This window comes from Centruroides sculpturatus, unplaced genomic scaffold, assembly GCF_000671375.1.
Source record: "Centruroides sculpturatus isolate CEXI.00-Female unplaced genomic scaffold, Cexi_2.0 scaffold2, whole genome shotgun sequence".
In the NCBI taxonomy this organism is placed as follows: domain Eukaryota; kingdom Metazoa; phylum Arthropoda; class Arachnida; order Scorpiones; family Buthidae; genus Centruroides; species Centruroides sculpturatus.
In genome coordinates, this window is record NW_019384369.1 from 1650468 (window position 1) to 1722556 (window position 72089).

A 72089-nucleotide genomic window follows, 5' to 3' on the forward strand; every position below is an offset into this window, starting at 1 on the left:
GGTTTGTTTATTAGAGGTCTGATGCAATTAAATTTTGGTGGTTAAAGGTGGAGGGAGTGGGGAGATAAAGGGAGTCGTGTGTCATATCTCGGGTAGGGTCGGACTTGACGATTTTACTCGTTATTAGCATTTACATTTTTTTTTTTAAAAATAAAAATCATCCCTACCCTCGAAATTAATATTTTTGCCATTTTATAATAATTAAAAATATAAAAAGTTCTTTTTAATTAAATATCGTAACAGATGGTGCCACCAAATGTTGCTGGAGTTTTTTGGATAGTCTGCATTTCTGTGTTATCTTGTCATGTATTTAGATTTTTCATCTATTTAATATATTCGAATCACTTTTTCGATAATGATAACATTTTATTTAAGAATGTGATTAAGCCACTTTATTATTATATTTAAACATGTTTCCAAATCTGTAATTCAAATTCTTTCTTTTTTGAGTTGTAAAAATGTCATCTTTTAAAGAAAATTTATAACTTAAAGCTGATGGATGTCATTTTATTACAACTCTGAAAGCCAATCGATTACAGATTTGATGTAGTTTATCAGTAGAATCATTTTACTTGCTTAAAAAGTGTTGAGCTAGTCAACCCCTTCAAATGGTGAAATCGAACTGTTATTATGTCTTTCATATTCAAACTTTTTTGTTATGTTGTTTTTATCATAGCTGCGACTATATACTGTACTATATTTTTGATTTTGATCTCAACATTTTTACTCTAACAAGTAAGTAAATATAACTATAGAGTTAATTTTTATATAATAAAAGTTTTTTTTTAATAATATTAATAAATAATTAAGTTAGATGAGAATATTAAATTAAGCTTATGACGTTTTATGTTTAACAATAAATCTGTTTAGAAAGTCCAAAACAAGTCAATTAATGTAAAATACATATAATTCGCTTTAAGTTAAAAATATGTTCGAAAATTAAATAAAAATAATGAATTCTTATGTTAAAGCTTTCAACTCGATATGATTTTTGTCACCTTTAAAAGTTTTTTTAAATAATAGATTAAAAAAAGTATAATAGTTAAATAATAAACCCAATTTTATTAAATTTAAATTGCTTGGAAGACTGAATTTTAATATGACCTGAAATTAGAATAAAATGAATTAAATTTAAAAAATATATAATTTTTGATTTTCATTTTGCTTTATAAATTGTTACATTATTCAACAATCACTACAGTTTTAAAAAGAAAGGAAAATTTTAATTTTGAATTATGTTACGATTTTCCAAGTAGATTATTTATTAATTATACTGACAGATATATTGAAATAGTATATATGAATCTACTAATATGATTTTATAAAATGAAAAACTTTGATATACAGTATTGAGATATCCAAACACATCTATCAAAAAATAAATACTTACCAATATTTTTTCAACTGTAACTAATTAATGAAACCAATACATTTCGCATTCAGAGATCCTATATTTTTAAAAATACTACAACCAAAAAAAATTTCAGTGGCCAGACGGCGGACATTGAAGCGTTGTAGCTTGATGGGGCCCAGGCAAATTTGAATTAGTGGCCCCATGTATAGTGTCGACTTCAGACATTTTTCTTTGGGGAATGTTTTAGGGGAAATATTTTCTTATAAACGATTGGTTTGGGGCCCAGGTAATTGCACATTTTGCCCGTAAAATAATGGGTCACTGACGGCCGAGGCAATTAGTTAAGGTTTCAACCTACTGCTCTGGGATCCGGGATCGATCTGGACAGATCTGGGCAGGCCTAAAACTCCAGAAATTTTTCGGTGTGGTCTGACCCGGACATGTGGAGTTTCGTCTCTCAATACCCGTTTCACTTTGAGCCTGGCCGAATCCACGAGGTGAGTGAAAAAAAGGGAATATTTTAACGTCTACAGGGACGAGAGTAAAAGAAAGAAGGAAAAAAAGAGTCTTTCGATAAAATATTTAAGGTTTCGTCAAATACTGTTTAATTGTCCAATGTTTATGACAAATATTTCAGTAATTTAGATATTTTTATGAAATATTAACTAATTACCTATTATCCAATGTCTTGACAAAATATTAAATATTTTATCAAATATAATCTAATTTAACTCCACGGATGTTTAAAAATTGTTAGATGAAACAATTTTTTGCCATATTAACTCCATTTCCTTTTCAGAAATTTTCTCAAAATTTTTCTTTATTTTTTTCATTTGTTTCTCTGTCTTATCACGTCAACACTCTACAATTTTCGCTCTCTATGGACATTTATGTCTGTTGACGCGAAAATATTTATTTACTTTAAACACACTTCTTACTCCCATTGGATATATTCATCTTATACACTTATTCTTTGTTACCGTCGGGCAGTCCCACGACACTGGCATTACTTTTTATAATCTTGAAACAATATTCTTCGGAATTAATGTTTACTAAATTTTGATATTTTACTCACTTACGTCAGATTAAATTGCCTATTTTCTGTGAATATTAGGAATAAAAACTCTCCAACTACTGCATATATATTCCTAAAAAATAACATAAAATTCTATTACGTGCTTTATTGTATTTTGTATACTTTATATAAGAGAAATAAATATTATGCAAATGTGAAGCATTTGGTAATATCAAGCAATAAATATGAATCACTAAGCAATTTGTTTAAAAAAATGTTCATTAGTTCAATTATTCTTTTATACAGTAACTTATAAACATTTTAAAGGTATCTAAAATTCTTGTAAACAAGTTTAAATAGATTCAATTGCAAATGACTTTCTGTAATTTTAAAAGCAATTATTAAAGTTGAAATAAATTAATTTTATATAATCAATTTTGTTTTTTCACACATTTATTTTATTTATTGGTAGCTATTTTTCTTTTAACAAAATCTTAAATCAATAAAAAGATACGTTGATATAAAGTTGACGCTTAAAACTATTCAAATAAGTATTATAAATTGACAGAATAATTTAATTAGCATTTGTTTCAAAGCAAGATATAAAATTATAATAGAAAATAATATAATTCTGCAATAAATTTCTTCCAAATAAACCACCAGTATACGAATGGGATAAAACTATTAAACACTAGTAATTGGTTGCGGGTTTAACCTGGCCACGAGAAATTTTCCTTTTTTTTTTTTTCCACGAGTCTAACACCTAAGTAAGAGTCAGTTTCACATAGAAAGTCTACCCCTTAGCAGATCGCTCTTGTGTTGCGTTGTATAACTCCATTAATACAATTCTTCTAAATAGAATATTCAATTTCTCCCTGATATTTTATGTGAATTCCGAAAATGACTTGAATTATAAACTGTATTCATATGCAAAGAACTTAACATTTAATTCAATTTTATATATTTTTTTAGATTTATAAACAGTATAATTTAAAAGTTGTGTTGTCTCTTACAAAGATCAATAATTAATCGATGTGGATATGCATAAAGTCAGTTAGAATGCAAAAACATTCAATCAATAAAACGTCCTGTAAAATAAATGAAAGTTGATGTTATGAGTAAACATTGTACTGTATTCACATTAACAAGTAATAGTTGTATATAACAAATATTGTTTAATTGTTTACATGCAGTAAATTCATAAAGAATTTGAATCACAAAGAAAACAATTTAAGTAATTTCAAATATTTGAATAATTATGTATACAAAGTTGATTGTCGATTTTAATTTCCAATTTAGATGATATAAAAATAATGAATATTGCCTATACAAAATTTTCAATTCGTTTTTCACTTGTGATGCGTGTATAATATATACTGTGCTGTTCAACAATCAACTTTGTATACATAATTATTCAAATATTTGAAATTACATAAATTGTTTTCTTTGTGATTCAAATTCTTTATGAATTTACTGCATGTAAACAATTAAACAATATTTGTTATATACAACTATTACTTGTTAATGTGAATACAATGTTTACTCATGACATCAACTTTCATTTAAAAAAAATACATTTTTTTATTTTACAGGACGTTTTATTGATTGAATGTTTTTGCATTCTAACTGACTTTATGCATATCCACATCGATTAATTATTGATCTTTGTAAGAGACTACACAACTTTTAAATTATACCGTTTATAAATCTAAAAAAATGTATAAAATTGAATTGAATGTTATATATACAGCACAGTATATATTATACACGCATCTCAAGTGAAAAACGAATTGAAAAATTTGTATAGGCAATATTCATTATTTTTATATCATCTAAATTGGAAATTAAAACTTTGTATTATCGTATAACTAAAGGCATGTTCACATATTATTTATAAATAAATAACTTTTTTGGAACATGGAAAAAGTGAAATAATTTAAAAATCTAAATTATAAAACGTTAAAAATTAAAAATAAATATAATTTCTATTTTTTATTTCTTTAATAATTGTGTTGAAACAAACAAATATTTCAGTTGTTTTTATTTTCCATATTTTATAAAATATGATCTGGGTAAAGAACTTTCTTTAAGAAATTTAATATTTCTTAATATTAATAAAGAAATATTAAATTTAATTAAAGAAATTAAATTTAATATTCTTAGAGAAATAAGAAATATTAAATTTATTAAAGAATAATTTAACTTCTTCCTTGAAATTAAATTACAACAAGGAAATAGCATTGAAATTATCTTGCAGAAGAACTGTATGTTAATTTCAATAGTTTTTAATGGTTTCTCTCTAGATGTTTTAAAAATATTTTTGTATTCCTTACTTATGCTGGCCAATTCTATTACGGATTAAATCCCAGATCTATCACAGATCGCTATTGCACTTGCTGGCTCTTTGATAGAATCTTAATTTACGAATACCTCAGTAAACATTTGTTACTTATTCCATAGCGTTTTTGTATTAAACCTTTTTTTTGTCAATTTCTATTATTTAAAAACTATAATTTATTATTAACTCTGTTTTATTTTTTAAATATAACAAGGATCTGAAATCAGTAATTAGTATTAATCCATTCGGCCACCGGTGGGCAATAAAAATTAGAAGCTAGCAATAATGTTATACAAGAGAAACATCGATTTTGTTTTATCACGCAGTCGTGGATAGTTGTAATCATAAAAAATTCATTGTGGGCCACAAATAATGCTATAGCCATAGAATTGTACTGTATTAACCAAAATAGTAATTTGGTCTATTCCAGCTTATACTGTTTATTGAAGTGGAATCCTACATTCTACTACTATTACAATTCAATTGCGATAAAGAATATATTGAACAACTTTTATTCAATTCATTTCAATTTGGTATCACGGTATATAATGTTAAATAAACATAATTACTATTTGACTATTTCGGTGAAATTTTAAAATTAAGAACATTCTTTGTAGTCTATAATGATAATAAAGTTTTTTAAGTAGTTATAACAGGAAAGATTACATAATACGGATATTTGTGCTGTGGAAGTTTTTTACTGATTCCTGATTTAGCATTAATTAAAATGGCATTAAAATGACACTGATCACGCATTAAAGTTAATTGATAATTATCGTATGACAATAATGTTTTGATACTAAACAATGATGTATGATAATTATGTGTTGAAACTAAACAGTCAAGTTTTCTTGTGTAAATTAAAATTTATTGGACTGAAATTTGAAAAAATTGTAAACCTATAAATGCCCACTGTTGTCTGTCTGTTTGTCTGTTTTTTCTTAATGTCGAGAACAGAGTTAGATAGATGAAAGCCGAGACCTGATATGAAAATGTTAGGGACAGGAAGCACCAATTAACTAACTATATACGAACTTCCGACGCAAACCGTAAGTCACGTTATTTCAATTCAAAATTTTAATAAAATGAAAGGTGTTAGATAGATGACCGGCACGACTCTATTACTAATAGGAAAAGTATGATGTGCAAGGGAAGACAATAGAGGAGAAGGTGGTATTATGGAACCCCAATTATATTTTAGTGAATTGTAAACAAGGTATCGTAACTACACCCACATTTTTTGTGCGAAAAGTACTGGTAACTAGTAAACTAAATGTTCCTAATTGGATTTTTCGCTAGTGTAATTATAAGTATGGTTTTTGAAGGCTTTTGTACAAAAAGTCCGAAAGTAGGCTTAGAGAAAATCGGGTGGTAATATGGAACCTTACTGTATATTTTCAAAAAAATGCTTTAATGTAGCCAAAAACAAATAGGAAAGGACAAAAAATGTTAAATAATTACAAAATTATTTACTCCAATGTATTTTATCGCAAAAATGCTTTTATAATAGAAAAATATGACCTCCATCAACAATATATATTCCAGCAGCTCTTTTTCGATATTTTCAGACTTTCTACCTAGTGTCTTTTTCCCAAATTGCTCCGGACGAATGTCTGATTGCAAAGAGAGAGTTCGGAGGAGTTGAGTTCCATATTACTGTAAAAGCACCAAAGGGGTCCGTATTTCACGCATCGCCATCTCGAATTAACTTATGTCTGTCGAGACCAAAATTTAAAAAACGTGAACATCACACAGATTAATATGTACCCCTAAGTCTCTGGAACGGAATACATGCACCAGTGAACCTACAACTACACGATTTATATTTTAAAAATAATTAAATTCACTTAGCATTCAAAACTTGCGAATTTTGGAAAAAACAAATTTGCTGATTAAATGCGAACAACCGTTTAACTGAAGTAAAACGGGTTTTCCCCTTGCTATGGATGTCTGCCTAGTTCAGTTCAGCCACATTCCGCTACAGTTCGCCTTTATTATCAGTTCGAAATGGGGTGGTTCCATAATACCCGCAGTGTTCCATAATACCACCTTCTCCTCTACTAATTTAAGGTTGAGAGCATATATTTTAAATTAAATAAATTAAAAATATGTTTAAAAATTGCAGCCGGCATTGTAACAATATCACAATAAATAATTGCTCGTTTTAGAACTATATTATTTTTAAAAACTAATTTTGTATTTTGATTTTGAAGTATGTTTGTGTTTTGTGTTTTATTTTCTTCAAAAATTCTTTATAATTATGATGATCATACCACAAATTTTCAACATAATATCAATTTTTAGCAGTAATGAACCTAATACATTAAAACAAGAATACATTTTAAAATTCATTATTACGATATAGTAGTAATTTAAATCTAAAAAATTAATTATTTTTGAATTCCGTCAATTGAAAAAATTACTTAAACTTTAGAAAGTTATAGTCTACTTTCTCCTAATAGTTTATATTTTGAAAAGAATTTTTAGTTATTTTGGAAAATTGAAATTGGCATTAGTTGTGATGTAAGTTTGATTCTGTCACTTTTCATCGTATTCCACTCGTCAAAGTCAGAAACACCTGTACAGCACGACTAAAAAAATCAAAAGCTAACACAGATAGAAACTGTCATTATAAATATTTTTGGACAAGAAAGAAAATATTAAATGTAAAATTATTATCTTTTATATTAAGTTTATAAACTTCTTAACTATTCTTTTTTGCTTTTACGTCGCGTATAACCCGCGCTTCTATCAAATATAGGTTTGGCTTTCACAATGTCTTTTTTAAATAGTCACCTCTTTTTTTAGCTTATGTGATTATTTTCGAATTAATCTATGTGTCAAGTCAAATTGCTTTTTAATATTATAATTTTAAAATCTCGGTATTTCAAACAGAGTAGACCTCCCCCTATAACACTGTTGATAATTCCGTGTTATATGAATTCAATGTTGTACGAGTCACTTAGATTTTACAAATACGTGAGCCGTTCACAGCCCGTCACACGTATTTGTAAAATCTAAGTGAATCGTACAACATGGAATTCATATAACAAGGAATTATCAACAGTGTTATAAGGGGTCTACTGTATTCACATTGTTTTGAAAGTTAGTTGAAAAGTTAATTTCTATATTTCAAATGAAAATAATAATTTCTTTCTCTCTAATCATTAAAACAGACTATTTTCATAGAAAAAAGCCTGCCGTTTTCAAAAATCGGCAAATTTTTCTATTTTACAAGCATCAAAAAATATAGACATATCTGTAAGTTCGATGACCTGGTGAAGATTGGAGACTTAAAATCCCACTCCTTGGACACCAGTGTAAGTTTTCCGATTTATAGGGGGAATCGTTAATCCCGCGTCAGGATAATCTAGGGTCGTTCGCGTGTGGGTGTGGTGGAGGAGACACAGATGACAAGAATCTCACATAAACCTGTTTATTATAAACTTAAAAGTAAACTTACACTAAGGAACAAAAATGTTCTTTATACAATTGGAGGTTCGAATTGTCGCTGGTGTTTCTAATGTTGCTCGAAGGAAGGCCCCGGAGCAACGGCAGGTGTGGAGATTCGTCAGTGGGTGTCGGCGATCTGAGTCCGTAGTCACAGGTTACAAGTTGGGCACAACAGACGAAAAACTGCTTTTTCGCGTTGACTAACCGTGTGCAAGTGCACAAGTTTCGGAAAGTTAATCTCCTTGAAGATCGGGGATTATATCAATCTCCGTTCTTTGTTTTGTTTTCTTCTGATTGGCTCCACGTCCCTTTTTTCTCGCTCCCCGATTGGTCTCTCGTCTGTCTCTAAGCGAAAGACGATTCCTGTTCGAGTCACCAGAAAGATCCGCTTTGATGAATCTACTTGACACCATGCGTTACTCTGGATGCAAAATGTTGATGAAACTTTGAAACTTGCGCTCATATTTTCCACCATTGTTGTCTAGTCTGTGACGTTTTTGAAATTTAACGACACGACGCGATGTCCCTTTTCATCATTAACCTTTTCTCTTTTCAAAATTTCTATGTTCTAATTATTTGCATATGAGCAAAGGTCCATCTCTACTGGAGGTCGTTCGTTTATAATTATTAATCACTTATAATTATTGCGTTCTGTTTACATCAATAGCGTTTTTTTTTCTCGTCGCGGTTTCATATGACTAGAACAATTAATTCGATCTTTGATCGGTTTTTAACAATAGACGATTTTTTCTAGTTTCGTTTAAATAAATTTCTAATAATAAATGTTTAATTTCAACTCATTTTTGGAACCTCACATATCTTTGTACAATGATACACACAAAGGTATGAATATAGCATATGGTATATCTTGTTTCGATCCCGTAAGTTATCAAAAGTGGCTATTCTGCAAGCTGACTATGACTTTTACGCATATTAACACCTAGCAACAAAGCTCAGTCCAGTTTAAAGCCCTTTAAATAACATGTTCAGTTTAGGAAGTAGGAAGTTATCAGTTTCAAGTTTCAGCTTCTTGTTTTACCTAATTCAAAGTGCTTCCTGTGGTATTAATTCCTAACGTTTGATTTTACATGATCTATTTTAAATTGCTAAATGCACGCAAATCTGTCTTAATGGCTTCAATATCTGAAAATTGTGACGTGATGTGACATTTTATTGCTTATTTTCGAAATGTAGTCATCAGCATTGACAGGGAAGCACGTTTATTTCTCAGAGGTAAAAATTGTGCCTTTACACATATGATGCGATTATCTATAATCGTGATTTCACAAGAGAAAAGATGCTGCTCTCTCCCACGTGAGTATAAAATAGTATTAATAATCTTAACCATTTATTGTGACATCGTTACAATGCCTGACTGCAATTTTAAATCTTATTTTATTTTAAAAATTAATCGGGGGTTCCGGCCCTTAAGCTTTCCCTATCTGGTTTCGATTTTCATCTAACTGTGTTCTCGAGATTAACGAAGACAGACAGACAGACGACAGCGTGAATTCATGCCTACAATTTGAAAATTGAGCACAATGATAAACATAACAGCATTTTAAAAATTAAAATTAAAAGTTATGTAGTTTATATAGAACTAATTTATATCATCAGTTATGAAGCATAATTTGAAATATTACAGGAACATTATTACAAAACTGCGCGGAGCATTGTTAGAATTCTTACAAGAGAGAGAGAGATAGAAAGTGGTAAAAAACGAAAGGTTTTAAATGCCATTGAAAAAAAATCTAGTGAATATCTGAAATGTTGACGCTATTTACGATGATAATAGACGCAATAAAGATACATTATCGAAGAAGAGCGACATTGAAAAACTTCTTTGAGTACATCAAAGTTTTAAATCAAATCAATGCTAAATACTTGACATGCTATCATATGCAGAAGTTAAGGTAAGTCTCCTGTCGTTTGCTATCGCTTCAATTCATTTTGAATGGGATTTTTTACGATATGCTTCTGAAAAAATGAAATTATCGCTAAACTTTTATGTCTATAGGACGTGACAGTTTTTATTTTCTTTATTATACAAAAATTTTGTTTCTATTTACATTAAAAGAGATAGGATTTTATTTCAAAAATATCTGTAATCAAAATGAGAATTTCGAAAGAATATCTAAAATTACATAAAATAACAGTTATTTAATTTTAAAAAATGTTTATGAGGTACGATACAGAGTTAATTGTTAATTTCAATCATTATCTGTGCCCTGCAGCACTAAACAAAATTTAAAATCTATAACTTAATTTTAAAAATTTTAAAATAGTGTTTTCTTCATAAATTAAGTTTTATAAATCTTAAATTTATTTTTAAAAATACTAAAATATTTTATTCTATTAAAAGTTTATGACGATTCGTTCATATCTTTATTTGATTATCGCATTAGAGGTTTAATGAAAAAGTATATGTAGTTTGTGGGAGATTGATACTAGGCTTATATTCGTTAAGAATGTTGTCTAATCCTAGTAATTCTTTAAGTAATATCATAAAATATGGTCACCATAATCTTTACAAAAATAGTTTGGATAAATTTATTACTTATTTATTTATTCATACTGCTAAACAGGACCATGATTTCTGCAAAGGTTACGGAGTAAATTACTCTGTAACACTTGCTGTAATCCTGCAGATTAATGGAAATAATATAAAATAAATAGGTCATTAGAATACAAAAAACAGGTTAATCTAGGTTAGTTGTTACGAACTACTAATATGTTGAGATCAAGAAAAAATAGAAATATTTGAAATAAAGTATTATAAGCTTCAGTTGTTATGGAACAAAGAAATATAGTAACCAATGTGAAATTAATTGCAGCTATCATATATAAAATAATGTAGGAAGCAAAACAAGTTGGAATGTAATGAAGTAGAGAAAGAAGTTCCCAGTTAAAGACTATTTCCAAGTACTGAATTTAGTAATTATACAAATTAAAAATGGTAGTTCAGACTTACAGTACAAATGGTTTTGCTCAGATTGTCAAAAATAATGTCTAAGGTGTGTTTTATATGGATACGTCGGATAAAGATTTGGATTTTAATGCATTCGGATAACATATATTGTAAGTGATTGATATAATAATCGTAGTAACAAAGCAATAACTATTATTTTGCAATATTGCTGCTGTAAGAATTTAATAACTTTTATTATGATGTTCACGGCTTGAGAAAATTATTTAAATTTTAAACGGAGACTTTCTATATGACGTGTGAATTTACCAGAAGGAGAAAATATGATACATGTGAGGCCCTAAATTTTGGTTGTCATAATTTTTTTAATTAACTTATTTTAAACTAATAATGTATTCTCTTTAAATAATATGTTGGAAATGTTATTGTATTTTAAACTATATATATAAGTATTTGATATATGTAATTTTTGTTCTGTCTGGTTGTTCATCAAACAATTGTTAGCTATTGGACAAGACGCCCTTTGCACCCACACCTCATAGATGTGTGAATGCGACACTGGGATTGTTTATGTTATGAAGAAACATCGTAAAGGAATTTCGCCTATTTTTCCGATTTTAGGATCCTCCCTTCTAAATTTTTAGCAATACCAATTAATAATAATTAAGAAAAACAAATTAGAATAAAAAATTTACCGTCGTTTTCCCGTTTTTCAATAGTGTCCGGTAATAGATGTTTGGTGATATTCTATTCATATCAGGTGGACACACATAATTCATAATAGACAAGAAAGAAGGAGGACCAAAATAACTAATCAAACTTATCTCTCATCCTCCGGAATAAAATCATGATTGGCCAGAAAAAATAAAACAAAAGGAAATGACAAAAAACATTGAGAAAGACAGAACAAGAGAAAGCAGAAAGTGGGAGAAAAAGAAAGGAAAGGGGGATTGAACACAACATCCAGAAAGAGAATCAACACCGAGAAAAGAGAGCTAATACTGTTCAACAATGCAGATCCAGAAGAAATAAAGCCAGCGAAAAGAGAGAGATAAGGGAGGAAAAGTATACGGTGTAAAAGGAAGAAAAGGAACAGAAGAGAAACAACAATTATTTTCCTGGCATGTTGTGAGTCGCGAAGTTCGGGTACCCCCCGAGTTTAATTAATATAGTATAGAAATAGGCCAACCTCCAAGGATAGACTTTGTCTATCCTTGGTATATATGTCGGTATCTGGATAGACTTTGTCTATCCAGATACCGACATACTGTTATAGACAGACATTAAATATTGATTTTAAACTTAATTTTAGTGTTATGTTTAGTTTTTGTAATAAATTTTCCTCTGTTTATTCTTGAGTTGGTTTAATTTATTTTGCATTCATCCTTCTGAAAGGCTCATTCTTGAACTTTGGAGTTATTCTTATCCTCGCGCTTTACATATCTCAATCTTTTATAAAGTCTAAATCGGAGGTGTGTCCGATAATATACATCTGGTGGCAGGATCCCTACATAAAACTTTCGGATCTCGATTTTGATGACCCCCAAGCTCCCCATAATTAATAGTATAAATATTTTCAAATATTTACTTCTTAATGTATATTTTGTTTAACCTTTCACCTTTGCAAAAAATTAAAATTTTTGTTTTGTTGAAATTTATCTATAGGTTATTTTCACAGGAGTATTGAGGAATTTTGACAATGTAAGTGTACTTTGACAGAATCGAACTTAATTAAATTATCCACAAATGTTTAAATTTAAGCTCATTATTAAGCTAATTATTTAGACGAACATCTGTTAATTGTAACTTAGAAAAGATAATAATGATATCTTTTATGTAATAGTTAAATAATAGGGTTAATAGATCACTGGAATAGACCATTTTTTAGAAGATATAAACTATTGATGTTGGTTATTTTCATGCGAGTGCATCAGAAAAGCGTACAGAACATTAGAAACGTTTTTGAGAAGATTCAGATTTGAGAGTTTGTGAAAGAGTATTTTAAGAAAGACTAAGTGAAATGGTTTTTGTAAGATCGATGAAAGCATTATAAATCTTAAATGGTATTTGTTTAATTGTATTTGTATTAAAGTAGAAAGGAAGGGATTTTTCTGGACTACTATCATTACCAATAGAGAATTGAAAAGGAGAAAAATATTGTTTAAGATATAATTTTTAAATTTGTCAGCTAAAATACTAATGTATATAGGAAGTTGAAGAGGAGAGTATTTGTTGATATCTTTTGTAGAACTTTTTTAATAAATTAATTTATTGTTTATTTCTTTCCAAGATTGAGAAATACCAGTATTTGTGATAAAATCGCATTAGAGGTTTAATGAAAAAGTATATGTAGTTTGTGGGAGATTGATACTAGGCTTATATTCGTTAAGAATGTTGTCTAATCCTAGTAATTTATGTTTGAATTTTTGTAATGCTCTAGAATACTTAATGTTAGAAATTTCTAAAGGGAAGTAGGAAACCGTATCTACGAGGTAAAGAAATAATTTAGTGAAAAACTATCTGAACCATCATAGCCTATATAGTCCCTAAAAATAATATACAGTATTCTTTAAGTTTTAGTCCATTGTTGTTACTATATTTAGGTTTGAAATTAAAACAATATATGATTTTTCAAAACTACGAGAAGTTTTTCTAAAGTTTAATTCAAATTTTTGTTAGCCTTATATTCTGTTTAGTTTTACAAAAATAAGGTATTAAAGGTACTAAAGATTTTTTTTGAGATTAAATTTGACTTACGTACATTGAAATTATCAACTTTCCTAAAGTTTTCAATTTTAAATGATTTATTTTTGAGCCTTTTGAGTTTTTTACAGCCTTAAATTTATCTGTGGAAAGCGATCTAGTATGAAAGGAGTGTTTCTCATTTCTGAATAAATTTAAATGTGTAACACTGTTTTTCATTATACCAATAACCGTATAAGTTGGGCCATAATGCAGAGTGCATGGATATGTCTAAATTCCTTGAGAATGTTAAACTGGAACTGTTGCAAAATATAGTTTTTTTTTTAATATCTAGGGATAATTATGGGTTTTTCCAAAGAAAAATGACTTACACATATAGAGGAAATGACAGGAAAGTGAACGGAAATTGTAACGTCTTCAACTCTAAACTCTTTAACAAGGTTTAGGATATATTGATTAACAATGACACAGTATCCATTTTTCGAACAATATGTCAAATTTGCTGAAGAGTGTAATGTATAGTGGCCATTCAGAATAAATAATGATCTGGCTTTAACGTAGCTGGTCAAAATTTTTCTTCCTTGGTTAGAGTTTTATCCTTAGAGTGGTTATTAGTATAAAGTTTGTTTAATTCATTATCGATGAAATCTAGTATATCTCCAATTCTGGCATTAAAATCGCTGCCCGGAATAAAACTATAGTGTTACAATCACGTGATTATGAAATAAATGCATTGTTTTTTTCAAATTAAGGAAGATATCATTGTCACTATGAAAATAAGATAATATCAAATAGCTTTTAAAGGCGTTATTTTTGTTGTTAACACTTCGAACAGATTCTATTGTGAATTTTGAGTCTTTGTAAATAAGTTCAAATGTGGAAAACTTTTTATTAATTAGAAGTAAAAGAATTCCTTTTGGTCTTTTGATATTAAAATCTTTCCTTACTATGGATCAATCTGTATACAGTCCAGAAACATTTGTTGTTTACCGCAGCTTTTAGTGACCATGTTTCAATAAGGCCTATAACATAAAGTAAATTTTAAATTCATCTTTAATATTTTTTACAAACAACTTGAATATTCTAAAAAATAATATTCGATATGTGAAAACGAATGCACTCAAGTCTTATGTATGTGGAACAAGAGGGTTACGATTTATTTTTATTTCTTTTTCCTAAACGCTTATTCCGATTTCAGAATTTGGGACTCATGATTCTTTAAAAAAAGAATTTGATAATTGCATTACTTGATTAGTTCTTAAATCAAAGGTATTATCTTGGATTAATAAGTCGGTTTCTAGTAATTCGACGCAACCTAACAGAACAAAACAAAATGCTGTTTTGTTCTGTTAGCTTGCGTCGAATAAGTATGGGAGAAGTTTCTTCCTTCTCATCCTTTAATCGTAGTGAATGTCATTAAAAATTCTGACTATATTTGGAATTCAACAGGCGTTATTTCTTTCGTTAATACAAGTTTTCGTGATTCTGTCTTTAGTGAAGAAAGCTCTGCTTTTAAAAGATTCAAAATGAAATAGTTTGTTTCTGCGATATCTTCAAATTTGATGTCTAAACTAATTTTTCACAACAGATTAAATATTTCATTGCAAAAATATTGAGAAGTCAGATGAATACCTTTTTAAGATTGTGTTTTTTTACTTCATTTCTTATTCTATCCAAATTAAAGTTTAACTAACTGATCTTAGTACACAAGGAACAGGTTTAAAATTTCTTAATTTTTTTTATTCAGATTTTATTTCGTTTAGCATAGAGTTGTGCTTCATTTAATTTTTTCAATGTTTCTTCTGTAACAGATAATATCTATAATAGAAATTCAGATAATTTGTTAGAATTTTTGAATTTTATTATCAGCACCTTTATTGAATAAGTAAAAATTTTTATATCTGCTGGGAACATTACAAAATAAATTATTTATTACAATAGATGTATTGTATTGTAATACATAATTTATTATTTATCATACTTTTTGAATAAATATTTTATTTAAGAAATATCCTTTTTGAAATATGTTACTTTGTTGTGTTTCTGTACTTCAATTGTTATTGAACAAAAATGACTTCAAGCTTTTTTGATATTTATATAAATAATACACTTTTGAAAGAAATCGAATGTTATATATATAGTATCAATATTCATATACTGTAATAAAACAATACATTGAGAGAAAATAGTACAAGATTCATCTTTACATGGTAATATAAATCCAAAATGTTTTGAATGTGTAAACATTTTAAAATTAGTTTTTATCGTTACTTATTTTGTGAAAATAAACAATGTTTCAATAATGAGACAACATTCTATTTTTATAATTTAAAATTACTTAAAATCACTTTTTAAAATGATTATAGTTTATTCACATATTTTTTATTATAATACCAATAAAACAAAGTTTTGTAATACTTTTATATATCTTTTATATACATTGAGCTAGTGATAATGCCAATGGTGAAGAAAAGTTTCAATACTATTCTTTTTTCTATAAATCTATAATACATTCTCTAATTTAATTAAAACAACTATAAAGATTTAATGTTATACACAAAAAAAAATTATAACAATTGTAAAGAAATCTCGCTAAGAGGTCAGCCTAACGCCTTGAGAACCCGGGTTTGAACCAGTTCAAATCATCATAATTTATCAAGGAGAGTTAGTATATTTGGAGAATCGTTCCTCATTCTCACGCCAGTGATGATTAATCCCGTAGCGGACCAGGCCAGCCTGTAAGGCAGGGGTGTCCAATCCGCGGCCCAATAAACGTGTAAAGAAAATCGACAAATTTATTTATTTATTTCAACAGCATAAACTCAAAAACAGAAGTTTCACAAAGCCGTAAACATTTATACATATTTTATTTTTGTGTGGAAAGGGAATACTGTATTTTTCAGATAATTGGAAATGTGTGAATGACGAAGGTATACTATATAAAGCTGGAGTTGTGACTCAAAGGATTATAGACCCAAATTCGAGGATAGGAGAGAAAGGCCTAAAGATAAAAAGTAGTGAGGAAGGTTAAATAGATCTTCTGTTATGCAAAATCGATCCTTAATTTTCCAACCTTCCTCACTTCTTTATATTTTGTCCTTTCTCTCCTTTCCCCGCATTTGGGTCTATAATCCTTCGAGTCCCAACTCCAGCTTTATTTAGTATTCCTTCCAGTGTTGCAATATTTGGCTATCCTGATTTTTAGTTTGGCGTAAAAATATCATATGGCTCTTTGGCTACTTTTTGGGCTACATATTATTTATAAATATATTAGTTGAATAAAAATGCACTTTAAAATGGTGTTTTGTCGCTTTTTATTAATTAGAGACCCAAATAAAACAAATATTTGTGTTTTTCAAATAAAGTTTTGTTTGTCTTCTTTATAATAAATGAATTTATCTATTTCTAAGTAAAAATTGAAAGTGTCTGTAGAAGTAATTTTTTAAAATATCCTTATTTGTAATGAAGTTTTAATACTTATTACTATAATCTAGACATATTAATTCTTAAATATACTTGTATATTTAAAAATTGGGCCACAAGTATATATACTTGACTCTATGACTTCTTCTAATGTGGCCCAGAGAAACAAAAAGGTTGGACATTCCTGCTGTAAGGAGTGCAATTATGGCCTGTCATGCAATCTGCAATTATGGTGCGTCACGTTAATTAATCATTTAAAAATTATAAGTCGTTTGTTCGTTTTGAAGTTATTTGACAGCAATAACTTTTACAGCCATTTTTACTTAAAATTTTATTTCAAGTTATCATACATAGTGTAATTGGTTCTGACCGAGTTTCTGGAGATATAAAAAAACCGTAAAAATGAAAGATTTTCCTAATCTATAATGCCCTTGAATATTTATAACGATATTTTATTTAATTTATAATTATAGAAATGTATCATTATTTGGTGTAGGCCTATGTCCATATTGACAAAAGGACGATGTCTGCAAATATTAATTTAAATATAATGCCATTTTAAAACACTATATAAATATTTTATGAGTCAACATTGAATCTAGAGCATTTCCAATAAATTTAATATTCCATAAACTAAATCATCTGATTTCGGAAAATTTTGGTTGCTGGACATCTTATCGTCAATTGATTGCTAAAAATTTTTAAATGTTTTGCTTGAGAATTAATGTTCTTTTTTAAAAAATTCTTTTATCGAAATTTCCATTATTAATAAAATATTTTTCTGTATATTTTAATTTCATTAGCAAAAATGAAGTGTAAGAATTATTATTATTTGTTTTTCTGCATTGTAGATGATAATATAGATTAAAAACTAATAATAGACCTATAGTTTATTCTGAATCGTAAATATTAAAATATTCATGTTAGACTTCTATAAATAATTTTTAACATGTTTTTATTAAGCATTAGAGACAATAATTCTTATGTTTTGAAATCACCAGTACTCAACTCCTTGATTCTCTTAATTTTAGCCAAACACCAGTGTTCAGAGGTTTTATCCTCTGAACACTGGTATTTGGTCGTGGGTTTGTACTGTACCTCACCAACGGAGATGGCGACATGGATTTTCCGGGCTTTCTTCACAGTATAGGCTTTTTAACAGCTAAGTATGGGATTTTTTCATAGAAAGGCATCACACGAGGCATCCTCCATGACAGATCGCCCATGTCTTATTTCATTAAACTAATCATTGTCTATTATAACTTATTTTGTAAATATCTCTTTTTCGGTTTTCTATTCACAGTTTATCCTCGAATTTATATACAGTAGCCTCTCGTTATATCGAGCTTGTCGGGAGAAAAAAAAAGCGCGATATTTCCGGCGGCGCAATGTAACCAAGTACTAAAATTTCTGGGCTTATACTAAACAGATTATACATGCTATTTAATTTCTATCCTTTATTCTTTCATCATAAAGTGCATGGAATCTACAATGTACACATTGCTGTTCGCTTATGTTTTTTTTGTATTCATTTTCTTCTACTCGTAATTTTGTGGATTTGATGTCGCGCGAATACTTTGTTTTACTAAAGTATAGTATAATTTAATTTTATTTAATTGTAATTGTATGGATTTTATCCATTAACTTAAAGTTCTGCATGGAATCTACAATGTTGTACATACTGTTGTTTTTTTACATTCCTGTATTTTATTTCCTTGGTAGTGCTCATAGCGAAGCCAAGGTATGCATTTATGCCTCCGTAAATAAATTGATTGATTGATTGATTGATAATAAAGTGCTTCTGATGTAAAATAAGCTTAGCTTTGCAATATTGAATTTTATTCGTGTTTATATCGTATTAAATGACATTTATGCAAACATCGATACCATGAACGCCCATTTAGCATTATTATTTCTTTAATACTGTAAATATAAAACAAAATATCAGTTGCGATTTTATTATACAGCACTATATTTCACAATAAATCATTTATTAGAAATTCGTGTAATTTATATTTTTCAATAAAAATTACAAATACAGTGATTGAAAATTTAAAAACTAAATATTGAACATATTATAAAACATCAAAACTTATAAAATTACAAAGTAAAAATTCTCTAAAAAGCAAAATAAAGTTACTACAGTAGTATATAAAAATTTTAGAACTTTCCGTTTAGAAATGAAAAAATCTTTTCCTTACACATTACGCGGTGAATTCACAGAAACTTGTAAATTTGGAGACAGTACTTAAAACAATAAATAAACAACTTTTAATATTAAAAGGAAATATAAATGACAAGTGATCTATTCACCTGTTTTGCTTATTTATACTGTATCTTGACGAATTTATTGTTTCACCTGCAGTGGTAGTTTTAAGGACAATGGTGGGAATAAAATACCGTACTTCGTTGCAAAAAGAAATTTAATGGCAATTGATAATTTAAAATTTATTGACTTGAGTGATTTTAAAATTTGGGGATAAAAAAAAAGCACGATATATCCGAATCCGATATATAACGATGGACTACTGTACTNAAGAAAAAATATCCAGCAAGGAGTTGTTTAACTTTCCCGGAAATATTTAAAACTGTGTATAACGCTATCCAAAATTTAGCACATATAATACTTTATTTATAAATTTTTATTCTTAATTATTATAAAATGACAAAACGTAATTTTCAGAGTAATGATGAGTTTTGTAAAAATTTGTAAATACTAATAACGAGTAAAATCTTTAAGTCTGACCCTACTCGAGTTATGACTCGAGTAGTGTCGGAATGAACTACTCTATCTCCTCACCTCCTCGATCATTAATCACCGAAGTTTAATAGCATCAATCCTCCTAATACACAAACCTTCCTGCAAAATGTCAGAAAATTTCGACAAAACGCATAGGAGTTATTAAAGTCCCCTTTATTGGACAACACTATTAAGTAATATCTGAAAGAAAATACTGTAACAAAAATATATCATTTAAAATTTATCACCAATCTAAAATTTTTACCAAGTACTTTGTATAAGTGTATAAAATTTTATTTATATAAAATGCGGTGAATTTACCATGGTAATATAACATATACAAAATCATTGTCTTAAGATGTATAAAATATAAAACTTAAAAAAATTTCTTACAAATGTTTGTAAGAGAACTTATTACAACATTTTGTAATAAATTCTCTTCCTATTATGAATGACGACAAATTAAAACATTTTAACGACTAGTTTAATGCAGATCATCAGTTGATTAATATGGACCAAGATCTACTAATTTCTTCTTTATTTTTTAACATAAAAATCTGCTAACCTTACCAAATTCGTCTAAAAAGTGATAAATAAATACAGTTAACTGAAACGACTTTTATAAATCCTTTATGTCCGTCATTTGTGAAAGAGAGAATCCCACAAATCACACCATAATCTGACTGTGCCTACTTATTTACTGTCTCAAATCGATTTCTGGAATAGAAGTGCATCATTTTAAAAGAACACTAGGCTTTACTAAACTGTCAAAATCGGAAAAATTATAGAAAGTTTTCTCAATAGATATACTCCAATTTTTGCTTGCTAAAAACATATTGGGAAATATTGTCAATATCAACACAATGTCATCAAATTCTATTTTTATCCTTTATTTTAAAGAATGTTTAAATTGTAAAGTAGAATAGTCTTTTATGTATTGGAATAAAACATAAATGTTAATAATTATTTGTATGTTCCTTATCGAAAGGCTCATTTATAAATCAAACTCTTAGAAGAGAGCATCTTATCCTTTCTTCATTACAACTCTTCTCCTTTTAGAAAAACTTATTTAGGAATATATATTTTTTAAAATATATATATACGTAGAAGAATATTAATACTAAAACGTCCTCATATATTAACTTTTTTAAAAGTGTACAATACAGTCTGCCATTTTTCATTAAAAGACTAATTAAAATAAAGTAAAATATCTTTATATATGTCACAACTTTCTCTTTAAAATAATTAAATGTAAGAGATATAATGCATTTAAAATTTGGATTCATGCTGTATTATACTCAATATATAATTCAATTTTCAATAAAATTATGATATTTATATTATAGAAGATATTATTCAAAATGTAAATATAGCTATGACATTGATTTCATTGAATCATATATCTTAAAATAAGGACAATTTATTTAATTTTATTATTATTGTGGGATATTTTTTATTTATTTAATATAATTTTCAACGTTTTAAAAATATTTGAAATTTTTTTTAATAAGTAAAATATAACTGAAATAGGATTTTTTTGTTTTACTCTTTCCCTTCCGTCGGGTGTAAGAGGACCTTTGTCAGACCATGATGCGATATCAAAATTATTATTCATGAATTTTGTGAATCTTATAGAAAAACTATTTAAAAAATCAAAATTTCAAGATTCTTTACGAATAATATCCTAAAATTTGATTCAACAAATTTTATAATAATACATAAATTAATATATGGAATAAACAAACGTAGAGACAAAGTTTTTGATTTTTTGGATTGACTTCATACTGTGAAAGGCAAAAATTAATAAATTAATTAAATACTTTTACAAAATACTTTGATAATTATGCAATAAATCGTGTTGAATTTTATTGAATTTATTTTAAATAAAAATCTAAATACAGGAATAAAATAAACAAATTTATTAACTAATTTGTTTTAAAAAAACTATTGAAATTATTGAACAGTAACGAAAGGAAATTGTTAGAATTACTAAAAGTAAAAAAAATTATTGTTATTTTTTATCTACAATAAAATAATTATTCGTTAGAAGTAAAACAAGTAAGCAATATTGACGTGAATGTTTGCTATAAATAAATTAACATAACATAATTTTGTGAAAATAATTACTTTAAATTTTAAATATTTTCGTAGAATTTTGCATAAATCCATTCAATATATTTATATTTTCGAATAATTTACAAATACCCGTGAAAATCCTAAAACCAATAAATATGCATATCACTTTGGCATAATAGTTTACATTTTTAAAAATCTCGGCAAAATGTTTTTATTTCATCGAACGTAAAATATTTTCAATATACTACTTAAATTTTAATTTATTTCTTAATTATTTCATTTGGCAGGAGATAGAATTCCTTGACAATTCTTGATAATTTCATTTTTGTGAAATATCATCTAGAATGTTTTTACATATAATCAAACTGCCGTGTATCATACAATTAAAAAGTCTATAAAAAATACTCTTTTATAGATTGTAAAAGAGATCATAAATGCAAAAGTAAATTAAATTAGTAGAGAAATTACAAAAAAAATGTTATTTTAAGATCCGACAAAATCTGTTAACGTAACATTGATAAAGTACTATGTCTGTTTCCCTTGTTGAATCTTATTAAATTTAAATATTGATGATCCGTGACGGATTAAGATCTTCCGAGATCCCTAGGCATAGAAGATTGGAGCCCGTCTACGTAATTTCACGTCATCGTAAACTAATAACGTCTAATTGTAGTTATAGAATTTATAAGTTACAATTGCAACAGTATAATTGATTTGTTTTTTCTGCAATGTTGGGGTCTTTAGGCATTTGCTCACGTGCCTGGTCGAGAAATCCAGCATTGTAGACTATATATTAAAGAGAGTATGGTATGTTTTTATATTTTAAATTTTTAAAAAATTTACCATTTCTGTAAATTTATAATAATGTATTTTATAAATATTTATGAGTTGTGGCGAATTATTGCTTGTAATTTTTACTTTCCGGTGTTATAACACACTGTAAACTTTACAGTGTAAAGTATTGTAATCGTGTCAAATTTGACCCTTAGAGTTCTTCGCAAATCTCAACGCTTTGAGACCCCCAGAACAAAAAAAAAAGACAAAATATCGGAAAAAATTCCGATTGTATATGTTGTCATCTATTTCGTTTAATATCTCAGGATGAGGTAAAGAATAAGAAACGAAATTTAGCATGGTAACTTGTATATAAGGGGTATTGTTGATATTAAATTTTGGGTTACGGAAATCAAGGTGGTGGGGAGATAGAACGGATGGTGTGTCATATTTTGATTGGAGTCGGACTTAATTAAAATTTTAATCGTTTATATTACTCTTTTTATTAGCACTTCCATTTTTTTAAATGTATTTACTCTCAAAATTTAGTCTTTTACCTTTTTTTTTTTAAATAATAATTAATAATATAAAAGTTATTTTTTAATAACATCATGTAACAGAAGGCGCCGACACAAATTTTAACTGTAAGCTAGTGTCGAAGTGTTTTTTTGAACTTAAATATCTTTTCAAATGGACATTTTTATGACAATCAAACAAAATTATTCCTTCTAAACTTTTGTTATTACTTAAATTTTATATTGTAGTATAATTGAAAAATATCGGATTTCCTAATGGTCTCTTTAATCTCCTGTTCGAGTACAGGGAAAGTCGAACAAGAGCCCTTGCCAGCTATTACATTATTCAGCTCTTTATTTTCTATTTCCTCCGGGGATCTATCATAATTATCAAAATTTCATTTTATTACAATAAAGTTGTTTTTATTTGTCACAAATTCATCAATTTTTTCGGAGTTTATTTATTTTTATTGGATTTTAAATTTATAATTTATCTTTGTTTTAAATAATTTATTATTTTCAGATATGCTGATAATGTTTTAATGTAATTTTGTTAAATTAATATTTCTAAATTTATCCTTGTAACTTGCGTATAAAATTAACTTCATAACAAGTACTGATATATTATCACCATACCAAATTTCTTTGCATTTGAACTGCTAAATATCTCTCTAGACAGCGATGAATACGGGTAGTTAAATTAGTCTACAATAATCTGGTACATTTAGATGACTTTTGGATATAGCAGAAATAAAAATAAGAGAAAAATAAACTGTCTTAACAAATAATTAATATTTTTAGGTCTGATAGAAGATATTTGTCAAGAGAATAATTTTACTTTTAAATAATAAATGAAGTAATATAATTTAAATAATAAAAGATTAAATTTTGTAATATACTGTACAATATTTCAATTGCGTTTTAATTATTAGTTTAATTGACTAATGATTTAAATTAATTTTTTCTGGTTTCTTACATTACATCCTATATAAATGTATTTTTTCTGATTCTTATTATAAGAGAAATTCTTAAAAAAGAGACACTTTTATTTGGATTTAATTTAATTTTCAGGAGATGTAGTAATAACTTATTCTACAACCTTAATTTTGTCCATTAAAGTTCTTAAACCACGATAAGGACAGTCAATTTGGATAATCTTATTTAGATATGAATTATTCATGGGAAAGTATCTTGACTAGAATTGAATCTGCATTCTTTATATTAACAGACGAGTCGATCAATCAACATTCTGAAAATTTACAGTTTTAAAGATAATATGAAGCTGAGATACATATTAAATACTGAAATACATTATGTAAAGTATAGTTATTAATTCGAGAATTATCGATTATTTCACGTTAAAATAATTAAAAATAAACCAACATATTAAATAATTTATAAATATAACCTTTTACCATCGTAAATAAGTATAATGTTTTTACAATGTTTAGGACAAAAATTACCTTATAATGTTTGTTGTGACAATAAATATCTTGGATTTTACTGACAAATTCGATTTTATCTTTCTACCGAAATGTTCTATAATAAACTAGCAGACCCAGCCACGCGTTGTTGTGGTTCAAAATGTATCTATTATAAATTTATAACACTTCCCCCGTGGAGGGGAATTTTTCGAAAAATTTCTTCTTAGTGTACATTCTCTTGACGTACCCTATTAAAACGCAATCAAAAACGCAAAAACCCGCATCTAAAATAGTATAAATAGAAGCAGAGTTCTTTACCGTAAGCCTTAATCCTAACCATCTCCCTTCAGTGGGGTTGAATTTCGACATGTATATTATATAAAAACACGTGCGTATTCGAATGCAGCGTTGTGTCAAAATTTCAAAGGAATCGGTAGGAACAAACGAACATTACATTTTTATTTATATAGATAGATAGAAGATGATCTGCTTTAGTTCATTTTCACAGAAAAGCAAACTTAGGGCGTCGTACTCGTAGCGCCATCTGTTGGACATAAAAGCCTTAACCCTAGATGATATCATTTAATTTATATGAATGTTTAACGGAATAATATACAGTCTATGTCCACCCTGAAGTTCCATTCTAAATATTAATGAAAGAATTTTTGAAATCGGATGAGTAGTTTCGGAGAATACCTGCTGAAAACAAACTTATTAATTAAACTAATATTAGTATAGATAAAATAAAGCCAAATTATATGCTAATCATTCACTATAATCTTTTCAAATTGTCGTCTACTAATATTTATAGACCTATATTATAGACTATACTTTCGACGAAATTACAAATAGAGTTTTTAATTTATTTGAGGGTTGAATTCTAGAAAGTTTTGTAAACTTCCCGGAATTCAACCCTATATAATAAAACATTCATTTTGTATTTAAATTTTACGTAATGTTCGCGAAATTTTATCCTTTAAATAAATGATAAATACTATAGTTGCATTCCTTGCCAGTTTGATATTAATTAATCCCCACAAATAAGAATAATGGAGCGCACTATTACAATGAATACTTTCAATTTATCAGTTTATAACATAATTCAGGGTTGTGAAAAGTGTTTTCTCTTTATTACTTACACACAACGGATTTTTATAAACGTAAAACATTATTTTGAGAGAGAAAAGAAAAACAAAGCAATCTTGTGGTTTGATAAATCTAACTCAGGTGCGTCCGGTCATAAACCACTTACTACTGAGGAAAACAACAAGTAAACAAGTAAACAGATGGGAGGATGTCATCCACATTCGGGTCAGCACGGACGTAAAAGAAAGGTTCGCGTGCGACCGCCTCTCCGATTGGTCGGAAGTTTGCTGTAAAAATAAATAAATAAATAAACATTTAAATTGGAGAGAAGATCGGAGAAAAAGCTGTAGAGAGACGGCTCGGACTGATAGCACTTGGATCTCAGAACTCGGCAAGCCATCTGAGGATAGGAAGAAAGGACTCTCAGATACGGGTGAGATCTGAGATCAGACCAAAAGTGCAGACAGAGTCTATCCATGGTTGAGAAATTATCAAGGAGACATCCGGTCCCCGATTATTCCAATTTATGCTCGATCGTTAATGTGTCACTCAGTACAGTATGGTGCCGTGATAAACTGTATATAGCCTACTGAATCAAGTTGAGTGTAGAGATGTATTTTCTACGAACCTATACTACATTTCGAACATCTCAAGCCGTGCTTACTCAAGAATCTGTTTGAAGAGCCTGAAACAGAGGAACTTTTACGATTAATATTTTATAGATATTTATGCAAATTATAAACAATTAACAAAACTCACTCAGTAAATAATTAATAGACTAACTACACCTTAACCTGCTGAGAATATTTATTTAAACGTAACTAACGTTTTCGGCCTATTCAATAGGCCATCCTCAGGTTAAATGAGAAAATAACGGTGTCCTAAAATAGAACATATAAGTTGAAATACAAAAATATAATCTATTTTTGTATTTGAATTTATATATTCTATTTTAGAACACCGTTATTTTCTGTACAGTAATGTACAGTACTTTTGAATCGCAAAAATACTTTTTGCGATTCAAAAGTACACATACGCAGCATTAAATCGTTTTAAAATCATGTTATTTAAAATTCACGTTTTTCAAACACGGTGCAATGTACTGTACTACAGAACGAATGACTCATGTTATAATTGTCCTCAGTTTCAGCTTCTCCAAATTTGAACCTAAGTTGATTTTATTCACGTTTTCATTGCTTCCTATCTAAATTTTTCTTTTGTTTCTTCAACACATTGTCTCTGTTTTAAGAGCAAACCTGTTTACGCGTCTAACTTTACTTTTTAATTACTAAAATATATTCTATGGCATATACTGTAATCTCATGTAATTCGACACACTTTATAGCAGTGTTTTTCAACCTGTGGGTCGCAGGTAAAGAAAAAGACAAGTGTTTGTAGGTCCTACACTACATTAAAAAAACTACAATTTCAGCGAGAATTACGGCCCGCCCCAGAAAATGATAGCGGAAAAAGTGTTGAGCTGATTTGCAAAAAGAAATAAAAAGTAGAAAAGTAGAAGCTGAAAATTCAGATCCTAAAAAGAAAGGTCAACAGTTCCCTGTGCCTAATGTTATAATTAAAGGAAGTTTCATACTTTATGTGTGTTAAGTTATTGTCGATTCTTTTGAAATTTTCATTGTAATCAACAATAATTTGTCTCAACAGAAAGAAAATTAAATACATAGTTTTTAAAATCACTGATATAGTTTTAATATGGCCCTAGGGAGGGGGTCGCCAGAATTTTTTAACTTGTAAAGGGGTCGCGTATTCAAGAAGGTTAAAAAACACTGCTTTATAGCATATAACATGTAACGCTTAATATGACAAAGTCATTAATATAGGCTATAGGGCAATCGAGAGCTTGAACGGGGCCAGGAGCAGAGCGGGCCTCTTTTGCCTCTTAGAGAACCCCTTTAGTCTTTTGATTTTTGAAAAAATGAAATACGTAAATTGTTTTTTTATCAATAAAAATCTTTGCAACGAGTTTCCTGACTTTCCCGGCTGTTATAAGATTTTATTTTTAAAATAACATTTATATTATTAATCATACTAAATAAGCTTGTGATTATGAGATTTTGTTATAAAAACATTTTATACAATATTATTAATTATTATAAAATAGCAAAAGGCTTAATTTTGAGGGTAATGGTGAGTTTTATAGAAAAACTGTAAATGCTAATAACGAATAAAAATCTTCATTAAGTTCGATCCTAATCGAAATGTGAGACATAACACTCCTCTATCTCCTCACCCCATCGACATTTAACCGCTAAAATTTAATAGCTTCAATGCCCCTTACACAAAGCACCATGTAAAATTTCGTTTCTTAATCTTTATCTCATCCTGAGATATTAAGCAAAATATACGTCAACACACATACACACCACATCATATCCACGGAATTTTTTTCGTTTTTGATGTTTTGGGTCAGGGGATATCAAAACGTGGAGATTTGCGAGAGGGTCAAATTTGACACAATTCAAACACTTTCCCTTGTTATGTATCTGTTAGGCGCAAACACCGAAATCACTCATTGAGCGAAAAAATCGACCACAATGTATTCTGACTTCTCAGATACAATCAAAGTGCGAATTTCGTTCCGTGGCATTTTCAAAACTGCGCACAAGAAGCAAGAGTTAATGTTTTTTACATTTGACAGAAAAAGAAAGGGAGGAAAGACTAGAAAAACTTTGTACAATATAATCAGAGGTAACAACCAACAAGAGAAAATATGCAAATTCTGTCGTGAATAATTGTAAAAGATAGAGAATTTCTGCTGTCCAAAGATGTCCAATTGCACAGGAAATGAAACTAATTAATTTTTTAAATTTTTATATGTTTATTTCTCGTATTGAATGACTATTTCACAATTCGCTGTTAAAATATGCTGGTAAAGAAATTTAATATATGTAATCACATTGGATCCATTGCCTAATAAAATAGTTTAATATAGCTGGATAAGCAATATAGTCCAATTCAAATGAAACGGACTATGTCATTGGCTGGCTTATCCAGCTATATAAAAACCGCTTTACTGTGAAATGTGCCCACAGTATTATCAAATTTCAATTTCAATTATTTAATAAATTTACGATTTATAAATTTATGTTAATGCGTTAAGATATAATTTACAACGTTAGGATTCTGCATACTTAAATTTATGAAACGAAAAATTGTTCGATAAGTTTAAAAATTAGAAAGAATATTCGAACGTTTTAAATTCCAAATTCAAGTTCTTTAAAAATAAGTTAGAAAGTTAAACACAGAGTTTATCAAAATGATAAAGATTAGCGTCATTTTATATATATCTGGAATTTTTTACGAAATCGAAGCAAGCTTAAGTCAATTGTATAGAAATAGTACTATTGAAGAAAACAGAGAAACAAAATATAAAAAGCTGAACACAGATTTCAAAACTGTGGAGAAATTTTCTATGATTAAATATAATGGATTTACTCAGGACGAAGAAAATGGTATATTAAGTATGCATTCTTTGAGTAGATTCATGCCTCCTAATCAACCCCTTCCTTCTAATATGGTTAAACTGGTAAAATATATATCTCATTTTTTCACCAAAATTATTATGTAGATGCATGTTTAATTAAACTTAATTAGATATAATCTTTTATTATTTTCGTAAAGTTTAATATTAAATTCGATTTATTCGTTGCTTGCTGTAAATAAGCATAAAGACGCTTTACAGTTTTCTAAGTAACTAAAAAGAAATCTCTCAAATTTTATATTATTTTTATCGATTATGTCTGTTGGATTACATTTTAATCAACTTTATATATGTATACACATATTTAAATAGCACAATATCATTTTGCAATTAGATATGTAGGCCTACTGTACACAGGCATACATATCTAATTGCAAAATGATATTGTGCTTTTTAATGGTCATTTAATCACTGTAGAATCAATAAACTTCTTTTCTTTTTACACCGATGGCTGAATGGCGAGGTGGTTGAGGCGTCAACGTATTGTTCTGGGGGACTCGGGTCAAATTCGGGCGAGCAGTTTTCAAGGAATTTCTCATAGCGATCGTTTCCGAACACATCGAGTCTCGTTCGTCAATCGGCCTCATTATGAGTCTGGCCAAATTCACGATAGTGCATAGAAAAAAGGCCATAAGTTTTTTAACTTTCTGCCCTATGGGTAGAGTTAATAAACCTCTTTTCACGAGATAAATATATATTTATGATCTTTCCCTAACATAATACTAAATGTCTTCCAGGTATGGAATGAGGCACTAGCAAAAATAGCCAAAGACTGGGGTGACTATTGTACACTTGATTTTGGCCCTCGTGAATGCGAAAATATTTTTAGTCAGAACAGAGGGTTTTATAACGAATCCGGCTCTTTTGAAGATGTTTTGCGTACATGGTTTAATGAAAAATCTTATTACGTTTATGCCACTAACGAATGTAAACTGTCTTGTGACAGATACAAACTGGTAAGACGATGAAGATAAAACTCTAAATTGATTAAAGTTAATTGAATTAAATAATTGAATTTATTTTTAGATGGTTTGGGCTGAAGCTCATTCTATAGGCTGCTCGAAGTCAAAATGTAAAATAGAAAGAAGAACAAAGTATTTAGTGATATGTAACTATTATCCACCGTAAGTTTTTAAATATATATTTAAAAAGTTTTATAATATTTTATTCACTTTGGCGATTTTTACGAAATAAATCTGATTTCTTTAAGTATGAAAGATATGAGTATACGACCATACAAAAATGGGACTAGATGCTCTGGTTGTGATCTCACATTATATAAATGCGGTAGAGAATTTTGTGGTAAATACAATAAAATTTTTATATTAAAATTTCTTTATTTTCAAAATAAATTCTCCCTTTATTAAAATATGTAATTTTTACAGAAAAGAAAAGTATACAGATACCCGAAAAAGAACTTAGTGAATGCAACACGCTAACAACTACTATAGGACCTACAACAGAACATTATTGTGAATCCTACTGTAAAAATTATTGTAAGTCTCTTAAAAAGACAAGTAAATACTGTGAAATAGAATATAATATTGTAACTTTCGACACTTGCTAAGTATAATTTAAATTGAATTTTGTTTCCATAACTGTACACACATAACTTTTACATATACGTACAGTATATATATCACAGTCAAATTCCGATGCAATAGTGATTGTAGTTTTGCCCTAGAAAATCCAAAAAGGTAGCGAAATTAAAGTAATTTCTTGTCTCGAGTTTTGTTCATCATAGTTGGGTAAAGCACAAGATCGGCTTTACCCAGCGTTACAATCGCGTAACTAGCTCATGGTGGACAATTTTAGATTCACCCGAAGCGTCCGTCAAATATCTTTCTCGGAAAATCTGAAATATGGAATAGTAAAATATCTTATGCTACGAGGTAAAATCCAACCCTCGACACTTTAAAGAGCATTGTGGAATCCAAACGGTCGATTAATTAGTGTCATCTGCCAATCTTTAAATATGTTGTTACTAATTTGTTTCGCAGTATCTTAAATTGTGTTTTCTATTGTCTTGTCATCGATTATTCTTTATTAAAAAGTTTAGTATACAGTTATTTATCACCGTGTATAGAGTAATATTATTTGTGGAGAATTCTCACAAATTGCAACACAGAATGTGAAATTGGCACAGAGACGCAAAATGCCGGGGTCCAGCATTTCGCTCTCCAATAAATCGTATAAAAGTTTATTGTACTGCATTGAAAGTATGCGTAAGCCTATATTAAAAAATTACTTATTATAGTAAATTTAAAATTTTTGATTAAAAGAAGAAAAATATTCGCTTTTCTATTAAATAATATACATATAACTTATAAAAGTTTTATCTTTGCACTGAAATTTATATTGATTAACTCACTACAAACAAACGAAAGAATATGCAATAAAAGAATTGTAATACTAATCTTTCATAAATTTCAAGAATTCTATAATTTAAATGGCAAATGTAAGGAAAATTTTTAAATATTATTTACATGATAGATAATGTATAAATAATTTATAAACAAGCATTTAATATATTCGGAATACAGAGTAATTTCATTAATTATATATATATATATATAAATGGACGTGTGTGTCCCTATATTTCACTTTTCAGCCAAAACTACACATCGCACATGAATGGTGTTTGTATGTGGTAGTAGCCCCAAGTCTCCATTCGTGCACTATGGTGGTTGCGTCTCTCTAGCTATAAGGGTGCGGGAGATATGGGCTTGAAAGTGGTTGAAAGTGGAAGATTTTCTATTTCAATTTTAAAAATTTTCGAATTCGAATTTGTATTCGAATTGGTTCGATTATAGAACGATTGTAAAACGTTCCAGAAAATTGATCAAATTGAAAATATTTCGTTTGACTGGACGTAAAAATTCTCTAATTAGTCTGGAAACGGGGGACCTAATTCTTGCATTCTGTGAAAACGGGTAAGATTGGCTATAATGTAATTATCTTAATCTTCATTATCGTTACTTTTTGCCCAGCGAAGCGGGTCCTTGCAGCTAGTTTTTTAATATTTTCTCTTTAATTACAGATGGTGCTGGTTATCGAAACAACAACACGAAGTTATTACTATTCATCATTTTTATCTCTTATTATTTATAATATTATGCAAGAAGACAAAATTTGAATTTGTTTAATTCAGCATCGAATTGTTGATATTGTTTGAAATATTCATCGATATTTATTTTAATTTTTTAATATTTAAAAATAAAACTCGTATAAAAAAATTATATGTACATTTTTTTAAATGATAAAAGCAACAAATAGAAATATTAATGTAATAGGGTGGAGCCAAAATTAATTTTAATTAGAAGTTTTTTGTGTGTTTTTTCTAGTTGTATTAGGGCAAGATATTTATTCTAAGTAAAAGTAGATAAAACTAATACTATTTTAATTTTTATGATGAAATGAAGATTAACATTTACAAGAAATATGATAAAAATTTTATTGCTAAATGTAAATACAAATATAAAATATATTAAAAATTATATTATCTACAGCATTTCGACCACCAGTGGCCGAGTGGATAAAACTAATTAACGTGCTAACCACTTCACTTTAACCACTTAACCACTTCAACCTGACTACCCTGGTAGTTGGTGAAGTGGTAGTAGTTGTGCCTCACCATCGGGCTGGACGCATGGAATTTTGTGTTTTCCTAATGTGTCTAACAACTGAATAAGAGATAGTTTTTCATAGTTCTTTCAAGAGACCTATCTTCATTGGCGAATCGCTTGTTTCCCATAAATCTAATGTATAGCATTTCATCTGAAATTATAAAAATAGAGAGGAAATTATTAAAAGTGAATTAAATATAAATTCCCTGCAAAAAACACCGTAATAACGCGTAAAAATTAAAGTATTTTTTACTCTCCATAATTTTAAGATTAAAGTAACAAAGATTAAAGTAACATTGAAAACAAGAAAAGTACGGATAAGAGAATTATTTTTAATTTTTCCATTTTCGCTGTTCATTTTTCACTTTCAGTTTAAATAGTCTTTATAGTTTCCAACAACTCATTAAATTTTTAAATATTTATTAATTCTTCAAGAAATCTACAAAACTTTCATCAAATGTATTGAAAAGAATTTCTTAACTTCCAAGTGGCGAAGAAAAAAATCATGTGATCGTATTTATAATCAGAAGAATATTTGTAAACGTAATTTAAATAATTTGCCTGTTTTGATATTTAATGAGAACGAAATGTTATATATTGCGAGAAAAATTTCAAAGTAGCGCCTTCTAGTAGTTGAATTACGAACAAAGAAGTTAACAATAGAAATTAATAGCTGATGACACTAGATTGCATATTAAGCTATTATTTAACGTATTAAATAACTTTATACTTTAAAGCATTTTTAAAAAGTTTTAAATTAAAAAAATTGTAAAAATCATGTGGAGCGATAATCTTAGTTGTACTAATGACAAATGCCAATTTGTGGCGCTTAATGCATAATGTTTTAAATGGTTGCATTTTTCGTTTTTTTTGACTCGATCCACAAATGCTATATTAATTAATATTACAAATATTTTTTTATAATTTGAAAAAATTATAATTTTTATCAATATTGAAGGTTCAGAATTTAGCACATTTTACACAATATATTATGACTTCTTTGTATAGACTATCTTCAACCGACGTACCACTTTAAGGATGCGCAAAATATAGTGCTGAACTTCGTCATTACACTTTTTACATGTATTACTACAAGTACGAAAATGCATTAAGTATATTTATAAAGAAGTAGGAGAGATGTGCCAAGGAAAAATCTAGGTTGATATGCAACTATTAGGAAAAGGTTATGAAACACTGGTATAAACTAATACGAGCTGTATAAATTGCTAATACAGAGTAACATTAATATTACTTATTATTCTGCAATCATACTTTAGAAATTGCGATAATTTAGTACGAGATAATACGAAGTGGACCTTATCTTTAATTAATTTGAATGAAAATGAAATAATTTAATGATAAACTGAACGATATTTGTAATTGTTATGTTAAATTATGTTAAGTGTTAAATATATAACTTTAATTATATAAATTTCAAATATTATTGCATTTGAATCTCGTTTCAGAAAATGATATGAAGTACGTTTTAACTTTATGATTCTTAATGAAAATACATGAAAAACGGAAAGTAATTTTATTATAATGTTGCTGTTTTGTGAGCTTTATGTAATGTATAAGACCGATTCAATTTTTGCTTATTTTGAGCAAGTTAAAACTGCATTGGTGTCAACTGATAAAGGCGAGAGACAAGAGCGATATTCGACTTGAACTATTGCAATAAGTTAAAAGAATATGGATTAGATTAAGTATATTTTAATCATCTTATAATTTCCATTATCAGGAAATATGATGATATGAAAGAAATCAAATATAAAAAATAAAAAAAAACTTTTGTTTCTTCTTTAAATCTTAAGTGTCTTTAAATCTTTCTGTATCACGCATAAAACAGAATTCGAACAATAATATTTTTCTGTTGATTAAAACGGATTTTGTTTATGAATGAACAATATAGCTATAAAACAATCTTTAATATTATGCTTAAATATATATAAAAATTTGAATTTATTAGTGTTACTAACAGATATTTCTATTTCTATCGTCTTATAAACTACTGTTAATTAAAGTATTTTCGTGAAATATTTGCTAATATTTTAAACTTAAATAAATAGACGAATTGCAAATTACCCATTAACTAATTATGCCTGTGCGATTTATTTACACAAATAAATGAATTAAAAATTTAAATAATAAATATTAAATGAAATTATTAACTAAATAAGTTATTGGAGTGATCGAGAAATTGCGCACATCGAAATATTAGTTCGTGTAAATTGTGTCAAGTTAATTTTATTATGTCTCTCGCCACAGGATGACACTATAATGACTGCTGACTATTAAAAGAAACTTCGACTTTTGTGTGAAAGTCATAAAATTGCTGCTGTACAGCTTTGTTCATTAAGAAAGTGAAATGGTTTTACTCAGGAACAACGAATTTTCATTGTTGAACATCATTTTGTCAGTCTCTCTTATGCACGTATTGCAAACGAGTTTTATGTGAAATATCCAAATTCTGCAATTCTTGCGAGAATTCTTTGATAACCGTCTTATTTCTAAGGAATTGTGACCGCCACAATTTCCAGATTTGTCACCTCCAGATTTTTTCCTTTGAGGTACCCCCATAGGTAAAAATCTGGGGTACCTCAAAGGAGCAGTATATAGAAATAATCCACACAATAGCTGATCTAAAGAGGAACATTATATCAGCGATTACACCATCAGTTTTAAGGTTTTAAGAGACTGACAAGATGGCATCAAAGATGATAAAAATTGCTCACTCTTGCATTAATGAACGAGGAAACCATTTCGAATATATCAATATGTTGTAATGACATGAATTGATTTTCTTTTCTTAAAGATCAGATTATAATCACTACCTGCTGTAATTTCGTACAGAAAACTTCACAAAATAAAATTGATTCTTAACACATATGTGCATGACTTTTCGATCATGCTGTAGACTATAAGACAATTAAGTTCAATAAGTTTTGGAGGATCCGAGTATTCGAAATATTCGAATTGGAAAAAAGTAATATTCATCCATCTCTAATAAAAGTACCATCCATCCGTATTAGCATTAAGAGTAAATCGTGAAATTTCTACGAATATATTATTGTGAAAAAACACTGCTGTCTCTAATGGAAAGCAAGAAAAGCAAGAATTTTATTGCAAGAAACAAACATTTTTGTTTTTAGAACGAATTAATGAAAAGTAAGGATAAAGGTCGGAATCCTAAATCACATACTGTACTTTGTAGAAATGTCTAAATTGTAGATCTGTTTGGTAGTTAATTAGAACTAAGGAGCGTTATTATATTTATATAGGATGATGATGATGATGATTATCATTTTGAATAAAAAGGGGATAAATTACGTAGCGCAGATATGAGTGGGTGGATATACAAGTAACCGTTGCGATGCTGGATAGTGCGGTGACAGAGGTAGGTGTAGTGGCATGGTCTGTAAATCGAACATGTGATGTTTGTGAAAAATATAAAGGTTATATATTTCACAAAGGATATCTTTATACTTTAATTAATTAATATACGGGAATCTTTTTCACCAAATGACGATAAGTTCTTAGATTTAGTTATAACTTTCGTTGTTTAATTTGCCGAAGAATGAACACGGAAAAAGTGTTACATGATGAATAGTACTATTTATATCACTGCTTTGTGCTTTTTAATTATCCTTTGAGATATTGGTTAGTTGGTGAATAGTCTATTGATAAGCCCTCTACCAGAGTCTATTCTGTTATTTTTGACCGATTTCAAGTTAGACTCATTATTCAAGCTTCTATAGTATTATATACAAGTTGCCCGCTAATCTTAACTTAAAATTTTCGAGGCTACACCAAACGTAAGCCTGGGTAAAATATTCTGCAAGTCAGAAACAGAAACATTCGATTTTTACAGCGTAAACAACACATATAGCAAGCGTGGCTTTCAATTGCCACAATATATTAATAGGAGGCGCTAGATTTTAGCTTATACAGTAATCACCCTCATTTACCCTATGTAATCTATATATATAAAAATGAATGTATGTGTCTGTGTGTGTGTCTGTCCTTCATGCATTACCACACCGTTTATCCGATTGCCGTGAAACTTTGGGAAGTTGTTTAATATACTTCGGCAAAGGTTTGTGGCATAGTACAATTGTCATAAAACTTCGGAAAGTTTTTAAATACCCACCCGCGACGGTTTGTCGCATAGTACATTTATCCTACGATAGATGGCGCACGTTTACACGAGCATTCGAGCAGTGTGTTCGATCGATTTCAAATTGTAAAGACCATTTCCCCCTTCAAAAAATATTTCTATATATGCGTTATTATATATAGCGTTATATATATATATATATATATATACTATATATGACGATATTAGTAATAATGTTTGTTTAATCACTTTATTTCAACTTTTTTTTGCTAATTACGTATTCGCTCGAACTTTGTTAAAACTTTAACTGTATCCCGAACAACAACCGAAGTTGTAGAAGGAAATTCGCCTATTTTACCGATCTAGGGATCCCCTTTTCCAAATTTTAATATCATCTAATAATTTAAAAAGACAAATTACAATAAAACGGTTTATTATCCAACTATCAGAAATTTCACAACATGCCAAGGAAGAGAGGAAGGAGCAATTAAATAATTAAAATTATAAAGGATTTAAAAATATATATAAAAATGGGGAATATCGCACTTCTGACAATCGCAGCGAGTGTGTGGGCTAAATTTGGAGAATCCGTGCTTCTCGCATGGACAACTGTATGTGGCCGGCTCACGCGTCGAAAAACCTTCCGATTTATTCGTGTACGCACCAGACGGAAAAACAAAAAATATCGTGTATCCACAAACACTCCAATAAATAAATAGAATTGAAACGACACTTTGAAATGTTTTCCCGATGAAAATGAATAATAATAATAATAAGTTTCAATAAAAATAATAAAATGTAAATTGAATTTTATCATAACGAGTTTCCTTGAATTTCCTTTCTTCTGAGATCGCAGCAATGCGCGACGGGTAAGCTAGTTAAATTAATAAAATATGTAACGTTCAGTACCCCTTCATGTGTATTATTTCTTAGTACAATTAAAATAAAGGATATGCGTTACGTAATTTCGGGGTAAGATGGTTACAGAGCGTTACGAAACACTACCGAGGGATGGTAGTTGAAAAGTATTAAAATAGTATTAAAATGTAACAGTTTGATATCGTATTGACGATCTCAAACTGTTACATTTTCTTCTATAATTATAAAAAAATATAAAATATATTAATTAAGTTAACTGTATTTTATATATATTTTGTGCAATTAAAAACATTAGGAATATATTTTTAAACGTTCAATTAACTAAAAATATTCACAAAACGTTATCAATTAGATTTTACCTGTGTCGCCATCTGTTATGAACTTTCAAAAGTTTTAAAGCAATACAGTACTGTATTCATCTTTTTAATTGAATATTTATTAATTTATTATTTTAAAAATCTTTTAATTTATTGTATAAAATATTTTTTCCAGCCAGGATTTCAGAGTTAAATTTGAATTTTAGTTATCTTAGAAATAATTTAAAAATATTTTATTATTATTATTATTATTATTATTATTCAAAAAAGATAGAAGTTTTCCTTACATGAAATAGATTTTAAAATAACTTTTTGTATATTTTAGGATGTATCTAGTATTATATTGTTATGAATGTTAAAAAATATAATATATTAAACACGCTTTGCTATAAAAATAGATGGTCGAGTCAGTTTATCATTCCGGGGTGGCTTGTAATCGAATTCCAGGAATTTTTCGGGAGTGATCTGCTCCGAATAATTCCGTCCGTTCTTCACCATTCGGCCGTTCTTCATCATTCTGTCTTTACATTGTGGACGTAGTGAAACCCATGATGGTTATGATTAAAAGACTCTCTATGGATACTAAGAGGGTCTTTTAATATATTTTTTCCGGGCATTAAAATATTCTGTATAAAATCTCGAAAAAATGCTTATTAAATATCTCAAAAAATGTCAAGGATAATAAAAACTTTTATTTACGAAAATTTGAAAAGATTAGTTGCGCCTAGTTATCCATTGAATTGTGCTTGCAACATTAATATTTAACACAAATATATTTTTTTACATGCACATTTACGAAAATGTGATTTTAGAATATTTTCTTTTCCGTTTACTCACTTAAATTTAATATCCGAATACGATTTTATCATCTTGAAATGTGTGCAATTCAGTGTCTACACAACTATTATCGTGAATTATATCCATTAAGAATGAGAAACTGTCTATCATATTATAACAGTCTACTATCAAAACATCATTAGAATTGTAAATATTTAAATGATTTGATTAATGCTCACATAATCCATTATCAAAAGATAATATTTGCAGAGAGAAGTGATTAAATAAATTTTTTAAAAAGTTATGGTTAAATGTAAAATTGCGAAATTTTTAAATTAATAATTAAGTATATAAAGCCTTCATTATTTATTAGTTAGATTGTATTAATATATCAAATACGACATTGATAGATGGTTGAAGTATGAAGAGAATTTCATCACTGTAGTTTACATCGATCGTTTCGGTCACGAAACTCATATATTTTATTTAGTGTGTACAGATAGTTTAAATTAGGTATGAATTTTTAGATGTAAATATTTAATTTTATTTCAAAATATTCAAATTTAAGAATGATGTCAAGTTGAATCTTACGAAACGCACACCTTATATTGCTGAGAACCTACTTTATTGCTTTAAACGAACATGATCCACAGGCCATCGTCAGGTTATCAATTCTCTAGAACGTTTACAATCGTTCTATATTCGAACGAATATGCAATAACAAATTCAAATTCAAAGAAGTTCGAACATTTAGTCAAAATACCGAAATATACAAATATATAACAAACTCTACAAATACATGGAACTGAATGAATTAAAATGAATAAAATAAAAATACAAATATAATGACATAATGTAGAGAATTATATCGACCGCGCATTATGTATGAGATTTTAATGAGCTATTCTTGATCATATACTTCCAGACCGATGGTAATACTGTGGCATTCTTGTAATTTAAACATTTGCCCGCAAGGCTAGATTTATATATTTCAAGCTTTTCTAAACTTAATGCTAGAGTCGGCGAGCGCACCGGTGTAACAATCCTGGCCTCAGTCCATTCAACTACTGAACCATCCGTTTGTACTACTCTGGATAGTGCTGTAGAAAGTGCCCCTTGTTCACTGGGATTTAGAGCAAAAGTCCTTGAGGGATTAATAAGTTCTTACTCAGATCCTAGCAAAAAAAAGACGAAGAAAACTATAAATAACAATATTACTAAGTTCACTTACAAAAGAAGCATGCCCAATGTTATGAAATAAATTGCAAATTAGAAGAACCCTATTTTTTCTACTGTCATTGATCCTGCATATGCAGTGAAGGGACGACTGTAGTCGTCCTGGGCGATTGTGTGACAGTGGTGAAGGACGAGTATAGTCGTTAAAAAATTTATATGAAATACCTGGACCATTTCGTGAAGTCGTTGAATTTTTAAGAGTAGTTGGATTCTCTAACTTTGTTTTGGATTATCTTTTAGTTCACGAGAAATTACAATAAACGAGAAAAAATTAAAATAAATATTAAATTTTAGAGGGCCATCTATCGACATAAATCGGATTTAAACTTCCCGCCATCATCTGATTGGTTAAAAAATTAATATTCCTAATTGGCTCGCGTCAGAAAAAGTAGGTGTGACTACTGTAAATCGCGCTATCGCGAGAGCTCCGACGCAACCCGGAAAAGCCGACAATATACGTCATTAGTCTAACGGTCCTTGTCTGACCTACTTTTTTTGAAATCAACATTAGAGTAAAACGTAGTAAGACGTAGTAAATTATAGTAAAACGGTCTTCTCTAATATTCGTAGTACTTTGTAAAGTTTGAATTTTAATTAAATAAATACAGGTAACCCCCGTATAACACGGTAGTTACGTTCCAAAAAATTGCCGTGTTATACGAAACAAAGAACTAATACGAAAAGGAGGGTTAGGTTCCAAAAATTAAAAAAACATGCTAGTATATTTTCATAATTAAGATAAATATCTTCATTAAAATTTTTTAAGTGACACATATTAATATAAATTAAACAATGTTTTCTTCGTCATCACTAAAAACACTATTAATTAACCGAGAGCGTTTTCTTTTTGGCAAGTTATCCTTATCCTCTGAGCATTTTTCTGCATTATCTTCAGATCCATGCTTTACCTTTTGCAAAATGTATGTAATTTTAGATTGCTTGCTTCTAGTTAAAAGGTCTTTATAAATTTCCTTATATGGTGCTAAGCACTTATGAAGAATAAAGCAAGTATGGAATAAGGGAAAAACATTCGGCAACATCAGAAGCAGAAGCGTCGAGATATGGCAAAATTGAAACAATTTTCACGAAGGACCATGTGTATGGAAAAGAGAAAAGAAAATTTACACACTGAAGTACTAATAGTTCATGAAAATAATAATTTTTGTGAACTATTAGTACTTAAGTATGTAAAAATTTATTACATTTCCTGTTGTACGAGAGTTTTACCCAATTCTCGAACCGTGTCAGAGTAAATCCGTGCTATAAAAGTACCGTGTTATATGGGGGATGGTACCAATTCTCGAACCGTGTTAGAGCGAATCCGTGCTATAGAAGTGCCGTGTTATACTGGGGTTACCTGTACTATTTAGTTCGTAAACATTAAAAATACATAATTAAGTAGGAGAATAACATAAAACTTTATTTTTTAGTGTAATACAATTTACAAAGTCAAAAGTACCTATATCGTAACATTACGAAAAAACTAGAGCGAAACAAACAAAGTCAACTAATTTAAATAAATTCAGTTCATTTTATAACTGTCAATACTCTTGCCTTCATCAGTTTCCTCAAACAAAATTCGAAAACTTCAATTAATCCTGTAAATATTTTATGCGCCATTACTATTCGAATGATATAACATTACATCAATCCTGAATTTTACATATATTTGTAATTACAGTTACAAATTAAATAAAAAATATACTCGGTATAAATTCTAGGCCGTAATAATCAAAATAAAATTGTTAAAGTATAAATTTTTCAAATATTTTCTGATCGAGTAATACGTGATACTTTTTTCATATTAGTCTAGTCATATTCTACGAATACTTTCTATATTCACATCTATGTAGTTTCATCTAATTACACTCAAAATGTAAAAAAAATCTAACAACAAATTAATTTCCTAATAAATGAAGTACTTGCTAATTGAACTTGTATTCTTCTTTCACGTTGTTTTACGTAAAAGCACTGTTAGGGTAGACATGTCGTTAACAGATAACAGATGATGTCGCACACATTAAAATTGTGTGTGGCATCATCTGTTATCATATTTTATTAAAAATAATTTTAATATCATTAATTATTATAAAATGGAAAAAAAGCGTAATTTTGAGGGAAGGGATGAGTTTTATTTTTTTTTATAAAAAAAGTGTAAATGATAACAAGTAAAATTGTCATTAAATCCGACCTCTGTTGACATATAATCCTCTATTATCTCGCCCATCTCTTTGGCCTTTGACCACAAAAATTTAACAGCATCATTGACCTTATATAACCGCCCTGCATAATTTCATATAATTTCGACAAAAGGCACAAAAGTTATTTAGCTTCAAAGTGGTAAACAAAATCGTGCCCTCATGCATGAAGATAATCTAAATTTTTATTAGAACTTTTAAGAGGTTTTAATACATTAATAATAATAAATATTTTATAATAAAATAATTCAACGGAAAGTGAGGAAACTTATTTTTTACTTTTTAAAGTATAAATGTCACATTAATTTGATTAATACAAATCTGCCACGTAAAGACAATAATGCTTTTTAATAGATACAATGTTTGTGATAATTTATTTTGTGGATTGTAAGCAATTTGATACGTTATATTGTTTGAATCTACTGAGTAACTAGTAATTACAAGTTAATTTCGAGTAAGTCCACAGCTTAAGTAGAATTGAAGTATAATCCGCAATGGATCATATAGGATAAGAGGATCTGCATTTAATTGATTTACAACTAGATTCTCTTTATCCTTTATGTACATTTAATTTTATGGGTTTATTTGATCACAGATATCATTCCTATCTAACCACTAAATTTAATAGAATTAGAAGAAAACAGCAGATCAAATTTTATATACTTGTTATATACAATTTATCTCAATTATTTATTTATTTAATAAATAACTCTTAAAAATAATTTATAAATCCTTTTAGTAGGGAGACACATGAATGACACTTTATTAAAAATCTATAAAGATGAAATGGATGGGTACTTAATAACTTATACCATATAGATTAATTTCTACATTAGGAGTAGCAAATAATCATTAAATATTAAATTAAACGTTTAAACAATATATAATTTGACAGTCGGATAGCCAAGGGAGTTAAAGCGTCAGCATGTTTCACCAGGATCGAAGTCCGGCTATCAATCCCAGGAATTTTTCGAGGAGGGTCTGTCTCGAGATCCGAACCTCATCACTCGCCGTCCCAATGTGGATTCGACCGAACCCATGATGGGCATGGATAAAGGGCTCTCTTAATTTTCAAAAGGCGCAAATTGAAAATGAGTGTATGTGAAATACAGTATTAACATTATATAGATTTAAATTTATATTAAGTACAGTAAGTTACATTAATTGATATTTTTCGATGACTTTAATGAAGATGATAAATAAAAAATGACGCTTATCCGAACAAGTTTTGTGAATCGTTCTGTCACTTATTACACCAGTTATCCAACACGGTCAATGAAACTTTGCAAATATAAAACATTTATTTAAAAATATTAAAAATTTTACGTTTTTGCTCTCAAATAAAGTAAGCTGTCTTTCATAAATTATATAGGAGACTGTAGCATATATAACATGTAGTATATAATATTGTAGAATATATGAAAATAATATTAATGGAATAAGAAAATTTCTTAAAAGGGATCGATACGTGAAAAAGGTTGGGAAACTCTGTATTACACTGTATATGTAAAAAATAATAGGAAAATTTGAGAATACTACTACTTTTCTAGAACGTATTTAAGATTTAATATGAAAAGTATTAAAATCTAAAGAGATTGGAAAGATCGATAATAGTTGTTACTATAAGCAAATTATATAATGAATTTTTAATACACTCTGCTAGGCGCAGCTCTTTACTAACCACATAGAACGTGGTCTGTTGAATAAGCGTCTCTCGCGTATAGTTCGGGACTTGTAATGGCGAATGAGCTTAATTTGGGAGGGTTTATGTCATTTTATGTTATAAAAATAATTTATTTTAGTTGCTTCACATGTGATTTTAGCTTGGACTGAAAGTATGTTGCTGTTTGTTAGGGAGTACTAAACTAAAGCAAGTGTCGATATCGCAACGTTAGACCAATACAGTAAAATTGTTCAAATTTACTAACAGCGCCACTTACATTAAAATTCAAAAGACGCTTATTGGCGAGATTATAGAGTACAGTATAATAAAGGAAAGTGTAGGAATCGATCAAATTTTGACTCCTCCTTCATTTCTTTGTTTTTACATTTCTCGACGTTTTGACAATTAATGAATCCAAAAATGTAAAATAAGCTAAATAATAAATAACATAAACATGTATAACAACAGCAACATATTTTTAGCCCTTCAAGCCAAAATGACATGTTACAAAATTACAACCAAAATAAATTATTTTTTTAACATAAAATGACAAGAACCCTCCCAAATTCAGCTCCGGTCTTCTCTACTTACTGTATTTAATTACAGTAACGTATAAATTTTAATATTAATTTAAAATATTTTAACAAAGTTGTGTGAGAACCGAGGGAGTTAGTTGTCCCCACTTACCGGCGGCTCTGTCAGAGGATGGCTTTATAGGAGGGCAAAATAAAATTGAGTGGGGAGGTTAATGGGTAAGTTGACAGGTTCCCAAATATATACACAGGTTGAACAAGAATAACACATTTAATAAACAACTATAAAATTGTACATATCAAAGGCTAAGGTGAAGATTTACAAAAATTCTATTCTACGTCGCGACAATGATTTGTCTTTCATATGAAATATCTAATCTCTATTCTCTAAGTTAAATTAAGAGACGAGAGAGAGATCTCTAGAAGAGAGATTTCTCAGAGAGAGAGAGTATACAAATAGATATCCAAAAACAAATACCTCTAAGTTTCCGATCCGTAATATGGGTCGTTGGTAAAAACGTTCCTGGATCGTCACTGCAGTTATGGCGGTATTGGTCAGTAGATGTGGCAGTCGATGTCCGCCCTGGAAATGTCCGCCTTGTGGACTGCGTCCAAGCCCTCTTTATACTATTTTTGAGGGGGGTGAAAACTATGACATCATTAATGAATTATACGCACACCTGTTAGTGTGTTGATGTCTGGATCTAGCTAGTACGGACCACTAACACAGAGAAGTTTGTTTAATTTATTAATACAGTATCAGTGTCCAGAAGATATGATTTTATAATATAAATTTCTATAGGTTTGACGGCTCTCATCCATAAATTAACATTCATCTGACAATAATTTCTTTAACCTGGTCAACTATCTAGATATTATTTATATCAAACGTCGCGTTTGACTACGAACGAGGCGATTTATTGCTGTAACCACGTGTCACGTGCAACCAAAGAGGGGGTAAGAAACATCTCTTATTCCCGTCTTGTTGATATTAACGTCTATAGAGTTACCTTTAATTAAATGGAGATTTCTTTTATTGATATACTAACGATTTTTTTTTGAGCAGATCGTCTCGGTCATCGACCGCAGAAGTCCCTCTTTTTCCCCTTTTACCTAAACACGAAATTTATTAGAAAGGTGATACTGTTCTAAAACAAAATGGTTTTGGACCGTCACAGTTGCACTGAAAGTTGTTCTCACACTATATATCATAAACTTAGAGTCAAACATTAGAACTGTTTTCATTGTTGTTATTTTTTAATTTTTAACGACGTTAAATTTATAAAGTAACGTCACTATTTTATTTACTTTTAAAAAAATGTTTTATTAAATTTTCGTTATAAATACCGTATTATGACAATACAAACGGTATGCAGTAGCCTTTAAATTAATTATAAAATTCTATCTACTTTATTTTGTGTAAATTTATAAGAAATTTCAAAATAAGGATAAAATTTGATTAACGAGAACTGTTTTAAAATTATTTTAAAAACAGCAAATATTGATACATTATTGTCATCGAGACGTAAACGTCTCGATAACAATATTATATTATATTGTATTTTATTAATTATTGACGTAAGAAAACTAATCTTATTGAATTATCTTTTCCAAGGCATATCTCTATATTTTATATCTAATATAGCAAAATTCAATTTATACAATCAAACTCTTAGACTAAATATAACTTTAATAATATTTCAACGAAAAATAACCACTTACTAGTTGATTCTTTATATAAATGGTTATATCAGCAAGTTATAAAAGTTATTTTCAGTTAAGAGGAGATGACATTTATTACAAAGACGTAAGAAGAGAGGAAACAGTCTCATATATTTATAAAGATTCTACTTTCAATAGTTACCTAGTTATTTCAACTTTTCTAATTTTTAAATTTCTCTGATTAAATACGATATATGTTGTCGGGAAGGAAAGAAAACAATACCTATTTTCCTATGGACAAGTCTGATTGGAAGGCAGTGCACTATGCGAAGCGCTTAAGCTTACAGTAAAGTGTCAAAATAAAATAATTTAAAATTTGATTATGTCAATATATTCACTGATAAATTATTAGTGATAATAATACATACTGTCTTTTGGAACATTGATACTATTAAATTTTGATTGTTAAAAGGCAAGAGAATGAGGAGATAGAGGGTCACGTATCATATCTAGAGCGGGGTCAATCTTAATGAAAATTTTATTCGTTGGCATTTACGATGTTTTTTTGCTTTTTGTAAAAATTTATCTTTATTCCCAAAATTGCCCGTATTTTCATTTTTAAAATAATTAGTAATAATTTAAAAGTTATTTTTCAATGAAATCTTATAACAGATGGCTTTATATCAGTGTTTCTCAACGGGGGCGATATCGCCCCCGTTGAGAAACACTGCTCTATGTTAAAATGGTCTTGTTTAACGCTGTTTCGCTTAGCGCTTTGTCGTCTAGGAACGCATCCCACGCGTTAAGCGGGGTCTTACTGTAGTTATGTTTAATCATATCACACAGATAATATGCTTTCAAATTTACATCACTTTAACTAAATCATAAAATTTGGCACAACATGAACCATTTGAAAACCTCAAATTACTTGTCAACTATGATTACTTTGATAAGTAGCCTATTGATTGGACTTGACGAATATGTTTTCAAGCCATAACTTGAAGACCGAGAATAAAATTATGTTATTTGTCTGTATCTGTTATTGAATGAACAACTATAACATAAAAGTAAATGCATTTTTGTCAGTTTTATATGTTTTAAATATATTCTATAATTTTCAGTCTGTTACAATTTTCCTATACTGTATTTTAAATAAATAAGCGGATTTATATTGTACCTCATTACTGATAATTTTAGTTATATAAATTTAGTAATATTTAAAAGTAATCAGGGGCAGCTGGAGGATGGAAAAGTTATTAGTGAGGCCTCAATTATTTGCAAGAAAAAATCTTTTATCTTGCAAATATTTTATCTTGCATAATAAAATTATATGATCTTTCAAGAAAAATCATGTAATTTTATTAAATGTAATTTACAAACTTCAAATAAAATTATATACTCGACGAGTCAGAGAATAAAAATAATTGTATTATAAAATTTTCTTTAAAATTTGATAGTGCGTGGTCCCTCTGAGCCAGGAGCCTGACTAAGGTTCGAAAAACCGATGCATGAGCCTGCCCTGAAAGTAATAATACATACAATTATTGGTATAGGGTAACTACAGATATAAAAGTGATGCCTGATAACAAAAAAATGAATGATATTTGGCTACTGTGATAGCNGGGGGCGATACTACGTTGAAGGGGGCGACGATTCGTTACAGGTTGAGAAACACTGCTTTATATGCAATTTTTATTTCGTGATAATATGTCTTACAAGAACTACTACAACTATGTATGCCATCGATTTTAATGAATTTTGGCACAAAGGTAGTGTTTGATATGATAATGCAATCCCCAAACCATTTTATTGTATGGGCCATAATGAGCGAGTTACCGGGATTTAAAAATTAAGGTATCCATTTTGTAGTTGCTGCTATTGGCTAGTTTGTAGAGGTTCTTCTCTATCACAGACAACTTTTTGTCGTTTAACTATGTTACGATTGTAAATTTTTTATTATTTTGAGTGATTAATATTACAAATAAACACGTGTCTGATACGTTTTCCTGCTCGAGAGTTTGTTAAGAGCAGACAATGTTTTCGAATTCGGAAAGTAAGGATATCAGACACGAGAGGGAATTTTTCGTCTGCTGGTTATTACCAGCAGACGAAAAATTCCCTCTCGGGGAACGCAGAAAAAAGTAGACGAGAGGAATTTTTGTTATTAAACTTAAATTGTGAAAACTCAAGTCGAGTCTGATCCAACATTGCCACATCCAGAATGCGTCAATTCTTTTGGAGTTCTTTTGTTTACAATATCACGATGCGTTATGTATCATTGTATAAAATGGTAAATACACTGTGTACTGTATTTACATACTCGCCAGCTAATCCTTCCGTATTTAAGCATAACAATATCCCTACTCTATTTTATTTTTATATTGTATAATAAAATAAGGCTATATATTCACTAGCTCTAATAAGGGCTAGCAAGTGATTTGAAATTAGAATTGTATTCGTAACGTTGGCAGCAAAAAATAGTTCAGTCATAATTGGCTAGCTGGACACATTCTTACGGACTTATATTACATTGGAAAACATACATGTAATAAAATTTTCAACATTATCTAAATAAACATATTACAGTTCAAACTTAAATTTAAAAAATTATTACAATTAAACTGTAAACAAGTTTAATGAAAAAGAAATAAAAGATTTTTTATCAGATTCTTGTATAGAAATTCTCATATTTTTGTTGACGCTGTTTTATTTAAAATCGATTTACATTTTTATTCAAGAGGAATTATTGATTGACAAAGAATTATTCAATAAACAACATTATCGAATTAAGTGAGATTATAAAAATCGAATTAATGGATGTTTAGTAGTATCAAATATATTGTTACTATTTGATGTAAGCAATAAAATTAATCGTAAACTGGCAAAGATGTTATAACTCTTAATATAGATGTAAATATATAGAAAATATGAACATACAAATATGACATGAATATTAAAATTAGTATTAGTATTAATAGCTTTGATAATAAATCAATAGAGATTATAATACTTTTGACTATTTCACATCAATAATTTTGATGAAATATTCAAAATGACCAGCATCTTCATTAAGAGAAGTTTGTTTTCACGATAAAGATTTTCCCAGATAGATAAAGAATTAAACTGAGTTCGATTGAATTTTTGAATATTTTTGAAAAAATTGGAACTGGACTTGTAGATTTGCAATATTATCTTTTTGTGTTTTAACTTATTTTAAGAATTTCTTATTACGGCATGCTATTTTAGCACAAATTATTATATAGTTATGTAAGAAATCTGTATTCAAAACATACAATAATTCTCAGAAAGTAAAAGAACCAAGGTAACATTTTTAAAGATTGTTATAGATACTTTATTGATAATTCTTTTTGTTCAACCCAAAATTATGTATCATACTCAGATACTAATTTAAGTTGAAATGTCTTCTTAACTATTATTTTTATTCTTTTCCTCTATACAGAGTGCTCCATAAGTCTGAAACCATGGGAGTTAGGCTAATGTTTATTCTTTTACAGGTAATGCATGGCACTGATAAGTAAACATCAAAATAAGAAATATTATAAACTTTAAAGTAATTCTCACGTGCACGCATTAAATATTAAAACTAACAAATTAACAATAAACAAAACATAAATAAGAAAAATGTACATAAACTGTTGGCAGGATTAAATGCCAAAATCATAACTATTTAACAATACAACAATGATACAAATATTTAAATTGTCTCTATATCAACTATTAAAAATTATTTTTATATTTTTAAATAATCTGAGTTTAGAAAATAATATCTAACCTTATAAAATTAATTATATGATTTATTACTTATTACTTAACAGTTGTTAGAGCTTAATGTCGTTAGATAGGATTCGTCTAATTAATTCCGTTTGCATCACTGATGTAAACTGGTTGTAGCATTACGATTACATGTTCATATGATTAATAGAGATAAATCTCGTAAGTTAATTATGATAATATTTATTTAATATGAGAAACAGCGTAAATATTTCTTCAAATTAATTTATGTTACTTGTTAATTTATTCAAATTCATAACAAAAATCTTCTCTAAAAAATTTATAAGCATAAAACCGTTGTACCTAATAAGAATTCGAATTAATCAACATATAAATCAATGTAAATATTACATATAATTATATTAAATTCAATTTCTTGAAAATTTAATAAATAGAAGATTATAATTTAAATTCTAGATAAAATGAACTTCCAAATTCATTTCATTATGCACTTTAAATCACGATTAATTTTTAGATAAATTAAATTTTAACGTAATTGTTCAAACTTTTCATCGAATAAAGTAACTAGCGATGATAAATCTTTAAAAAGTAGGGGTATTTCGATCAATTCATTTTATTTTCAGTTTGATATTTTTATATTTTATATTTTTATTCTTGTCAATTAACCATAATTAAATATAATTAAGCTAATTATTGTTTCTAAAATAATAATTTGTGATTAAAATAATATTATTTATTTTTAATTCGTTAAAAATATAATGTAAATATTTTTAATAACTTTTTTCTTATGAACATTGTTTTTAGATTTATTTAAACGAACAAATCATCAATAAGTTATTTATCGATGATTTGTTCATTTAAATAAATCTAATTATAAGAAAATAATTTAGCAAAGAAAAAACCAAAAATTTGAAACTTTCGTTTTATATTCGACAGTCTATAATTATAATTTGTACTTTAAATTCATGTAAGACGGGGACGAAAAACATTTTTTCTGCTTACTAGTATAACAAGCATGTTCCTTTTCGCTCCATCAGGTCAGTCTAACCAGTTTTGATCCTCTGCCAATGGAGACCAGCTGACTGAGGAAATAAACCGCCAGATTATTGTTTTAAAGGACCCGGAATCGAGTCCTCCAAAATAGTAGTGTGATGTCTTTAATCCCAGAAGAATTCTAGGGTTATTCTACTTGTCTGTCCTAGATCTGTCGTGTCCTCATCCCCACTGCGCATCTGTACGAATTTATTCACGTTCTGCATTCATTTATGAATTTGCATCTTTTGCATTGCATATGTTTTAATCATATTAAAGAATTTTATTTTTATGTGGAATAATGTACAAAGAAAATGATAAACATTAGATATTTTTTTCATTTATGATTTTAATAAGAATATAAAGACGATAAAACATGAAATAAAATTAAGTTTCTTAGGTATATTTCAGATTTGACTTTTTAAAATTACATAATACAGTAGGCCTATTTATTTTTAAAATAAAAGTTGAGACGATGTGCCAAATCTTGAATTTGTAACTCTCAAGTCTTTCATTTCATGTTTCCGTAAATTATTAAATTTCATCTATTTAATTTCAAAATTGAGTGTTGTAGAACTTATATAGTTGAAGCTTTGCTTACCAATTTCAGATATACAGTAGTTGAAAATTTGCTTACATATGTATTCTCGATGACAACACATTTTATTTTATTTTTTTTTAAGCGTGCAAACAATTTTAGCAAAAAATTAGCGAAACTTCATAGAATAATATACAGGGTGTTTTTTTAACTGATGGTACTCAGAGACATCTGTATAGCAATCTAACAGCCGGACTGTCGGGCAAATTTGGGAGAATGACTAAGAGCGACATGGGAAAGAGATTCCGCGAAGGAAAAAAGTAGTATCTAAATTCGCCTGTAGGGGTGGATTTGGCGCTGCTGTAGCGAAACAGCTAAGAATTTGCATAATGCTCTTGTAACACCTCAAAATTCAAATTCACAATGACGTGGTCGACAGCAGCGCCACCTAATTTGAACTTAAAAGACAAGGACAAAAGTCCGAAGCGCTGAAGCATTCCAGACTTCAGCAGAGTTCAACATGCATCTTTCGTTACCTCAGCGTGCGTTGCTTGTGAAACTTTATTATCTTAACCAAACGAGCGCACCGGGCGCTCTTCGTGAGTTTAGAACCCGTAAGAACCTGCGCAGAGGTCCTCTATCAATTAATGCATTGAAAGACTTGATAAAGAAATTTGAAGAGACAGGATCCTTAGCAATTCGGCCTGGTAGAGGGCAAAAATCGGTATCTGCACAGACAGTATTGTTGCGATTGCACTCGTTGAAGGTTAGAACCTTCAACGAGTGCAATCTAACCCATCTAATCTAACCCATCTAACCCCCGGATCTAACCCATGTGACTTTTTCCTGTGGGGTTACTTAGTAACCCCACAGGAAAAAGTCACATGGGTCTTAAAGTCCAAGGTCTATTTTGGTGGTGTCCCCAACTTGATGACTTTGAAGGACAACATTTCTCGAACTGTGATGAACATTGCTGCGGACATGTTACGTTCGGCCGTAGAGAACATGTCCGCACGGTGTTCAGGAGGCAATGTGTTGTCCAGCAGGACGGTGGTCACCTTGAAAGAGGGAGAAGGTTATTTGCTGATTAATTAAACTTTCATTATTTCACTGAAACTTTTGTCTGATTATTAATTCGTGTGTTTGTTAATTGCAACTGGGTTTTATGCAAATTCTTCAAAAGCTGTTTCACTACAACAGCACAAAATCCACCCCTACCGGCGAATTTAGGTACTACTGTTTTCCCTTCGCGGAATCTCTTTCCCATGTTGTCCTTAGACACTCTCCCAAATTTGGTGGCAGTCCGGCTGTTAGATTGCTCTACAAATATCTCTGAGTACCATCATTTTAAAAACACACCCTGTATGTTAAATTAATTGTTAAATCAAGAAGAATTTCGAATACCAAGAATATTATGAAAGCTGAAAATTTATTTCTTTACTTTTTAGTGCAGTTAAGTGTCTAATTACAGTAAGACCCTGCTTAACGCTGCCTTCGATATAACGCTGTCTGCTCGAAGCCTAAAAAAACGCTCAAAATTTACGCCGAATCAAATTATCGCGGCATTTCATCGATTCGTATACAGTATAATACGATTATTTACGAACACGAACCAATCAGCAAAAGGTGGTAATTCATTGTAGCGTTGTACTTTCCTTAAAGACTACAGTATGTTTGTTTTGTGCAATTTTGGAAAAAAATATAACATCATGGATGCCATAGGCAATATTTACTTAACTTGGCAAGAATTAAGTGATAAATGCATAAACGGAGTTTGGAAGAAGTTATGGCTGAAGGTATCCAAGAATTCTCGACGAGAAGAACCTATCGCTGTATCGTTAGGTTAATCTAACTCAACCTAATCGATACAGAAGGACTAGGAGATGCAGATGAACAGGATATTGAGGAGTTACTGCAGGTTTCTAGTGAGAGTCTTATTAACGACGACCTTCAAGAACTGGCAAAACAAGGAATCCATGTAAAACTGGAAAATAGTGATTCTGAAAACGAAGAACCCAAAAAACTTCACAGATTTTCCTTAGTAAAAGTTCGATAATGATAACCGAAATCGTTGTTAAATTGTAGCGAATGATCCAGATTTTGAAAGGAGTGCAAAAGCAAAACGAGGCGTTTTGGATGTGATCTTCTTCTACTGACATTTGCGTAAGGAAAGAAAAAAAGCGACAAATGAAACTACACAACTTTATGACAAAGAACAAGAATTTCAGAAAAGCCATGACATTCATCACAAAAAATAAACTTTAGATTTCTGTGTGCATATGTTTATGTGTTATTTAACATATATTATTATACAAATTAATATAAAAATAACTTAAAACTAAAGTAAAATTTATTTATTTTTGGTCGCATGTTTCTCGTTCTCTGTTTACTCTATGTTAAAATGACCTTGTTTAACGCTGTTTCGCTTAGCGCTTTGTCGTCTAGGAACGCATCCCACGCGTTAAGCGGGGTCTTACTGTAGTTATGTTTAATCATATCACACAGATAATATGCTTTCAAATTTACATCACTTTAACTAAATCATAAAATTTGGCACAACATGAACCATTTGAAAACCTCAAATTACTTGTCAACTATGATTACTTTGATAAGTAGCCTATTGATTGGACTTGACGAATATGTTTTCAAGCCATAACTTGAAGACCGAGAATAAAATTATGTTATTTGTCTGTATCTGTTATTGAATGAACAACTATAACATAAAAGTAAATGCATTTTTGTCAGTTTTATATGTTTTAAATATATTCTATAATTTTCAGTCTGTTACAATTTTCCTATACTGTATTTTAAATAAATAAGCGGATTTATATTGTACCTCATTACTGATAATTTTAGTTATATAAATTTAGTAATATTTAAAAGTAATCAGGGGCAGCTGGAGGATGGAAAAGTTATTAGTGAGGCCTCAATTATTTGCAAGAAAAAATCTTTTATCTTGCAAATATTTTATCTTGCATAATAAAATTATATGATCTTTCAAGAAAAATCATGTAATTTTATTAAATGTAATTTACAAACTTCAAATAAAATTATATACTCGACGAGTCAGAGAATAAAAATAATTGTATTATAAAATTTTCTTTAAAATTTGATAGTGCGTGGTCCCTCTGAGCCAGGAGCCTGACTAAGGTTCGAAAAACCGATGCATGAGCCTGCCCTGAAAGTAATAATACATACAATTATTGGTATAGGGTAACTACAGATATAAAAGTGATGCCTGATAACAAAAAAATGAATAATATTTGGCTATTGTGATAGCCATCATCAAATCAATTGACACTGATATTAATGTGTGGCATTAAACTAATTCTTAAAAACTACTTTTTTTTAAAATATGTGAAATCTTAAATTTTTCTTTTTCGTATTATCTATCCTATCATATATATATATATATATATATACTTCTACTCAGGCAATTAAACAGAGCACTACTCAATAGGCAATAAATCTTCTATGCCTTATTACAATCGATACGTGCTTAAATAAATGTAGCTATAGAAAAATGCTAAAATCTTAGCCAAAGTTACACTAGAAAATCACATCTATTCAATAAAAAGTTAACAATTTGTCAGACACTTTCGAATTCCATACTTGGTTATATTTTATTATCTGAAACAACTTGATAATTTGATTTGGTCTAAATCGCAGTTGTAAATACTCCGTTCTAAAAACATTGAAGTACTATAAGCCGGTAAGCAATCAAATTATTCATGTGAAATGGTTGTAAAAATTTAAAATAAATTCATTAAAATATTACAGAACAAAGATTCATCATTGAAGAACCAGCTTCATAACAAATCAGAAATTGGCAAACTGACAATTAATGTAAATTGTAAGGTTTAACTTAGTTTAACAATTTACTAATGTGCAACTATTGTAATGAAACTATTCTTCAATAATATATCTTGTGCTGTGATGTAATAATTTTTTTTTACTTTTTTTCATTATCATTCCACATGCAGAATTTGACTACCATTGAAAGATGGCTTTAAGATACATGGATTTTTTTTTTGTAACAGAATGTACTGTATTTGCTTATACAATTTCCTTTAGTCAACCACAACAATACAATTTACGTTTTCGAATATTCCGATTAAATTGTTATAAGCAAATCTCAAATTTAATCATTCTTTCGTTTTAGAATAAACAACATCAATACAAATACTTTAGATGATACGTATTTCTGCTTTGTATAGACCTCTATGTTCAATGTAACTTCATGATAAATGAGTAAAAATGTTTATTTATAGCGTATCTTACGAAATTTTTTTATTATTTTTATAATTCCACATTTTTAATTTCGAAATTAGTTTCGCTACGTTCCTGTAGATGGCGCTGGCCGAGCGAAAATTAAAATTATGCATCGTGTTTTGCAAATAAAAAATGTTCTAGAATGAATGAATTAATTAAAAGAGTCGATGCCAAACTTCTAAATTATATGCTTTGTAGAAATGTGTGAATTGTAAAGATCTGTACCGTCGTTTGTTAGACCCAGGGAGCGTTAGACTACTATATATACTGTATATAATCGATTAATTTTAATTAATTAGATAGGTTAGATTAGATTAGATTTAATTAGGCTAGATATAACGGATTAATAGAGGGAAGCGATGGTTCGATAATTCCGATTGCTCATGTATCCGAAGTTGTCATGGTTAACCACAAAATGGGCTTTATAAGACACGCAAAGAGATAATATAATGGTAAATATGAGGGAGACAAATATCTCGCAAGGACTTAAAATAACAGCACTTTAGCTGCTCTTGTTTAATTTATGAAATTATAAATTATTGATATAAGAGTCTGTAATGTAGAGATAAAGATTACTAACTGTACTATCGCGTTAGAATAAATGACACAAGAAAACACAAGAAAATACATGATGTGAATAAAAAGAAGAAAATAGAAACTGAAACTTACGAGTCATATGGTCGGAGCTCGCAAAACTTGATTCCTCCATACTCATGATTAGTATACAGTAGAACCTCGATTATCCGGACCTCTATTATCCGGATTGTTCAAAATAAACAAAAATTTTACGAATTTGCTGATTTGCACTTGGCGTCTCACCCGGCACAGTGGCCGTAAACTCTTAAATATATTTTGTGTCGTAATAAAAATATAACTTGACATACGTATTTATAAGTAATTTATTTTCAAATTACATCATTTCTATGACCAAGGGCGACGTAAGGCATGGGCAACGTGGGCCACCGCCTATGCCTCGCGGTCCGAAGGGCCTCGCGTTTCTAAGGTTTATACATTACTTAAAAGCCGCGAACGCGACGAACAAATTTTACTCGTCATAAAACGATAAATAGTTTGTCAAATTTTTATTCATAAAAATGCAGTTTCAACTGCTTTTTATTTTATAAAATCCGTCTTCTTGCGCTACCAGAGAGCCTTTTAAACAATAGTTAGTCTGTTAGCGTTGGTCAGTAGTAGTCCAAATTCAATACGAACGTTTGTTTCTTGAAAATTTGATTACGGTTTAAATACAGTATTTACTTTTAATATTACCGATATGTCATCGAAAAGAAAACGTGTTGTATTATCATTAAAAGACAAATTAAAGTATTTGTTTCGATTATCCGAATTTTCCTTATCCGGACTACCTTCACCCCCAATTAGTCCGGATAATCGAGGTTCTACTGTATTTTGTTCTCGTAAATATTGTCAATGGTCGATGTATCAAATATTTCTTCTTGTAAATCGGAATAAGAGATAAAATAAAACAGTTCGTTATACCGAATAAGCAAACCAACTAGCATATTTGTAAATCGAGATTGAGTTGTATTTATATTTTATTATTATTTAGAGATGAGTTATTTTGACAAATTTGCTAAAATCTCGATTGACTTTTTATTTCGGCTATAGATGTTATCTCAAGTATCATAATGTCATTGGATGCAGCAAATTCCATCGAAATAAATATTCTGCATACTATAAGAATTTTATTATATAAGAAAATATTTTATGAAAAAATGAAATTTATACCTTTTACTTAAAAAAAGATGAAATAATAAAGAATTAAAATGTTTTATATCGAAAATTTGTCGTTTGCCTATTTTTACTGTTCAATATTTTCTCTATTCGTTTTCAATTTGTTGTGCTAATCAGTCGTGATTCCAGAGAGGTGAGTGATTCTTATCAGTTTCGATCGCAGTCTCCGATAATCAGGTCAAACTTACTTTATGCGATAATGTTAAATATTTTCGTTCTGTTTAATCAAATATCTTTGAAGTAGATAATTGGAATACCTAACATTGTTCAATTAGTTGCTTCTTCGCCTGCTGTCTGTTCATAACACAAATGTATTTTGTTTTAATACTTATTCAATTTTACATTAACCATTAATACACGTAAAAATGCATGGAATTTGTCATGGTTTTTACATGTAGTCTACTAATGAATTATTTTGGTTAAATATGATTGGCGCCTAATCCTAATGTGTTTTTAATAGTTGTAAATGTCATGTTTTAAAACTGGTTGTCAATTATTTATACGTGTTTTATGAGTGTTAATGTTATATTTCTATATCGGCAAAACAATTTCCTGTATTTTAGACATATATATACAACTGAAGAGAGCTAAGTGTGAGATCTGAATAACCCCTGTGACTAATTCATAATTAAATTTTAAAGTTAAATTTGAAAGAAAATATTCTTTAATTTTCGTGTGAAAATATCGTTTTCAAAACGTGGGAAACGGCTAAAAAGTCACTTCCTTTAACGGAAGTTGAAACATCCTTCTGTTTTACCCTTATCTACCAAAAATCTCAACACCCTGGGAACTGTCGACCCCTCGATAAATCCCCTTTTCCTTTGAACACGTGAGAGAATCTAAAATGTTGATTGGATGAAAATCATGAGATATAGAAAGAGTTGTGCAGGATTCGGGGAGTACGCCACGAAATTCCATAGAAGGAAGACGTATTCCATAGTGGCTCCCTAAGGACAACGCCCTTAGTCGTATCTAGCCAATTTTAATAATGAGTTAAGTTAGTAAGGTAGAGAATAAACTATAATTATGTGCTTGTCAAGACCTCTCCATGAACTGAAGTATAAGAATTTAAAGAATTGAAGTATAAAGAAACTAAAGGTGAAGATAAAAAGAGATCATCTAGAGGTAGTATGGTTATACTAAACATTGTGAGCTCTCTCTCTCAACCGATTAATTCTAATTATTCCATTTTTTGTGTAAATTTGTTTATTTTTGTTTTATTAAATTCTTTTTATTATTTGTTTAAGAAATGTCTCAAGTGTCTGAATCAGATCCTTGTTATCCTTGTCACACGCGTGTTAATCCGCGTATTCTAAATTTGATTAACTGATGTCGGGAATCCTGACGCGAGGAAAAAGATGATTACACAATCATCCAATTCCGCTTGAATTAACATATTTAGTAAAAGCCCTCCACCCTCGATTTTCCTTGGATCTAGGAAAAGCCATTCTTTTTGACAAACAGAGGACTAGTTTAACAACTAGACGCCGATTAAGTGGTACAAAAGTAATCAATTACACTGTATCCTCGGCTAGCCCCTCACATAAGTAAAGAGAGACGAAATGCATTTTGGAATATGCTAATAAATAAAATGGTCTAAATAGTATATTAGTCTGGAAATTTAAATACAATACAATATAATAATATATATAAAGAATAGGTATTCAGAGTTCTCTGTAGAAATACCTCTTGGGCAAATGGGCATGGATCATTCGATTTCAGGTAAAAAATCTTACTTCAAAATTCAGTCGCTAGGAAGAAATTTGGAGTTGCTGTCTCTTAATGTGCGTATTACATACGTTTTATAGCGAATTTCGAGTATAAAAAGAGTCGAAAACGTCTTTCACAATTTTTCGATAGATGAAATCTCTGGCGTATTTGTTAATCTCTTCTCTTCATCAATTCTACATTTCATATATAATTACATCAGTAATTGAAATAAAATTTATGCTTTTACTTCCCGAAATTTTTTATAAAACGTACTTAATATGCACATTAAGGAAACAGCAGCGCCAAAGTTTGTCCTAGCGGCTATTTGATCGACCTAACGAATAATGAAAAAAGCGCATTAAATGGAAAACATTAAATCGAACAATTTTCTGAAAAATTTTTATTAACTTTAATGTAAGTTTAAGTTTTTCGAATTAAAATACCTGTAATTGCTAACTCGATTTCTGATCGTCCTCAAAGTTAAGTCAAGTCTGAAATTACATTACATGTTATACAGCTTACCTACTTTTATTTCTAAGTTAAACGTTTTATAATCCATTTAAGATGGAGAAATAATATTTATATACTAAGTTAATACGTAAAGTGTAAACAATTAAGAAGCAGAAGATAATTTTTGAATTCTTTTAATCATTACCTGCAGGAAGATTCGTTAAGTTCGTAAAAGTTCTAATTACTCGTTCTTTAAGATTAATTAACATAATTTCTATTATGAAGTTTTTCATGTGGAAAGATTTTCTAAACAATTTTATGTTTGAAGGTTTAATTAATTTAATAATTCATTAAAAGTGTTTCTTGTTAGTTGGCTTTAAAATTAATTTAAAAATGTGAAAATATTATTATATTGTTAATCCCTTAACATAATACTGATTGACCTAATATATTTTACCTGTTAACAAGTACATTAAATATAGGATGCCTATAATTAATGTTTCTTCAGAAATTCTTTATTTAACCTTTAGTCAGTTTTCCATCTTATTATTTTTGAAAATTTTAGATATTTTCTATCAAAGTTATAAATTTAAAATCAATAATTTGATAGAAAATATTAATAATTACAGAAGAATCCCGATTATTCAAGATAACGTAGATTGAGGGTATCTCAGATAATCAAACACTCCAGCAATGAGTTGTATAACTTTGCTGGTTGTTATGAGATTTTATTTAAAAATAACTTTTTCCTTTTTATTATAATCAATAAAATAAAAGGCTTAATTCTGAGAGTAGCGATGAGTTTTTAAAAATATTGTAAATGCCAATAACAAATGCCAACTTCACCCGAGATATGACACATGACCTCCTCTATCTCCCAACTCCCTCGCACATTAACCACCAAAATTTAATAGAATCAATGACCCTTATATAGAAGTTACCGTGCCAAATTTCTTTTCTTGATATTTACCCAATCCTAAATCCTATCCTGAGATAATAAACGAAATAGACGCCAATACGCACAAATATAGATATATAGGCTATATAGCTTATATATCCTGGAATCCTTTTTCCCTTTTTTTTTTAACTTTTTTGGATTCAGGAAGTTTGAAAGTATCGAGATTTAAAATAATTCGGAAGGTCAAATTTGGCACAATTTCTTTATTTCCTGTGTCCGGCTTCTTGCTGTCATATATAGGCTATATCTATATGTATATGTGACAGCCGGAAAATAAAATTTCAATATTTGATATAAAAGAATAAATAAAATAGAAGAATATTGTCATAAAATTATAATGACTACAGTTAATATTTTAAAATTCATATTAATTCGAGAAGTCACTACAGTAAATTTAAAATTTAGTTTAGTACTTGACAAAAGTTCTATAAGATTCTACTATACATTTATTTTCTGTTTTTGCTGATAAAGTAGTCCTCCACAGTTCATCTAATACCTCCAACTAAGCGTAATTTTGGTTAAATGGATCTCATTTAATTGAGACCCTATTGTATCCAGAAATGATATAATGGCGTTATTTCATATCTACTAATGCAGGGAAAATATTTCGAATCTGTTGTACGTAACGTTAGAACAACCATATATAAAGATAATACCGGTAGGATTTAAATTCTTCAGATTTTCTTAAATACATTGCTCATAATAAAATTTCATCTGAAAAAGTTTAAAGTTTTCTCGATAATTGATTTACGATTCAGAAGAATATTCCAGTTTCTTCCCTTAAATGCATATAATCATTGTATAAAAGAATAAAACTTAGCCTACGTTTATTTTACGATTACACACGGTACTTAATGTATTTACAGACTGTAATACTTTACAACGACTAAGCAAACAACACAAATCTTGAAGAGGAGCACAGAAACTCAGCATTCGTTCTAAAAGATAAATTCTCTAAATCCGATTCTATTGAATTTCTCTATTCACAGTCCGTTGCGAGAGTTGTAAAATAAACTTCGCGATTCGTGCAGTAGCTTACGTTCGAAAAACGATATTATTTTAAAAATTTAAATCGTTCAATTCTGCAGAACCCTAACAGAACACAATTCGGATATCAGCAAAACAACAATTTTATATTAGGAATATCAATACAGTAATGTATTGCATAAAACATTACTATTTTATTTTCATGTTTATTTTAGTAATACAATTAGTTGATATTGATCGTATGAATATCGATTTCTCAGACGAACTAATTAAATATCATCTAGTCGGGTATGAAGTGTAAAAATACAGTAATGATTACGAAAGAACAAATTTTTGGATTGCAATTTGAAAAAATTGTAGACTTATAAATTCCCACTGTCGTCCGTCTGTTTGTCTGTCCTTAATCTCGAGAACAGAGTTAGATGACCGGCACGACTCTATTGTAACAGGAAAAGTATGTACAGTACAGTATAGGGACAAGATGTTAATAATTTCAGGTAGAGAACATATATTTTAAATTAAATAAAATAAAAATATGATTAAAAATTGCAACCCGGCATTGTGATGATGCCTCAATAAAATAATTACTCGTTTCATTTAAATTAGAGATGCTTAGAGATGTAGAGGTGCTTTCCATGTGATGAGTGAAAGCTTTAAAAATTGTGCGATGTCTTTTAAAACGATACATTTTACAATTAATATATATATAAATTTCATAATTAAACTATAAGAAGTGGCCCTCGAATAGCTCTTTCTCAGTTCAGATTAAGGACAATAGAAAATCTAATAATAATTATTTAGTTTAAAGCAAGAGTTTCCAATGTTTTTCATGTAGCAGCCTCTTTCAAGAAAATTATTTTACCTTCATTCCCTTTCAATATATACATTATATATTATATACGTATAAATTATGTAGAAGAACTGTGCACATATACATATGCAACAGTCCTTCTACATAATTTTTAAAACATTTTTTTAAATTTATTTAAGAGCGAGAAAAGATATGCAGGAGTTTTTATATTTATATTTTTAATGTTTTTATATTTGCAAAGTTTTATGGATCTCCTAAGGGTCAATACCCGTTACCTGGTTTAAAGTAATAAACAATAAAATTTATTATAAAATAAAAAATTAAAGTAAATTTAAAATGATCAATCTTATCGATATTTTTAAAGATTTAATAAAATTTTATACTGTAAAAATCTATTATTAATTTTTATTTCTTATATTGAAATTTTCGTAAAAATCAGCAAATTTCATCAAATATCAACTAATTATGAATAATTTTTCTGAAAAAAAAACACTTTTTTATTGAAAATTTTAGCTGACACTTACGATTACACAAGCATCAACCCAAAATAATTAAATGGTATTCCGACATTTTGAAATTAATTGAAAGTTCTTGGAACAATCGAAATATGGCCGAACTCCCGATGAACCTGAAAAAAAGCTCTTATTGCATGCAGAGTGGAAAGAGTTAAGTAATAATATGAAAATAGAATATAAAATATAAATATTAATGAATTTAAAGAAGTGACTGATAGAGATTAAGTTGGATAGATTAAATCAAAAATTGTATTAGAATAACTAGCTGCAAGGACCCGCTTCGCTGGGTTTTTATTTGTATGTAATATAGTTTTATATATATATATATATAAAAGACTGTTTTTCTAAGTAATCTAGAATCTAGCTGCAAGGACCCGCTTCGCTGGGCAAAAAGTAACGATAGTGAAGATTAAGATAATTACATTATAGCTAATCTTACCCGTTTTCACAGAATGCAAGAATTAGGTCCCCCGTTTCCAGACTAATTAGAGAATTTTTACGTTTAGTCAAACGAACAAATTTCAACGTTTCTGGAACGTTTTCAATCGTTCTATAATCGAACCAATTCGAATTTTATGTTCGAATTTAATTCGAACAAATTCGAAAAAATCGAACAAAACTTTCGAAATAGAAAGCCACTTTCAACCATTTTCAGCCTCATATCTCCCGCACCCTTATAGCTATCGAGACGCAACAACCCCTATGCACGAATGGAGACTTGGGGCTACCACCACATACAAACACCATTCACGTGCGATGTGTAGTTTTGGCGAAAAAGTGAAATATAGGGACATACATGTCCATTTATATATATATATATATGTAGATATAGATATAGATTAGAAGAAAGGCAAGATTTAATATCATAAATGAGAATGACAGCATTCATTTTCTCGCCGAGGATGATGGAATAAAGCAACGTAATACTTGGGCGATCTGCCAAGAGGAGATGCCTCCAGAAACACTTTATACGGAAACTGTTTCCTATTTAGGTATTAGACACATGAAGATACAGGAAACTGTCTCTGTTTAGGTGTTAGACATGTGAAGAAAACCCGAAAAAATTCCACATAACCAGCTGGTTAGTGAAGCACGAAACTATTGTTCTGTGGTTCTATCAACATGCGCACTGGTGAGCTTTTCGCACCTAAGAGCATAACATATTCAAATCTAACAATATATAGTTAAATATTGAATATAGATAGGCTATATATAAATTGTTGCAGTTATACTACAAAAAGTCATAAAATAGTACTTTAGCCCAAAGCCCAACAACCAGTGTGTCGCTAGATGATGCTAGGGCTTCCAAGAAGAGAGAGAGAGAGAGGAGAAAAACATTCGTGACTATTTATCATAGTCACGAATATGATAAATATATGTTGATTTAAAAGAAACAATGATTTGCCTATTACATGTTTATTGGTATTGACGTTTGTGACAGAAGGAATTCTAAATAAGCTTCAAACTTTTATACTTTTGCAGTCATATTTCTTAGGATCTGTGCAGGTATAAATTTGGCGACTCGCATGTCACAGTCGCCATCTCAATTTTTATGAAGTGACGAGTAGGTGATGTTTCTGTCGGTGATCACGAAGTCGAGACCTCGATCATGTGCTTTTCACGTTAGGACTGCGTGATACTTCGTACAAGCTGGTTTTCGGGTTGTTATAAAATAAAACCAAAATAAGAAATAAGAAAGTAGATTATAAATTAATTTAAAACACTTATATTACCGCAAGTAAAAATACAGTAAATCAATATTTTTTGTATGTACAGTATTTTGTAACGCCTATATTTTTTGTATACTTTATGGTGTGCCACGGAATAATGAGAAGTACTGTACCTAGGTGTGCCGTCCATGAGAAAAAGCTTTCAGAACACTGTTCTAGACTAAATAAAATATTAATATAAATTTGATATATTATATTATAATTAAATTAAATATATATTTCTAATATACAGTAGAGCCTCGATTATCCGACCCCCGATTAACCGACACCTCGGTTAACCGACCGTCCTAGTGGGCAAATTTCAAATGTTCGCTAGTGATGTGGCGCTACAATATTTGGCTATGTCTGGCTATTTTAATATTATTTTTACGTGTTTTAGCTGGCAACACTCATTCGACCATGAAAGGGAGCCAGTATTTAAACGAGGCTTAATTTTCTAATTTTTAACGATACAATAGCGACGATTATTATTTAAAAAAATTTTTGTTAGGCTTAACATCGATGAAAATTCAACGCGAAGTAGGTTAATAGCGATATACTAATTACATGGGATATAATAATATAGGCCTACTACACTAATAATGGATTTTTTCATACTTTTCGGTTATCCGACTTTTCAATTATCCGACCAACCCCAGTCCCCAATTGGGTCGGATAATCGAGGCTCTACTGTATACAATTTTTGTTTCCATAAATTAATAATATATAAATTTAGAAATGTTACCTATGATATGAACTTCTTTATGCTTATTTTATTATTTGTAATTTTTCTAAACATGATATAATCAGATCATTCTTAAAGGGCAAATTTACAACTATTAATAAAGTGAAATTAAATGAAATAATGACTAAGTTCAATGTTTTATTAAAGAAAAATTTAATGTACTGTACATCACGAAAGTTTTTTTTTTTTTAAAAAAATAGATATATTTCTGGCACTCAAAAATATAAAAGAAACAGTAAATAAAGTAAAAGGGTCTTCATATTTTTAGCAATATTTCTGTCATCATTACGTTTAATTTTTATTTTCATGAAAAATAACAATTACATATATCGGTTGAACTCAACGCGTTTTAAAGAAGTTATTCGCATTAATTTTATTTAACGACTTGCCCAAAATTCTTTACAATTCTTTTTAGGTCACAAATTAATGTAGAAAAAAGACGAAGATAACATTTCCAGACAGATCATGATAATAGCTTGTTAAAAGCAAAGAAAGTAATAACTTATTAATCTTAAACTTAAAAAAAATATTTAACAAAGCACTAAACCAATGTTGCCATAACAATTCAGATCACGTGCGCTAATAGACACTTGCGACCTCTGTTTTATTCAATACCGATACTTAATCAAACTTTAATTATTAAACATAAAATAACTTTAGTGAATAAAGTAAAACGCTCTACGTTAAACATGTAAACATAAACTGAATATTTTTAATGCGATACTATCACAGTCACAGAAGGAATCATCTCTTAGTTTAAACCTGTAGAGGTAACTTCATGTCCCGTGAGGAGTTGAGTGGTGTAGCCCACTTTCAGGTGTTTGACCTGGATATCAGGGAGAACGTCGTGAGTAAGACGTTCGCTAGATTTATCTTCCCATTCCCTCTGCCATAGCTGGATAGCAGTGTTAAGAACTGGTCAAGTGATCGACCGAAACTCGCTAAAATCGTTCATAATTTGATCCTCTCAAAATACAGTATATACAAATTTTTATAGTCTTCTGTACGTCTAGAGATTGCGAGGTTTAATTTGAGACTTCATTTTCTATATTTGAATAATCAGGATTGATCAATGGGAAGTGTGTGAAGTAAGGGATTTTGTTTGTTTGCATTTAAATATATAGATATACTTTATCATTTACTAATTTATATTACCTTATATCTCATACATCTTGTCAGAGATCCACGTAATCTTCAAGTTAAATATTTTTAAAAATGAAAAACAAATTATTTTTTTCTCTGAATAATTCTTATATATAGAAATAGAAAATGTTACCATCCTATAATCAGTATCGAATAGTTTTACAAAGTGTTATAAAACATGATGGACAAAAGAATTTAAATTTCTGTATGGAATAACTTATATAAGCTATATAAGCTATTCAAGTTATTCCATACAGAAATTTCTTATTTGGTGTTTACAGGTGTAATTTCTGAAGCTATTGTTCGTCTATCATGCTTTATAGTTAAAAACTTATTAAATAATACAATTATTATGTAGAAAATTAAGAGTATTATAATCTAGTAAATGTGTTGTTTGTATCATTTTTTGAATTATTTAAAAAGAAAGTTTACAAATATAACCCGTATAATTCTTAAATAAACATAAAATATACGACGTATACTCCAATTCGTATAAAAATATTAGATCAGAAGTTTAAAAAGTTATGGAAATTATCATTTATATTATATTTGATAAAAACGTGTCATGTTTAAATCATATAAATATAATTTATAAATTCAAAAGAAAAGTAGTAACGAAAATAAATTTACCACACAGACCAGACAACTAAAAACTATTCTTTCATTTTATTTTTAGATTCATAAGTGTATTTGACACATTATAAAGTATTTTTCTTTCTAATAATTCATAAAATATAGATACAGTCATAAATTTTTTTCCATTTTATAAATATATTCAGCATACAGAGTGGATATAATTAAACTTTCAGTCAGAGCACTCTGTAGCTATAACCAATAAGCAGAATAACACCAAAATTTCTATACAGATTGTGCAAAAGATGCGAAAAAGGATTTGAAAAAAACAAGTTCAAAAACTTTTTCCAGGGGCGCTTTATAGGAAAATACACCAAACAAACAACAAAAATACAACGAAAACGCATTTATTCGTTCCGCAAGAGACATGTCTTCTGCAGAGGTTGTTTACAGATTTACGTAACAAATATTGCTTAACGTGTGCCCCATTATTCAAATGAAAAATTTAAAGGAAATAAGTAGTGTGTTCTATTGTTGGCCTCAATGTAATACAATCCTTTAATTCTGCCTAAGTTGCAACATTTCCATGATAAACCATATTCTAAACCATATATACCAAATCATTCGTAACGGAAGTTTTTGAACAAAATTTCTTTTGCAAAATCCTTTCCGCATCTTTTGCATAGTCTGTATACAAATTTTGGTGTCATTCTGCTTATTGGTTACAGCTACAGAGTAGTCCAAACAGGGAATCTTTAATATTATTATGCATAATAAATTAATTTCCTTGTCTGAAATTTGTAATTATAAATTAAGAGAAAAATTTGTCAGTTTCTAAAGAATTTTCTTACTTGTAACTTACAGGAAAATTAAATATATAGCTTATATCAATAAAATAAAAAAATGAAACTTCTCTTATTTTCATAATATTAGTATAATTTTATGGTTAATGTGAAATTTCATTCTAAAATTATATGAAACATATTTTACTATAAATGCAGAAAAACCTACAGATGTTCGAATTAAGACTACCAAATATAACCAAGTCTGTTTTAATCGAGATAAAGTTCAGTTGACAAATGAAATTTTAATCGCTGTGCATTTTGGGATTAAAACATATTGTGACGTTACTGAGAAGTGTCTATATCTAAAACTTGGAGTTTTCTCGCCTGAAGAGGGGATGTTTTAGTTAGGTTTTTATGCATTTACAGGATATAAAGTTTACCATAATGACTTAATTTTTAAATCGTTGTATAAACATATTTTAACGTATCATAAAAATAAAAATTATAAAATAAAGCATTAAAAAGATTTAAATTATAAATATGTAGTAATACTTTCAATCATATTTCATTTTTTCTGTCTTTTTTCATGCACAATGTTTCACATTTTTTATCTATTTTAAAAAATTAGTTTTAATAAGTAGATAAAAACATTACATCAATCTATGTCTTGCTTCTGCTATGTATTAGCCAAATAGAAGTGCACGAGAATATAGTTAATTGGTATTGTGCTATTCGATGACCTAGTTGCCATGCACCCTCGACCGTATCTCCCTCCTTCTCATACAAAAAACATTCTTATCTCGGTTCTTATTAAAGTAAGTGACATAGATTAAATCACAAAGAGCGTCTCAAAATTAGTATAAAACGTTTTTCATCCGGTTAAAATATTGTAAAGGGAAGCGGCTGGACCGCCAAAATAGGATAGAGGAATTGTGTTAGGCTGGTACGCATGGCCTCGCGCTCTCAAGCCAGCCAACTGTGTAAAGAAGTAGATTCTGGAGCATGACGTTTTGTTTCATTTGAATAAGTTTAAATGGTAAACTTTGTAGTTTTCAAACTATGTAACTCACCAGAAGAATAAACTGCTTGCAGTTATGCGAATTGGTGTTTCCGTGGCTAGCGAATTTAGGTTAACCACTCCTAGTGTCACCAAATATGACTATTAAATCAAGAAACTGTGCTTCTCTAGCTTCTGACATTATGAATACTGACAATTACTAAATGCTATCCCCACTTCCTCAGCGGTTTACTTACAACTAAAATTAAACACCAGAACACTCTATTACTACTAAATGCTATCACTCTAGTGAAACCCAGCATGTATTGTTTCTGAAGTCGTGTACTTAATACGGTGTAATAAAATTTTTATTGTGTATATTAAGAAACATAGGGCTAAAGTACTATTCATCATAGAAAAAACAAAAGTAAAACGTTTTAAACACTTTTTTTTTGTTAATTGTAAATGATTGCATATCTAGGCAATTATCTAGAACTATTTGGGATAGAATACAAATTTACGTAGAATTTGTTTTACACGTTACACCAGCTGAAATAAAATTACACTGTACGTAATGCTTATATCTGTAGATAAGTTCGCAATACTCATTATTATATTCATATTTTAATTATCGTATTACTGAAATGTCTTAAGACATTGGGAGTATTACTGTAGTTAAAGTGTAACATCATTCTTCATTTTATTAAGTTTTTATAACTAATATTTTAGGCTGATTTGAGAACTAACACATTAAGACTTAAGAATTACCTTTAAAATTGCAGAAAGATTAATAATTTTAATTAGGTTTTCGCTATTCAGCTGATTTTATTAATCAAATTCTAAAATTAAATAATTTTTCTCTACACTTTTTTTTTACTCTTACTATCTCTAGAAATCGTTATGACTAAATAATATTATATTTATTTCAATTAATGCAATGATCTGTACTAGCCATAACATGTTAAAATAACGAGGAGAAAGAAAACTTGTTAATTATAAGCAGGGCCATGATAATAAAAGTAATTTATTTTCTTGAAAAATAAGTAAATTAAGTAAAAAGTAAAACTTAATAATCTATCTTAATAAAATTATGTTTAAAACATAGCTACACTTATTTATTATTCAGTAAATAACATTCCAAATTATTTCTTTTTGGTAAATACATTAAAACATAAGTTAAACGACATCATTTTATTTTTCACCATAACAAAAAAGAATTTTAAGAATTTTTTTTCATTGCACAAATCATAAATTTTGCTCCTCTGGCTCACTCATTTTGCACTTAACTGAAATTGCTTAGGGCATAACGAAACAATTTAAAGATTAATAATATAACCTAGCAATGACTATCGATAAATGTGGCAGATATAAAGAGCACTTCTTTGTATCTGACACACGTTATCATATAGAGAGTTACTAACCCATAGCAAATAGTTAAAAGAGATTTCTCAGTGGAAAACGTGGACTTGATATTCCTATTAAAATTACATAATGTTTTTCATGTTTTAATGGGCCATATTTTCTGCAATCGATCACGATCGACTTGTTGATTTATCTGATATACAGTATAATGAAATATGTATTGATTGATATTTTCTCCTTGTATTTTAAAATTAAAATATTGCGTGATATCTCTTTCTCTTATTCTATTTCATATTCATATCAATATTTTGATATTTGTATGCAAGAATCGCAAGATTCTTTTTATTATTTTGAATTTTTTTTATATTCGTTTGTAGTCTATTGAGTAATTTTACTGTATACATTGAAAATCATAATAAAATTTGCAGGGTTGTTATTTGTTAACTGGGATTATCTGGTTATACGTGTGTGAGAAGTGTATGTGTATGTGTGTATGTTTATTTTTCATTTGTTTATAATATTTAAAAAGTTCACTCAGTAGGCTAGAAAGGAAGTTAAGGAAGAAGGGGGAAAGACAGATTAGAGCAGTGATTTTCAACCGAGGTGCCGCGAAATACAGCGATGAGCATCTCCATAACGCTTTTTACGTGTTTTTAAAATTTACTGCATATTCATATGTAATTAACATTATACATTATTTAATATCATTGTAAATGTTCTATTTCAAACACTGCGTACAATATAACTAATTGTGCATGTATTTATAATACGCATTAAAGTACTGTATATAAAGAAATAGGGATGACACAAGAAAAATTACTTTACTAAGTTGAGATTGCCACTATTAGAGAAAGGTTAAAAATGCTGGATTAGAGCAAGAAAGAAGCACCAGAGATGACCTAGTCAGATGCGGAAAAGAGACAGAAATACGTCGCATGGAAGCTGGTTAACAATTATGGCAGAAAATAAAATTAATTTCTATAATTCAAACATTTATTTTAACTATGATAATAATTATATTATAATCTGTGAGTTAATAACACTACTACATTACAAAATTAAAACGTTTCTCATTATAATCTTTTCCTTTTCAGCAAGTCGCTTCTTTAATACTTTTTGTAAGAAAATAAATCTTAAAGACGTCAATATATTTCTGAATTTTGCAAAAATTACAAACTTTACAAAGACAAACCTGCCTATATACATATATAGATAATAGCATTATTTCATTGAAGCCCTTTACAGGTATTATCATTTATATTTAGATTTATTTCTACGCTTCGAGTTTCTTCCTATAAAATCGTTATTGAAACTGTAAAATTTAAAAGTTAACTATTAAATTTTTTTATGTATAGTTTCCAGTCAGTCAATATCCCAAATCTTTAATAATGTTACAACGACAGTATATAATCATAAAAAAGTTTACTCTATTTTTATTGCAGAAATAAAATAAAAAGTTTAATATAACCTGTATTTATTTTATATAGTTATATTGTACGTTATAAAAAATATTAGTTTCCTCATTGGTTATGGTATCCATTTTCTTCTTATCTATAAGATATATTTTCTTTCAAGGATCCAATAAACATCTAAAATCCTATTTTATATAAACCTTTTTAATATATATATATATATATAGGCCTATATATGAATATACAGT

The 72089-nt window shown here is 28.9% G+C and overlaps 1 protein-coding gene across 3 annotated transcripts; it reads left to right on the top strand.

Moving 5' to 3' along the window:
- The first annotated feature begins 29000 nt into the window (after window positions 1-29000).
- Window positions 29001-34628, top strand: LOC111613433 (GLIPR1-like protein 1). Of its 3 annotated transcripts, none has more exons than XM_023354808.1 (6): window positions 29001-29374; window positions 30067-30285; window positions 30356-30453; window positions 30540-30631; window positions 30715-30846; window positions 34422-34628. In XM_023354808.1, the coding sequence occupies exons 1-6, from the start codon at window positions 29105-29107 to the stop codon at window positions 34451-34453; spliced, it is 843 nt and encodes a 280-aa protein (XP_023210576.1). In that variant the 5' UTR covers window positions 29001-29104; the 3' UTR covers window positions 34454-34628. The 3 variants fall into 3 exon arrangements, with proteins under 3 accessions (XP_023210576.1, XP_023210563.1, XP_023210570.1); XM_023354795.1 differs by lacking the exon at window positions 34422-34628 and adding an exon at window positions 32370-32544; XM_023354802.1 differs by lacking the exon at window positions 34422-34628 and adding an exon at window positions 32370-32542 and having other exon boundaries at window positions 30715-30825.
- Window positions 34629-72089: the final 37461 nt, after the last annotated feature.

Coding starts and splice junctions, on each gene's coding strand:
- LOC111613433 (XM_023354795.1), top strand. CDS start 29,105: ATGATAAAGATTAGCGTCATTTTATATATATCTGGAATTTTTTACGAA. Junction 30,454..30,539: donor ATATGTAACTATTATCCACC/GTAAGTTTTTAA, acceptor GATTTCTTTAAG/TATGAAAGATATGAGTATAC. Junction 30,632..30,714: donor ATGCGGTAGAGAATTTTGTG/GTAAATACAATA, acceptor TAATTTTTACAG/AAAAGAAAAGTATACAGATA.